General features: G+C 52.3%; 1 protein-coding gene across 1 annotated transcript; it reads right to left on the reverse strand.

Moving 5' to 3' along the window:
• Positions 1-286: 286 nt before the first annotated feature.
• Positions 287-26,476, reverse strand: LOC130030500 (lipopolysaccharide-binding protein-like). The gene is made up of 15 exons (XM_056121813.1): positions 26,327-26,476; positions 24,802-24,904; positions 23,707-23,835; positions 21,442-21,597; positions 20,490-20,553; positions 17,506-17,569; positions 13,330-13,421; positions 12,091-12,267; positions 10,855-10,914; positions 9,669-9,836; positions 8,109-8,176; positions 7,522-7,564; positions 4,814-4,877; positions 4,151-4,227; positions 287-914 (listed from the first exon to the last, which is right to left on the reverse strand). The coding sequence occupies exons 1-15, from the start codon at positions 26,430-26,432 to the stop codon at positions 870-872; spliced, it is 1,416 nt and encodes a 471-aa protein (XP_055977788.1). The 5' UTR covers positions 26,433-26,476; the 3' UTR covers positions 287-869.
• Between the last annotated feature and the right edge of the window lie 28,510 nt (positions 26,477-54,986).

The following is a 54,986-nucleotide window of genomic DNA, read 5'->3' on the forward strand; positions in this document are numbered from 1 at the left end:
CTGTTGCAATGGGATAAAGCAGCAGGGGGGGAGATTCACGTCTGCAGTCAGCAAGAAGGGAGGGAGGGACCCCCAACAGATTGAGCCCCAAGACTGAGTGCCTTTGAGGCCTAGGTCTGGGCCAGGGCTGGATGGGGAGCGGAATTCCTTGTTTCTCACTGATGCATTTCCATGATAACGCATGAGAAAGGAGAGGCTGGTCAGAGCTGTGTGCTGGAGGCCACCAATAGGGCTGACCACCCAAAGATCCCATAGGCAGAAAGAATGGTACCAGGTAACTCCTTCATTGATCCAGAAACAAATATTTATTGGTACCCTACTAAGGGTGGAACAATAGCAACAGCAGGTAGGGCAGTTGCCTTGCACGCAGCTGACCTGGGTTCGATTCCTCCATCCCTCTCGGAGAGCCCCACAAGCTACCGAGACTACCCCGCCTGCATGGTAGAGCCTGGCAAGCTACCTGTATTGTATTTGATATGCCAAAAACAGTAACAACAAATCTCACAATGGAGAAGTTACTGGTGCCCGCTCGAGCAAATCGATGAACAACGGGAGGACAGTGCTACAGTGCTATCCTACTAAGGGCCAGTGGCCTGCTAGGTGACAGGCTCCAAGGGGAATAAGAACATATGGTGTGTCTCCCCCCCCCACTATAGCTATTACAGGCCAGTGGGGGTAGAGAGAGAATGAAGTCCAAGCCAGAGAGGGGGTGCTTGTGCCAGCTGGAAGAGGGGCGGGAGGGGCAGAGAGCAGAAGACAGAGCAAAGCTGTCTTCTTCCTGCCCAAACCTCTGGGACTCGGCGGTGCATCTAGAGATGCAACTTGCTGATCCAACGGTGACTTCCAAACGCCGCTCTGCCTCCTCGGCCTCAGTCTTTCAAGTACTGGACATTGGCGCCCAAGGACAGGAAGTCCTAGGAGACAGGATAGAACAGGCTGGTGAAGAGGCCCCCCTGGCCCAAGGCAGCGCATCTCAGCTTTCAAAGGAGGGTCACGTCTCGGAAACACAAGCTCTGCCGGAAACCAGGGCAGCGCATAAATCACCAGCCTGCCTGCATCCCCAAGGTCTCCATAAAACACAGCGCTTGCCAACTACCTTCTCTAAGGTAGCAATTTATCTGTCATTTCCCAAGCTGCTGCTTCCTGGCAGGCTTCATAAACGTCCGTTGGGTCACCTAAATGTTCTCTCCTTGGCACGGAGAGCAAAATCTGAGTTGCTCTGCTTCCCTCTTCTCCCCCTCCTAAGTTTTCATCACCCGGAGGGTGGGGATTCCCAACCCAAGGCACAGTCTGATTTTGGCCCCTCACCGATTCAGCCCCTGACATTGAAACGGACAGACTTGACCTCGAAACACTCATGCATTTGACAAGATGCAACAGAGCCCCAATCCCTTGCCATGGGCCAGACTCAGAGAGGCGGTTTCAGAGCAGCCCTCTGTGCTCCTCAGAGCCCGGATCAGTTGGACCATACCCCATTTTGCACAGGACAAAACAGGCAAATTTTAGGAAGTGTCATCACTTGGTGCAAATTTTAGGAAGTGTCATCACTTGGTGCTCTGAATGATAATGTGAGTCTTTGGGAACATCAGCACTTCGTAGGTATTGACATCTCTGGCCTCAGGGACTTTGGGCTGATTTGTTTGTTCATTTGTTTATAGAGTGCACCAAAGCCCAAGAGGTTCTTGGAAACTCACTGTAACTTTATTTCTGTATTCATGGATCATTCCTGACTTCCTGACAGTGTTGGGTGGAGCTGCGTTCCATCCATGCAAGGCAAGTGTCTTACCGGCTGTACTATCACTCCAGCTCTTAGATATTTCTATTTATTTACTTACTCAGTCAGATCTGGCTGTGTGCAGGGTTTATTCCTGGTTCTGTACTCAGGGATAACTCTAAGAGGTGCTCAGGGTACGTGGTGTGGGTTATTGAACCTGGGTTGGTTGTGTGCAAGGCAAGCAACCTACCTGCTCAACCATCTCTCTGGCCCTGTTTTTCACACGTCTGACCCACTCTGCTGCCCTTTATTCTTTAGCAGCTGTAATTTACAGGTGATGATGGCACCAAAAGCATCTCCTTTAAAGCTCACAAGTCCTTCCACCCAATCATCCCAACTTAGAGATGCTGTCTTCACAGAAAATCTGAATTGTGGGCATGGGTGGACCATAAAATGCTTAATAGAAGAAGTTCCATGCAAAACCTGACCTGTCGTACTTCAGTAGTCAAGAAAATGGTGACCCATCTAAAGGATGCCCCGGATTTCTCATAGGGCAGGTGTTAGGCTGCATCAAACCTAAGAGATGATGTTCAATTTAACAATGAAGGAAGGAAGGAAGGAAGGAAGGAAGGAAGGAAGGAAGGAAAGAAGGAAGGGAGAAAGAGAGAGAGAGAGGGAGGGAGGGAGGGAGGAAGGAAGAGAGAAAGAGAGAAAGAGAAAGAGAGAAAGAAAGTAAGAAAGAAAAGACAGGTATGAGCATTGGTGATGCAGATTTTCCAAAACAACCAAAAATGTTTTAAATGCTTCAAGGGGAAAAGGAGTGACTCTCTGGAGAGTCCCAAAACATAAACTCTGGATATATTAGGGCCACAAGTTGATGAATAATTTCAAAACTGTATATAAAAAAGCAATATCTTGCTTAGATAGGTATTATAAATACAACTCTGGCATTTTAGAACGCAGGAGGAAACTCATGATTTATAAACTTGTTTATTTTGAAGGCTTTGAAAATAATGTCATGAGCACCTTGAACCCCCCATCAGTTGAGGACTGGACACTTATTACTAGCTGAGAGGCACCAATATGCTTTTCTGTCTCTTTATTCTGCCCCAGGAAATTGTGATCTTGAATTTTGTGTTCACCCCACACCATTTTTGGATATAATCTTTATAGTCACACACTCACGTACACATAGAAATATGAAATGACATTATTTGTACTATTCCTCTGGGCAGTTTTCCTGTTTCAGTTTAAATTTTCTAACTAAGATGATTCAGTTTCTAAGACAAGATATTTTCTAACACTTTGTGTAGTTGTGATTTTTCACTGTGATATAGTATTTCACTGAATAAATACATTATTCAGCTTTCCTCCCCGCCCCGACCAGGGCTCTGGCAGCCGAAGACCTCCAGGACCAGCCACCACCATGCTGAGACCACTCTCCGCACACCTGAGGGTACCGGCAGAGGAACAAAGGCAAGCGGGACCCGGGGCCGAGATCTCCAAGCCTACTCGGATCGGAGCTGAGCATCCTCCACCCAGATCCTCCGAATTCCAGTAGGCGGGGGTCACACCCACCAACTGGCCCCCTGGCGCCGTGTAATCCCATCAATGGCCAAGACTCAGAGACTATAAAAACCAGCTCCCGGAACCGCGCGGCCGCAAATGCGCCATCTTATTACAACATCTTATTATCTCATTCCTACTTTGGACAAACTGGCAGGCTACCGAATGTAGCCTGCTCACACGGCAGAGTCTGGCAAACTCCCCGTGGCGTATCCAATATGCCAAATACCAATAACAATGATGGGTTTCATTCTCCTAAAGAGCCTTGAATATAATCTCAGGGTTAGGATGAAGGAGACGTTACTGGGGCCTGCTCAAGGCAATTGACGAATAACAGGATGGTCGTGATTCGTGAATACAAAATTTAGAAGAAACTGAAAGAACTTAACAAAGGACTTTCAGGATTGGACCTGTAGAGAAATCTAATAGGGTTCTCAGATTAAGCTGGCTTGGGGTCAGAGTGATAGCACAGTGGGTAGGGCACTTGCCTTGCACATAGCCAACCTGGGTTCAATCCCCAGTACCCCATATGGTCCCCTAGCCCCGTCAGGAATGATCCCTGAGTACAGAGTCAGGAATAAAGCCCTGAGCACTACTGGGTGTCACACACACACACAAAAGAAAGATCTTGTCTTGTCTCCATTTGTGGTTGGGAAATGTGACTTCGCTGTATTGCAATGGGCTGCATGTGGCTTCCAAAGCCCTTATGGGTGGCTTTATGGTATCTGGTGGTGCCAGAGCATCCCTCTGCGGCCAGGTTGTGTCAGATGCAGGATGGAACTGACTCCCAGCCTCCCATAGGGAGCCTCTGGCCCCAGGAAGTTCACCCACCCCTCCCCAACCCTCAAGCACCCCCCCCCAACCACTGACCTTGTGGATATGAAGGACAAGGTCATCGAGCTGAATGTGGTTTAGCAGAGGGAGGAGGAAGCCTTCTGCCAGCTTCTCTGGAGGTTGAGGCACAATACAGATAGAGACTTGTTAACAAATAAAAATGACCCCAAGCTTCATTCCCAGCCCAGGAGTCAGGGCTCTGCCTGGCGCTGCCTGGAGGAGGCAGCAGGCATGGGCCAGCAGGCCCTTGGGGTTGGGGTCATGGAAAACCCTCTCTGCCCCGCCCTTCCCTCTCTCTACTGCAGCCGATGAAGGGGCCCTGCAAACACACGGCGAAAGTCTTCGTGCTTTCTGTTGGAATTCACAGCTGGGATTGTGAGTTCAAAGCTGGGCTGCCTGGGCCCCTCCACATCGAATCGTCTGCCAGTCCAGGGACTGGGCCCCTCAGGGAATCTGGGAGGATTCTTGTTTTTCAAAGAACTGCCTTGGCCCAACCCCTCATTAGAGTCTGCAAGTGAAACAAGGCTGATTCTGATACTTTCATCTCACAGAAAAGCCACTGGCTCTCTGAGAGGTGCAGGGACTGGTCCAAGGTCACACAGTCTACAGAGGGACCCTGGCCCCCCAGCTCTGTTGTTTGCTTTCAGCCAAGGAGCAGCGTCTACTTCCTGACTTGGGAAAATCCATCCTTATTCTTACCATTGACTCTGGGGTAGAGAGTGTTGAGAATGTAGTAGTTGAGCAGCGCCTCCAGAAAGTCCACCTGGCAGAGGACAGGGGATTTTAGGGTCCACTGTGGTCACATGAGCCCTCGATGTCACCCCAAAGCCCCACACAGCAAATATCTATAGGACAGTCTGTACTTCTCTCAAAGACTTGAAAATGGCAGTTTACAGGTAGATACCCAACAACTATTTCAAGGGACACAGATGAAAGAGCTAGGGAAGAATCCACAGCCACTGTCTCCTGTGGGGGGTGAGTTGGGCATCAAGGCTTCATTTAGCTTTATTATTGACATTAGCCTTTTTCTCTGTGAGAAGGATTCCCTCAGTGACTTGTTCTTCCCCCACCCCCATTTTGTGTTGTATATTTGTCATCCCAGGGATCAAATGCAGGTCACCTGCATGCAAGGGACTTTTTGGTTGTTGAGCCATGTCTCCAAGCCCTTCGATTATTTGTCTAAGCTGGAGAGATAGCACCACAGCGGGTAGGGCTCTTGCCTTGCGTGAGGCTGACCCAAGTTCGATTCCCAGTATCACAGATGGTCCCCAAGGACCATCAGGAGTGATCCCTGAGCAGAATCAGGAGTAAGCCTTGAGCACTGCCAGGTCTGGCTCAAAAACAAACAAAAAAACCCAATAAATTAGTTATTTATTTTAAAAAATTCAGTCAGAACAAAAATGTGGGGTGCAGGGATTGTCTCAAGTACTAGAATAAATTCCACCCATGGGCAAAGACCTGGGTTCGATCCCTGGGACCCCATGCCCCCTCCCTCCCAACCTAATAGACATGTTTTCTCAAGTCTTTTTCCCTTTTTTGATTTCTGGACCATACTAAGGTGCAGTTGGGGGCTAATCCCTGTTCAGTGCTTGGGGAATCACTCTAAGAAGGGCTTGGGGGAGCTGTGCAGTGCTCAGGAATGAAACCTAGGATTCCCGCATGCAGAGCATGGGGGGCTCAGACCCTTGAGCTCTCTCCCTGGCATCATTTTTGTTTTTATAGTGGCCACGCCTTGTGGTGCTGTGGATGGAACCCGAGGCCTCACACATGCTTGGCTCATGTTCTGTCTCCCAAGACAACGGCTGGACATTCTGGGGAAGCTCCCTTCCCATCTTACTCCTGCACAGCTGGGGTTCCCAGAGTGTGCGGTGAAACCCAGGGTTGAGTTTCAAGACTGATGAGTCTTGTCCAATTTCTGGATATTGTGATTGGTTCAAAAATGGACATGTGAGGACAGGGAGATGGTACAGCAGGTAGGCACTTGCCTTGCAAGCAGTTGACCTGGGTTTGATCCCCAACCACCACATATGGTCCCCTGAGCCAGCCAGCAGTGATTCCTGAGCACAGAGCCAGAAGTAAGCCCTGAGCATCACTGGGTGTGGCCCTCAAACCAAAAACACCAACCAAACAAAGATACGTGACCAAGGTGAATCCAATGAGAGCTAGCCCAGGAATTTCTTATATATTATTTTAAATGAAATGAAATGAGGCATTGAGAAGATAGCACAGTGTTGGTGACCCCGATTTACACTGAGTGGCCCCCTGAGCATCACTAGGCATAGCCCTAAAGGTCCTGAGCACCATCAGCCCTATATCATCCAGCCCTGGCTCGAGTCAACCTGCCCGGTTGGTGAAGTATTGCAAGGAGTGACTCCTGGGTCCCAGAGCAAGACTTGGAACTCGTGTCATGGCTAAGTCGCTCCATGGTTTAGATGGGCTGTCTTGTAAGGGTGTGGTCATGAGTTCGATCCCTGCATCTGCCACACGCACTGCTGAGCACCCTCCAGGGCAGCTCTGTTGCCTGCGACTCCCCCATCCCCCGTGTCTCAGTGATTTCTGGTCACATCACAGCAGGCATGTGTAAGCAACAAAGGGGAGTGACCCCAGAGTGCTCCATAACAAAACTAAGTGCAAGCCCAGCCAGGAAGCTCAGCACGTGTATGAGCACTACAGTGTTCCCCGGTAAGCCCCATAACCAGCAATGCATGAGTGTCTCATGGGGGGGGGGAGGCGTGGCCCCAGTGAACACAGTGGCCAGGCGTGTCAGAGCCTTAAACTGGTGTGCACGCCAGCTGGCACCACAGCCAGGCAGGTGTGAGATCCCAGTCACTGCAACAGCATCAACAGTGAAGGGCATGGTAGAGAAGAGAAAAATGAAATTAATTTTAATATTTTGTTTGGGACAACACATGGCTGAGAACACGCAGAGCTGGGGGCTATTCCCGGTGACGCTCTGGGGACTCTGCAGTAACATGAATTGAGCCGGGTGCCTCCTGCATTTTAAATACATGCTCCAGCCCTTTGAGCCATCCATCTCCCGAGCCCTGGAGAGAGGCTCTCGGTGCACTGATTCAAGTCCCTGGATGCACCGATGCTTGAAGTCTTAGTGGTTTTCATGTTTGTTTTCCAGTTCGGTGAGCTCCTATGTTCCTCCTGTCTGTACAATGAGCTCTGTGTTGGCTTTTATTCCTTGCAGCTAAGAGAATTCTGCAGAGAACAAGACTCTAACATATATTGTCTTTTATAGGGGCATAACTGTTCCTTGGTCCTATTTCCTGTCCTCGAGGGCAGAGTCTGTATGTTTCAAGGTCAGAGAGAAGTTCTTTTAATTTTGTTTTCTACAGGTGCCACAGTCGGGCCTAGCCAACATTAATACCCAAATCTATTCATAAATAAAAGCAACTTACATTAAATACTCCGACCTTGGATTCTTTCAGCTCCAGTTGTATTCTATAAGGAACAGGGGAGGAATCAGATGGCTGGGTGCTGCATCCAAGCAAAGTGTGGCATTCTAGCAAGGAGGAGACACAGAGCAAATGGGGTTCTGGGGTGGTGGTGGGAGTGACACAGGTGACTGGGGAGTCAGCATGACACAGCCTTTTCAGGAAGCGTGTCAGAGAAAGGAGGGTCGAGAAAAGAGCTCAGGAGTAAGCTGTCATTTCAGATCATCAGTATGTCTAAAGTTTATTTTCTGGAAAAACAAAACAAAACAAAAAACAAAAAATGAAACAAAAAGCACTGTTAGAAAATACTTCAGAAATCCAGAAGTAGTGATGAGAGTTAGATGGAAAGGTTGATGGGGCAGTACTGAGGAGGCCAAAGAACTGGAGAGATCGAAATAAAGTTCAAGTTTCTTTTCCAAGTTGTGTCTCTTTCCCCAACACTCGCAGGAGGAGCTCATCACACCGAAACCAAGAACAAGCTGAGCAGAAGAGGATTGGTTAGTGTTTGGGAGCCCAGCAGAGCGCTCCCATGTGGCGGGAGGCTGACTTACTTTCCTGGCTTCAGGAACCCAGTGATCTTGTTGTTACTGAAGGTCATCATGGCGGAGATATTAGTGGCCTAGAAACACCAGTAGGAAAGAAGGGATCTAAATAAGGGAGGCGGAGAATCTGACACACCCCAAGGGCCCACGGACAGACAACTGGGTAAAGTAACTCTGGCATATCTACACAATGGAATATTATGCTGCCCCCAAGAAAAACAAAGTCATGAAATTTGCTTATAAACGGATGGATGGACATGGAGAGCATCATGCTGAGTGAAATGAGTCAGAAGGAGAGACAGACATAGGATGATTGCACACATCTGTGGGATATAAAAATAAGCATGAGACTAAAACCCATGGACACGGATGGAAACTTGCCACAAGTGGAAGGGCAGGGGGAGGGCAGTTAGGGCAGAGAAATGACCAGTAAGGCAATGATAGTTGGAAACGATCACTCTGGACAAGAACTGAGTGCTGAAAGAAGTAGGTAAAGTTGTCAATACCTGTATTGCAAACCATAATGCCTTGAAGGAAAGAGAGAGGGGGGTGAGGAACTGCCTGCCATAGAGGAAGGTGGGTGCTGCGGGCAGGTGGGGTAGTGGGAGGGAAACTGGGGACATCGGTGGTGGGAAATGTATACTGGTGAAGGCATGGGTATTGGAACATTGTATGACTGAAACCCAATTATGAACAACCTTGTAACTGTGTATCTCATGGTGATTTAATTAGTTAATTAATTAATTAATTTTTTGCTCTTTGGGTCATACCTGGTGATGCATAGGGGTTACTCCTGGTTTATGCACTCAGGAATTACTCCTGGCGGTGCTCAGGGGACCATATGGGATGCTGGGAATCAAACCCAGGTTGGCCGCATGCAAGGCAAATGCCCTACCTCCTGTACTCACTCCCAGCCCCATGGTGATTTAATTTAAACAAACAAATAAATAAGGGAGACTGCCACATACAGGAAGGAGAACTGTGTGGGCCTGTTGTTTCCTCTAAACAAATAGTTCAGGGAGTTAAGGATGTGATTAGACTGTGAAATCCCAGAAAAAACACTATAGGTGCTCAATAAATGTTGGAGCTTGAACATTTTTATTGAGAGCAGTTCAGCTTTGAGCAGATTACCAAAAGGAAGGATTGTTTCTAGCTATCTCAGGACCAAGTTTCAGTCCTGGTAAGACTATTAATAAAGTAATACAGGGTTGAGAGATACTATAGGGTCCTTGCCTTGCAAGCAGCTGACCTTGGTTCATCCTCAGAATCCCATATGGGCCCCCAAGCCCACCAGGAGTGATCCCTGAGTGCTGAATTGGGAATATGCCCTGAGCACCACTGGCTGGGGACAAAAAAATAAATAAATAAATAAATAAATGAAATAAATAAAGATATATAGAGTGCTAAAAGAAAACATGACAAAGGAATAGATCAGGGGTGAGAGCAGAAAAGAAAGGCCTCCCAGACAAACCAATATTTAAATTGAAATATGAATTCTAGCCAGGTAGTTGAGTTGGGGGAAAGGCATTCAGGAAAGGGGAGCGCATCTGCAGAGATTTTGAGTCTCACCACAGTGATCTGGAAGACAGGCTCCTTGGCGGAGCTGGGCTGCAGCACAAAAGCTTCAATCTCTATCTGTGGCGCCAAAGACAGATTTCCAGGACTGAAGGTCAGGACCGGGGCGGAGGCCAAGGCTCCCTGAAGTTCCAAGTTCATGTTGGGGTACTTCCTGGCTAACTGGGGCCAGAATGAAGAGATGATGAGGTTTTCCAGGAGGTCTTGGAGGGAGTCCTATAAAGCTAAGCGTGCTTCTCAGTTGGTTTTATTTACACAGAGCTCTCCATCATTTCCTCTTGCATTCTAACTGGCCATCTTTCCAGGTCCGAGACATCTGTACAGCCGATTCAAGGTCGTGTTGTGCTCCATTGAGCATGGGAACTGTAACTGATCCAGTTTATGATCTCCAAGGGCTTGCCATTAAAATCATCTCCTGACCCCAGCCAGGCTGGGGAGACAGCTCAAACAGCTGGGAGAAGAGCAGGAACCCGTATTGAATCTCCACCCACCCAGGAGCAACCCCTTAGTAAATACCAGGATACTAGGAATGGCCTTAGGGCTACCAGGAATGGAAAATGAGAGAGAGAGAGAGAGAGAGAGAGAGAGAGAGAGAGAGAGAGAGAGAGAGAAACATGGAAAATCACCACCCCTCTGCACACTCTTTTTTTCTTCTTTTTGGGGGGTCACACCCAGCGATGCCCAGGAGTTACTCCTGGCTCTGCACTCAGGAATTACTCCTGGCAGTGCTCAGGGGACCATATGGGATGCCAGGGATCCAACCCGGTCAGCTGTGTGCAAGGCAAACTCCCTCCCCGCTGTACTATCTCTATACTATCTCTCTGGCCCCCTCCTTTGTATACTCTTGACTGTTTTTGAGGAATTTGTCCCTTTGTAGAAGTTTGCCTCTTAGTCCTCACTCCCTAACCAGTGTTATTGATGAGGGTCCCTTCCGTGGTACATGCTGGCTGATGTTCTTTGGGATTCTCAGGTATCCCTGATCACACACTGAGTGCTTGTGGCAAGGGAAGGGTATTCCGATGCCAACAGCATCCCCTCACTGGTGGTCTCCTGACCAGCTTCAAAGTCTTGGCCAAGCTGAGAAGAACACAGAGGTTCTAAAGTAACACCCCCCCCCACCTCTCCTTCTACCCACAGGTTAGGGATTTTGATCTGCCCAGTTTGGTAAGGGAAGGCTTACCCGAGGGGCGAATGCACGAAAGGACTGGGTGGTCAGTCTGACGTTTGAGCTTGGAGGAACCTGCAGAGAGACACAGTGAAGTTAAGTTTAAGGTGCTCCCGCTGGTGTAGAAGATTTAAAGAGAGATGCAAAAATGGGGTCAAGTGCCTGAGACTGTCACTTTGCAAACGCCCATTGTGTATCTGCCCTAGTGTCCGAGTCCCGGGGTCCTGGCTGCTCTCCTGGGTCTGTAGGTGACTTCCAGAAACACTTAGAGGGCCTGCCAGGTAAGACCAGCAGGCACGTACACCCAGGCTTGAGGCTTGGGCCTTTGGCTGCCTGGTCTCAGGCCAGCCCCTGTCGCTCTCTGAGCCTCAGTGTCCTCTTTTATAAAATGAGAATAAAAACCGTCTCCACTCTTGGGTGCCTGGAAGGGCTATCCACAGGACGTGCATGAAGCACATTCTCCAACATTTGGTGAGCACCCGAGGAGAGAAGTGCATCCCGGGAGCAAATGTGATCACAGAAGAGCCCATGCACATGTCACAAACCATCCAGAGGACAGAGTGAGTCACCCTGAACCGGCACCGGGATCCCCTGACTCACTATTAGAGCGAAGGGAATCATCCAGGTCAGACTCAGTACCTTCCCTCTTCCCCCGAGACTTTTCCGGGTCCCCTGTCCTTACAAGGAAACTTAAGAAATCATCTTCTGAAACCCAGAGATTGGACTGGAAATGGACACAGGGAGCCATCATAAAGTTGGGCATTTATGACACTGTATGGCCCTGAGAGAACTTTTCAGAGTAGAGGGCTAGGGGGCGTTGATCTCTCTTCTTTACCAGGATTCAGCCCAGTCATGAATGACATCAACCATCATGAATAAAGTTATTTTGGTTACAAGGAAACACCCAGCAATTGTCGGTCAAAACGACGTATGAGCACAGTGTCTTCATAATCCACCAAGGTGAGGGGAAGTCAGAATCCGGAAAAGCAGTCTGAATGGGGGCAGGGGATAAAACCAAACACAGGCCAAAAAGTCACAACAGGCTGCACAGTTCCAAGGGAGAAAAAGCTTTGACTCAGGGCTTCTCAGAAGCCAAGGAGAAAAGGGAAATTGCACTAATTGTATTCTTTCCTGGCCTTGATCTTCCCCCCTCAGTTACAAGTCACTATTTCATGAGTATGACGGAGATGGAAAGGAAAGATAAAAAGGAAAAACAGACACCGTTGTCATTGGCTTTGTTCTGTGACATACCTTGTCATCCGTGATGGTGAAGTTCAGGTAGCCGGCCTTGTAGTACGCCAGGCTGGCGGTGTTGAAGACGTAATCAGAGATGGTGAAGTAGACCATTTGGTTGTACTCCTCAGGAAAGCTCATGGCAGGAGCAAGAAAGGGAACTGGGCTGCGGTGACCAGGGTTAAAAAATTCTCCCTGGCGAGAGAAAAATAACTTTTTTTTATTTTTTATTTTTATTTTTATTAGTGAAACACCATGAGGTACAGTTGTAGACTTACAAGTTTTTGTGCTTGGGTTTCAGTTATACAATGATCGAGTATCCATCCCTCCACCAGTGCCTATTCTCTACCACCAGTGATCCCAGTATCCCTCCTACCCCCAATCCCCCTTCCTACCCCACCTCTGTGGCAGGGCATTCTCTTTTGTTCTCTCTCCTTTTGGGTGCTGTGGTTTGCAAAAGAGGCATTGAGTGGCAATCGTGTTCCGTCTATAGTCTACTTTCAGCATGCATCTCCCATCCTGGGAGGATCCTCCCAACACCCTTTACTTGGTGCTCCCTTCTCTATCTGAGCTGCCTTTTCCCTTAGTGTGTGCGACTGGCCTCCAAGCCATGGAGTGAACCTCCTGGTACTAATCTTGGCCATTCTTGGGTGTTACTCTCCTATTTTGTTACTTTATGTTCCCCAGATGAATGCAATCTTTCTATGTCTGTCCCTCTCTTTCTGACTTATTTCGCTTAGCATGATATTTTCCATGTAGTACCACTTGTATGTAAAGAGAAAGAGAACATTTTAGCCTGGCCAGGTAGTCCTTCAACAGCCGGATATGAGGCAACAGACCAACTATACAGCCTGAAACGACCTTTGGAGACTTTTTCCTTTGGGTTAAAGTGTCCCACATTCATAGCCCTTAATGAAAATTTCCCTCCAAAGCTTTGGTAGATGAAGCCTTGGGACTGAGCAGCCTGGTCTTCTACACCACCCAGGGCCAGCTCTGACTGACCTCACCTGTATCAGAGGGGAGGAAAGGGAGTGGAAATTTCTAGATCAGAGTTGTGAGTCTCTGCCCAGGGGAGACCTCTATCTCTGGACACACTCTTCCCTGTCACCCCATCTCATCCTGCCCTTAACAGCTTAAAGCATGGGGAGATAAGGACAGAGAGGACAGCAGGGACAGAGGGGGAGCCCTAAAGGGGGCTGGAATTGAGGAATTGCCACACAGACCTACCACCCAGAAGTTTCGGTGGGGGACCCTCACCTTAAACATCACATCCAGAGAGCGGTCTGTGGCCCGAGGCGCCTCCATTAGGCTGTAGTCGATACTGGCAAAACTGTCGACTTCTGCTGTGACTGTGGGGTTAGGGACAGGGTGATGGAGAAGGGATGAGGGCTCAGCCTGAGACATTCACTCCACAGCTGTCTTCCAAGCCCCCTGGCCCTCTGTTTCCACCCAGCTCAGCCCCCTGTGGAGGCCATTTATTCAGAAAGAGATAACACAGCTCTTCTCATCACACTGGACTGGTAATGAGGTGGGGGGAGGTAGGCAGGTATGCTCCACATGAGGACCTGGGGGGTTTTACACACACACACACACACACACACACACACACACACACACACGGGAGAGCAGAGTCCAGGTTTGGTAGCTCCTTCAGACCCGGAGATTCATGCTAACTTAGGCTTGTTCTTCAAGGAAACAAGCCTTCAATGAATACCTACGGCATAACTGTAGAGGTGGAGGTGTGTCCGCAGGCCCTCACGCCCCTCCAGAGCCCTGGAGGAAGGTGGGTTCTGTGACTTAAGCACTGTTGAGTCTCTGTGCCTGCCAGGACCTCCCCTGCAGGGACAGGGAGTGGGGCAGGGACCAAGGCAGAGGAGTGTGCCTGACAATTTGTCAGGAACGATCCCTGCCAACTTTATGTGCGCATCCTGGATCCTGGGCCTTCACTGGCAGATTGTCTAATGACGTGCTAAGATGTGTGAAGGAGGAGGAGGAAGATCTATGAGGGTCCCCTGCCCACTATGGGCAGTAGCAAAGGACACTAGTGGAGACAAGTCCATGTGGCAGAAGACCCTGCAGCCGTTAAAATGGAGTCACTTTGGGAAACTGGTAAGACCTGATGATGCTGTCCTGGGGTGTCTCATGGGATGCTTTAGACCTTCAGCTTTAGGTCGTCAGCCACAGACATGTATCCGTATGTGCTAGTGTGTCCACAGTGACATTCCTCGTAAAAGTCTAGAACAGAAACTCCCCACACGGCCGTCACTAGAGACTGAGTTAAAAACGGTTCCACAGGGGGCTGGAGCGATAGTACAGTAGGTAGGGCATTTGCCTTGCATGCGGCCAACCCGGTTTCAATTTCCAGCATCCCATATGGTTCCCCGAGCACCGCCAGGAGTAATTCCTGAGTGCATGAGCCAGAAGTGACCCCTGAGCATCGCCGGGTGTGACCCAAAAAAGAAAAAAGAAGGAATAGCCCATAAGCAAACAGCACTGGGTGTGGCCTGAAACCACAAAATAAAATACAATTATAAATAAGATGACATAATGAGACTTCAAAAAAAAAAAAAACGCTTCCACAGAGGGATCCTCCACAGCAAGGAGGATGGGTGCAGGCACCACGTGCACACAGCACCATGGATCGACCTTACATGGTCAAGTCAAACGAAGAAATCCTTCTGCTTCCAGTAAAAAACTTTGACTCCTGTGTGGTTCCATTCATGTGCAAAGTACAGAACTAATGTTTGCTGGTAGAAGTTGGGGAATGATTGGCAGATGAAGGCACAGAGGAGGCTGGAAAGACCACTGGCGTTCTGGGTTCTGATTTAGGATCTGGTACCAGCATGGCTCAGTTTGTGAACCTATTTCATCTGTACCCTGAGGATTTGGGTAATTTTCTCTATATGGAAGCTTCAATTAAAATTTTTATGAGAATAAGGACAATGTGAGAGCACTGACAGAATATTCTCCAGAACACAAAAAATAAGTTTTAGTGAATTCGAGAAGAGTGGAATCATGTCACGTATCTTTTCTGACCAAGTGGTATGAAACTAAAGCTCAACATCGAGAAGGAAGCTGAAAATTTTGCAAATACGTGAAAATTTATACATCCCTGACAACAAATAGGTTTGAAAAATCAAAAGGGAACTATGGCCCTCCTCCCAACACATTCCAAGACAAATGAAAATACGAAAGAGCTGAAGTGAAGGGATATTGCAAAAAAGTTACTCTAATATGAAAGTTGAAGGGGATAAATAATTTTATTAAGGTAAAGATAAGATCTCTAAAATAAGCAAACTACATTATTCTTCAAAAAACTGAAAAAAAGGAAGAACTAAGCCCAAAATTTGTAGAAGGAAGGAAGTAAAGATCAGAGCAGAGACAAATGAAATAGAGAACAGAAAAACAAAGATCAACAAAATGGAGCTTTTGAAAAATAAGCAAAACTGAGAAAAATTTAGCTAGACTAAGGAAAGAAGAGAGAAGACACAAGTAAAACCAGAAACCAAAAAGGAGAGATTCCAACTGATACCACAGAAATACACAGGATCAAAAGTGACTGCTATGCCAAGAAACTGGAGAACCTAGGAAAAATTTACTATTTCTAGAAAAACATGATTTACCAATACCGAATCAAGAATAGAGACTATGAACAAAGCAATAAAAAGTAAGGAAACTGAAGCATTAATAAAAAAAAATTCCCAATAAAGGAAAGCCCAGAATCAAATGGTTTCACTAACATTTTCAGGAGAATTGATGCCAAATTCTTTTCAAACTCTTCAAAACACCGAAATGAAAGGAATACTGCCAAATTATCTTATAATATTGGCATTACCTGATAGCATTGCCCAGACACCAAAGCTAGTCTGATACCAGGTGAAAGAAAAGTGACAGACCAATACTCTCCATAAGAAAAGATGAAAAATCTTAATCAACTCCCAGCACACACAATTCAAAGAGACATTTAAAAGATCATATTCTAGGGCCGGAATGATAGTATAGTGGGTGTGGTGTTTGCCCTGCATGCAACTAACCCAGGATCAATTCCAGTACCCCATATGGTCTCTTGAGCACCTTTCAGAGTGATTCCTGAGCATAGATCCAGAAATAAGCCCTGAGCTCTGCCAGGTGTGGCTTTCCCCCACAAAGAACCCTCCCCAATCATATTCCATGATCAAGTGGGATTTATCCATGGAATGCAAGGATGGTTCAAACATATGTAAGTCAATAAATGTGGCACATCATTTGAATAAAATAAATAGACTATGACCAAAAAAGCTGGCCTTCTCACTAAATAAATGATCAGAAGAGACATTTTCCTAAGGAAGACATAGCGATAGCCAAAAGGGAGAGGAAAAGACACTTTGCATTACTAACCATCAGGGAAATATCAAACTAAGCTACAGTGAGATATCGTCACACACCTACTAGATGTCTATATGAAATACTAAAGACCCAGGAAAATGTCATTGAAGATGCAGAGAGAAAAAAAAAAAGGGCTTGCGCACTGCTGCAGGGGGAGGGGTTTGTAAATTGGTGGATTGCAGCTACCATGGGAAAATAGTAGGAAGTTCATCAAAAAACTAAAAATAGAGCTACCCTGTGATACAGCAATCCCACTTCTGGGTATGCATCTAGAGGAAGTTAAAACAGGATATCGAAGAGCTGTATCTCAAGAGCACTGAAGCATTATTCACAATAGCCAAGATAGGAAAACACCAGAATTGTGAGTCAACCGATGAAAGGAGAAGACTGAAATATGTGAAGTGAAATATCCAGCTATGAGAAAGGAGAAAATCCTGACAAATGTAACAAGGATGGTGAAAGCATACGAACTTCCAGTTAGATGAAGGATAACTCTGAGGATCTCATACGCAAAATTGTAAACAGCATCGACACTGTTTTATGGACTTGGATGAACAGATCGTAAATGTTCTAGTCACAAAAAGCAATTAAAAGATGGGTAGAGGAATTTGATAATACCGCAATAGTAATCACATAAGGAGTAACATATAAGCGCATCAAATCAACATAGTTAACACCTTTAACTTACTCAATGCTATATGTGATCCTAGGTCTCAGTAAAACTGGGAAATTTTTCAACATTTTAAGCTTTGGAAAAAAGTGCGCTGATTTGGAAAGATGTCAAGTGTACAACGTACAAAAAAACATGTTCATTCTCTGCAGATTTACATTTTTTTCACAACGACGCACTACATTAAAAGGACGACAGATGTGAATTCTTACCTCTATCTTTGGAGGTGCAACAGAGCCTATGAAAGCAAACACCCTACCTTGAAAGAAAACTAGAGGCAAAAAGAGAACCTCCTATTTTTCACTGGCACTCTGTCCTGCTCAATATTTCACACAGAATGCATGTCCTCACAGAAATTACGAGAAACAAACTATTCGGGAGTGGAAGGGGTGTCCTACCTGGCAGAGTTTGGAGATATGGCTGTAGATCAGAGGTCACTGAGTTCTGGACCATTTCGCAAATCTGGAAAATGACAGGAGACAGAGGCCAAGTGAATTCCCGGCTCTGGGCTGGCACGAGGCTGCCAGTGATTTCATTGAAATCATGAGCAGACACTGGTGAGGGCTTCTCTCATGCCCATGCTAAGAAAACAAAGGACAAAAACTGGGGTCCTCTAAAAGTGGCTCTCAGGGGCCACTTGAGAGGGGCTGGGTAAAGGGGCCTGCTGGAGGCTTATCCTCCACCTCCATCCTGGGAGACTTTGCTCTGGGGAGGTCCTGGTCTCGGTCTCCAGAGTTGAGAGGTGAAAAGCAGCACAAGGGGGCTGGAGAGAGAGCTCAGTGCTATGACACACGCCTCCCCCCATGTGAGACACTTCCCCAACCCCACCCCCAGGAGAGCAGCACTTAAAACCACACAAATCACAGCACCATTGATGCATTCAGCAGCCACACAATTTGGGCCGCACACGGAAGTCACATCTGCTTCTCATGAAAAGGAAATGTGTCCGTTCAAGCTGGCTTGCTCTATTTGTTATTGTGATCACCCTGGCTATTTACTGGGTAAACCACTGAGATATGACTGAAAAAAGAATTGCTTCCATGAGCATGTAAGTGCTTTGGAAGGGCGAGTTACTTGAAGCCTAAGGCTGTTCATTTTGGTGTGGACAAGAATAGCTTAGGAGGAAGAAATCACGCATCCGGCAGGATGCTGGCCTGGGATGGCTTTGCAAATGTATCTACATCTTCACTGAGGTTACAGAGGGCTGAGCTGGGATTTGCAGCATCTCCGTGTTTCATGCCCGAGAGAGTGTGGCACCGACCCCAGACCATTTTTGGACCCTTGGTCAAGAGATGACACAAAAATTCACATTTGCTGCCTCTGAAAACATGGAATTGCTATGTCAGTGTTGTCTTTGAGTGTGTGTGTGTGTGTGTGTGTGTGTGTGTGTGTGTGTGTTGAATTCTCATTTTCAACAGAGGTTTGATAAACCAGTTACCATCTGTGTTGCTGACAGACCCACGTGCCCACGGAAGATGGGGATGGGGGGATCCTCTGGAGCATGGGATCGAGGGTCTTAGCCTCCAGGGGTTACAGAAGGCTCTGTTGAGGAGCTTTCATTCTAAGGACAAGCTAAAAATAGAACAGGCAGAGGGGCTGGAGTGATAGCACAGCAGGTAGGGCGTTTGCCTTGCATGCAGCCAACCTAGGTTCGATTCCCAGGATTCCATATGGTCCCCTGAGTACCGCCATGAGTGATTCCTGAGTGCAAAGTTAGGAATTGTGCTCAGCCCAATCACTCCTGGGTGGGCTCTGGGGAACATGTAAGGTGCAGGGTTTCAATCCCAGCAAAAAAAGGAACAGAAAGATTATCTGGCCTCTAGTGCTGGCTTCCTGCTATTTCTGATTACATCACCAGGGGGCACTCAAAGTCAATCAGGATGTGAGTGTGTGTGTGTGTGTGTGTGTGTGTGTGTGTGTGTGTGTGTGTGTGTGTTTCTGTCCTCCTTCATTACATTCCTCCTTCCCAAGTACAGTCACGGCTACAGACACTACTCCAGAAATGGAATCATGTTGGGAAAACCAAAAGTTAACACAAAGCCTTTTTGTTTTAGCCCAGAATCCTAAAACAAGTCATGAAATTTGCTGGTACACGGATAGACATGGAGAGTATCACGTTGAGTAAAATGAGACGGTGGGAGAAGGGGACAGACATAGTACGATCATTTGCAGGATATAAAGAAACACAGTAGGAGAATAGTACCCAAAGTCATTGAAAACAAAGGGCAGGAGAATCGGTCCTTAGCAGGAATCCTGCCACAATGTGGGGAGGGCAGTTAGGACAGAGAACGGACCATTATGACAATGATAGGGGGAAGTGATCACTCTGGATCACAAGTGGGTGCTGCAAGGAGGTAACATGATGTGCATGGTGCCCTTTCAGACACAGTACTGCAAGTCACAGTGCCCAAAAGGGAAAAAGAAAGAAGTCAAGTGTTTGCCACAGAGGCAGGCTGGGGGTTGGGAGGGAAACTGGGCGATTGGCGGAGGTTAGTGGATACCGGTGAAGGGACAGGTGCTCGGACGCTGTATGACTGCCACTCAATCATGAACAACTTTCTAACTTTGTATCTCACGGTGATTCAATAAACTCAAAGAGGAAGTGGCTGCTACATGAATGGAACCAGAGGGTCCCAGGTCTCAGTCAGCAGGAGGGGAACAAGTAACGAGTGGTCTCATCTGTGGAACATAAAGAAACATAGCTGGGCTGGAGTGATAGCACAGCGGGGAGGGCGTTTGCCTTGCACGCGGCCGACCCGGGTTCAATTCCCAGCATCCCCTATGGTCCCCTGAGCACCGCCAGGAGTAATTCCTGAGTTCAGAGCCAGGAGTAACCCCTGTGCATCACCGGGTGTGACCCAAAAAGAAAAAAAAGGAAAGAAAGAAAGAAAGAAAGAAAGAAAGAAAGAAAGAAAGAAAGATAGCAAAAGCATAACAACTGGCTACAGGTGAGGGTCTGCAAACTGAGTTTACCAAGGGGGTCAGGGGACACTGGTGGAAGGAGGTGGACACTGGTGGTGGGTGGGTGTTAGAACACATGGAGATCTAGCATGACAGTAGTATAAATCACAGTGCCTCAAAACCAAACCAAACCAAAAAACCAACAACTTTTGAGTTCTCACATCATTTCCGGGTGGGACACAGCTCCCCTCGCCCTGGGCCAAGCATGGAACCAGCCTACCTGGACAGACTCAGAGCTCAGAGACCTACATGTTGCCACACGCCGTCTCTGTGACCTTGAACGAAAGGTTTGACCTCCCTGGGCTTTGAGTCCAGGTGGATCTGGGTCAGTCCCCACAGCCCAGCTGGGCCAGAGGTCAGTGTGAGCACTGCTCTGGCTGACCAGGAGGGCAAATGCAGCGGAGAGGCCGGGGTTGTTTACCTTGCTCTCTGTCTCTCTTCGGAACTTGGACTCGATGTAGTCGTGGAAGACGCCCAGCATCCACCTGGAAAGGGCCGAGAGAACCGCCAGGCTGAGGAGGCTGCCCGACCTTGGCCAGACCCGTGTCCTGGGGCCCTGCTATGTCACTCTTCTAGTGCCAGTTCCCAGAACATTCACCGTTCAGAGCAGCCCACCATTAAGGTGGATATGTTTGGGGGAGGGTTTTAGAGCCCCAATTTTTTTTAAATGTAGGAGTACTGCTATTTATTTATTTATTTTAGTTTTATTTATTTATTTATTTTGCTTGCACAGGGTTTAATCCTGGCTCACGCAATCAGGAATTACTCCTGGCAGTGCTTGGGGATGCTGGGAATCGAACCCAGGTTGACTGCATGCAAGGCAAACACCCTACCCACTGTGCTATCGCTCCAGCCCCGGTACTGCTGTTTATTCAGCCATTGATTAAGCTGATTGAACTGAGCCCAAGTTTTTCTGAGGAAGGAACTTCCGAGACCAGTCCAAAGTCTCAGATATTCCTACCCTGTTCTCATCTGGCCCCCAGCCTTTGGGTTCTTTGGTTTTATTGTCTGATGGGCTGCTTTGAAGTCTGCTTTTTGTTTGGGCTTTTTGTTTCTTGGTTTGGGGGTCACATATGGCAGTGCGAGGGCTTCGCTCCTGACTGCGCTCAGGGATCACACCTGAAGGTATGTGGGGACCACATGGGATGGTGGACCCCAGGTCAGCCATATACCTTGTTTGTCAAACTCTCTGGCCCGAAGTCCGGTTTTTGGTAGAATGGCCCCAGGCTCATCTCAACAGGTCCCCCAGAAACCTGCCCTCACGTGTCTGTGACAGGGTCACGTTCCACCAGGAGCCCATGCTTATTGAGGCCTGGGGCAGGAGCGGTGGCCAGGAGACAGGCTGGCCTGAGTCCCGACCCAGGGTGACCTACCGTAGGCTCCCTGGCATGTCCACGTCCACATCGCGGATGTGGCTGCTGCAGGTGGTGGCAGAGACCGTGGGCCTCCCGGAGGGGTCCCTGCCCAGGAGGAGGGTGAAGGAAATGCTGATGCCATTGGCCTGGAGCTCGAAGGAGCCCTGAGCTTTCCTGGAGGAGATGAGAAGAACGACGTGAGTCCCAGACCAGGACCTGCCCTGCTGGGTGGGGGACGCAGGTGGAGGGAAATATTCTTCAATTCTTTCCAGAAAAAATGACTAGAGTCGAGCCCAAAACTGAGTTCTAAGAAGGGCATCAAGGTTCATAATAAAGCAAAGGCGTATGACATATAAGAACATAAAAGATGAAGAAAAGGGCCGGGGAGATAGTACAGTGGGCGGGCACTTGCTTTGCACGAGGCTCTGCTCCCTGACACTGTACAAGGGTTTGATTCCCAGCACTGCATATGGTTCCCCATGTCCTGCTAGGAGTGATCAGGATTAGGATTAGTACAGAGCTGGGATTAAGCCCTGAGCAGCACTGGGAGTGAGAAAGAAAGAAAGAAAGAAAGAAAGAAGGAAGGAAGGAAGGAAGGAAGGAAGGAAGGAAGGAAGGAAGGAAAGAAGGAAGGGAAAGAGAGAGGGAGGGACGAATGAGGGAGGGAGGGAGGGAGGAAGGGAGGGAAGGAGAGATGAATGAGGGAGGGAGGGAGGGAGGGAGGGAGGGAGGGAGGGAAGAAAGGAAGGAAGGAAGAAAGGAAGGAAGAAAAGAAGGAAGGAAGGAAGGAAGGAAGGAAGGAAGGAAGGAAGGGAGAGAGAAAGAGAGAGAGGGAGGAAGGGAAGGAGGGAGGGAAGGAGAGAAGGAAGGAAGGAAGGAAGGAAGGCAGGAAGGAAGGAAGGAAGGAAGGAAGGAATAGAATGGAAGAAAGGAGGGAGGAAGAAGAGAGAAGAAAGGAAAGAGGGAGAGAGGGAGTGAAAGAAGGAAAGAAAGCAAAGAAGGAGAGAAAGAAAAAAGGAAGAAAAGAAGAAAGAATGGAAGAGAGGGAAGAGAGACTGGGGGCCAGAGCAGTAGCACAGCAGTAGAGCATTTGTCTTGTACACAGCCGAGCTGTGTTGGATCCCCGGCATCCAATATGGTTCCCTGAGCACTGCCAGGAGTGACTCCTGAGTCCAGAGCCAGGAGTAAGCCCTGAGCATTCCCAGGTGTGACTCAAAAAGCTCCCCTCCATAAAAAAAAAAAAAAGACGATAGTATGTGGAGAAAGTTTGTGGTTGTCAAACTGATGTTGGTGGGCCCCACGGGTGACTTATATGAAGTAGGGAGGAGAAAGACGGTCACTTTCTCCCAATCCGCCTCTGCCACCCAGGACGCAGGGTTACTGGGTTCTTGTCTCACCTCACAGAAAAGACTTTCAGGAGTAGACAAGCAGTGAAGTAAAACAGATTTTATTTGGAGGTTTTTTTGAAGGTGTGTAGGGGGGAGAGAGAGAGAGAGAGAGAGAGAGAGAGAGAGAGAGAGAGAGAGAGAGAGAAAGAGAGAGAGAGAGAGAACACTACACACATCCCAGCATTAGACACAAAAGCATGAAAGTCCACATCTCAAGAGGGGAGATGCGGGCGACACATGTGCTCAGCCCACGTGTGCTCTGCCATGGTCTGTGTGTAGAGGTCCCCCGCATCCCCCACACCGTGGTCTCATGTCATTGGATCAAGAACCATGAGGCCCTCACAGCTGGACCCAGAATATCTAGCGATGGCCTCTGGACCCCAGAGAACTGTTGGGGAGTCCCCACCCCCAAATGAAAGACCAGCAAGAAATTCTGGGTCCAGTTATTAATGCTCCTGGGTTGTCCGAAGTTTTTCTGAACAGACCTTTGTCTTCGGGGGGGATGGGGCGGGTTGGCTCTGGGGCCACACCCAGAGGGGTTCAGGGGCCACTCCTGGCAGTGCCAGGCTTTGAGATGTTGTCAGGGCACCTCATCCTCTCTGCCATGCCTGTGCCTACCCTCCCATCCCCCTCACCCTCGCCTTCCCAGGGGTTTCCCGGATGGACCTGGCCTTGGCATCTGGGCTAGGGACGCCTCACGGGAAGGTGCACTGTGGTCTCCCCGCCCCCACCCGCTGCCCATCAGGCAAGAGATGGTCCAGAGCCAGGACTCGGACCCTGCCCTCCCCTCGGGGCTTTGAGTCCTTCTGCCCACCTTGCGGCCATGCTGGTGAGCCCTGGGAAGATGGGACAGAGGCCATGGGCGAGGCCACAGTGTGGGACAGTGTCCACTTACACGAAAGTCAAGCGTATCTTCCACTTGCCCTGGACGCTGAAGAAGGAGTCGGAGATGGACACGCTCAGACCCTGGCCGGGGAGGGGTGTGAGGGCAGAGTGGCGCAGCTCACAGCTCTGGACACTCAGGCTGGGGACAGAGACGCAACGACAGGTCACCAGGGGCCAGCACAGTCTGCTCTACGCCAGCTCTTGGCCATCCCCGCCAGTGGCCACAGCTGAGTGCTCTGATCTCTCTGCTCTGTTCGGCGCTAATTTTTGGTCCCTTTGGACAGAGGATAGAAGCTCGCAGGACTGTGAGGGATGAGGGTCACCTGGAGTAGAGCCAGAGACACACCCCTCTGGGTTCCAGCCCTGGGGACACAGACCGTGGGGCCACCTCCTGGGCAAAGATGGGTCAAGAGCCAACTTCTAACAAGCTGGTTACTCAATAAATGTTTGCTGGGGCCCGAACAAGAGAGGGAAGGAATGAAGCAATCATTGGGTGAGGATGAGGGGGATTCCCGCGCCCATTGCCTGTCCCTCTGAGGGCCGCAACGAAGGATCCTCTGAAGACTCTGATCAGGGGCCGCCCCCTCCGGGATGGCCGCCGGACTTCCCCGATGCCTAAACCTCAGCCTTAACAGTCGGGCTACTCTATTGGGGGGGGGGGTCTCGCCTTTGAGACCACATCCCGCAGCCAGGCCAGAGCCTGTCTGATCCCCCCAGGAGGGAAGTGTGTCACACACCCTTAGCAAATGGGGATACTGAGCCTCCTCCGGTCACAGGGTGCGTCCATCTGGATTCCTATGTTCTGCTTGAACCGGGGAGGTGTCCAGTCCCCCTTGAAGCTTCCACTGACCTCTGAGGATCGAGCCTGGTGATTGCTGCGCCCAGGGGTCCTCCCCCAACCCCTTGCCCCCTGCATGTGTGACCATGGCGGGCACTCGGCTCTCTCTGCTCGGTTAGACCTGTTCTGTGCTCCGTGGCGCTGTGGCTCCCTCCCTTTGGACAGAGGAGAGATGCTCCCGGGATTCCTCCCCCGCCCTCCTTCCCACTCCGGAGACCCCCCTCCCCCACATGGATCCCTCTCCCGCCCTGGCAGAAGGGCACCCACCTGTGGAATTCATAGTGTCCTTTCTTCAAGAAGTCCCCAGTGAAGTCGGGCAGCGTGATTGTGTACAGCTCTTTCTGCAGAGCCTCTAGGCCCTTCGCCGCCACTGCGACAGCCAAGAGCAGGGAGTCAGTACCTCCCACCCCCACCCCACACTGGTCTCTCTCTCCCCCTTCTGCACCCTCCCTCAGCACCCCAGCCCTGGGGGACAGGCTGTCCCTTTGCTCTGGCCAGCCACAGCTATAGGCTCTGCACCTTCTGTGTGAGGGGAGCAGCCGCCTGCCCAGGGTGGGCTCGTTCCACCCAGGAAGGGGTGAGGAGGCAGCACGCCTTCCCAGAGAGGGGTGCGGCGGGGGGGTTGCGGTGGGTCCTCTTTCCTGCTTTTGAGGGACAGGATCCTGGCGAGGTCATCTCTCTAGCCGGTGACCTGGAGCAAACCCACAGTGCCTGCTCCCTCTCTCCACACATTGGACAGTGACGGAGGAGGTTCTGCTTGCCGAGAGAGGTGGGGCAGAAGGACAGGAGGAAACAGGTGGACAGATAGCCTGGTGCTACTTGCTTGGTGCTTGCCAAGTCAGCGGGCACTTGGGTAGGTGCCCCGAGCTCCCCAGCCGGCTTAGACTCCGCGAACTATGGGAAGGACCAGAATCTGCAACTTGAGAACATCGCTTAGCTAACTCTGCACGGCTCGGTCACACGGCGCGGAGGAAGAAAGGGAGAGTGTTGTCTGATTCAGTGCAGCAGGATGAACCGTGTCAGCATGTGCTGCCATCTGCCCAGCCAGCCCCCGGACCCAAAGTCTGTCTTTCCCTTCAGCCACACCAGCAAGTGCTCAGGGTTTACTCCTAGCTCTGTGCTCAGGGATCATTCCTGGTGGTGCTCAGGAGACCCTATGGGATGCCGGGGATGGAACTGGACTTGGCCACGTGTGAGGCAAGGGCTTTAACTGTTGTACTATCTCTCTGACTCCCCTAATTTTGCATTTTAAACCACATTTCCCCCATGGAAGCACCACCAGGTAACAGCAGATTCTTAGCATCCCAGCGGCCCCTGCGTGCGGCCCCTTTCCCCGTCCCCACCTGCCCCCGCACCCCTGTGCCCCCCCCATGCCCCTCTCTGTCCCCACCTGTCCCTGCAGGTGACCTCCATCTGACTTTGAATTTTAGGCTTGTGATTTCAAACGACTAAAAAATGTTCCTGCGGAATATTCCAGATACTGAACAGGTAGCTGGTTTAACAATGCTCCTTTGCTAGCTCTCTTTCCTGACTCCCCCCGCCCCCGCTCCTGGAGGAAGGAGTTCCTGGAATCAACCCCCCCCCCCCAAGTCCCTAACATGCACCTGAAGTCAGCTGGCTAGTGGGAGACCCAGCTCGGCCAGGCAAGGCCCCGGGTCACAGGGTTTGAGTCAGTCCTTGCCCACACCCCCTCCCGACCCCCCAGGAGGGAGACAGCTGGCTGTGCTGCCCGGCACCCCTCAAACAGGCCGTGCCAGGTGGGCTGAGCCCAGCCAAGGCTGCAGCTCCTCACCGTACTCCAGGCCCTGGTTGGTAATCCTGGCAGCCAGGCCGGGGCTGGCACCCAGCACGCATGGAGTGGCCATGAGCACCAATGCCAGGAGCAGAGAGGCCTCCATCCTGCTCCCAGCGGGGACGTCAGCTCTGGAACCCAAGGAGGCCAGTTCCCTCATAAGGCCGCGGAAGAAGCGGGAGGGGGAGTGCCTGGCGGGGCGTGGAGAAGGGGAGGGGCAGTGACGGGAGCCTTGCGACACCCTCCGGGTCATGATCCTTTCTGAAAAGTCCGGGGTGACCACACTGGGTCACAGGTAGGTTGGCCTGGCTCCCGGGTCACTCTCTCTGTCTTTTCACTTCCCAGAGGCGTTGCCTCACAAACGGAGAGGCTGAGGCTCTCAGGGGCATGCCTCGCCCTCAGGAGTACAAGCCCAGCAAAGGCAGAGCTGGGAGGCAAAGCCACGTTTCCTCCACTTTATCCTTTGATTGGTTTGTTTGGTTTGGGGGCCACACCTGAGCCGTGCTCAGGACCTGTTGCCTACTGACCAAGTCAAAGAAGGCTTGATTTTTCATTCCCCCTTTGTCCTGCTCAAAGCTGCGCAACTTCCCAGTACAGGAGGTTTCAGTTTGGGGAAAATGCACCCTCGTAAATGATTTGTAAATGATGTATGAGGAACAACATAGTCTCTATGGATATGTCAAAACCGTGACAAAGCAGGCCGCTCTGACCAGTAGCATTAGGTCAAAAGGGTCACCAGGTGGCTGACCAACGGTGCATGGCTCTATTCATCGTCCCATCCACTTTCCCACGTCCCATTCCCTTTTCCTTTCTTTTGGGTGGGTTGTGGAAACATACTTAAGTCTGTACCTGTGCTCTGAATAAACGCACGCATGCATTCATGCCATCTCCTGAATGACGGAACCCTGTGTGACTCGAGTGCTGATTTCACCCTGACGGCCCTCCCCTGGCTCGGCCCTATGACGCCGGACGCGGCAAGGATCCACTTTTGGTGGGGCTCAGGGGACCACATGGTGTGTCAGGGATCAAACCTGGTTTGGCCGTGTGCAAGGCAAGCACTCTACCCGCTGGACTATCACTCCAATCACGATCACGATCACAACCATCCTGTTGTTCGTCGATTGCCTCGAGCAGGCCCCAGTAACGTCTCCTTTGTCCTAGCCCTGAGATTTTAAAAAGTGCCATATTCAAGGCTCTTTCAGGCTTAGGAGAATGAGACCCATCATTGTTACTGGTATTTGGCATATTGGGTACGCCACAGGGAGTTTGCCAGACTCTGCCGTGTGGGCAGGTTATATTCGGTAGCCTGCCAGCTTGTCCAGTTTATCACTCCAGGATGGACATTTTATTAACAAGCAAACAAACAAACAAACAAATAATCTGCTGGGGTCAGGGAAAACTCAACAGGCTAGATTCGGGAGACTCTTGCGGGAGCCCCAGGTTTGGTCCTCGGTACCCTGTAGACCCTTGAGCACTACTGGGAATGAACCCCCCAAGCACCAAGCCAGGCGTATTTCCTCAGCACTCCTGAGTATACACCCCCACCCCTGCCCCCCACCAAAAGAGAGCTTCCTTCTGCCTCCTCCAGGGGAAAACAGTCTTTCTCAAAGCTTGCTGGAGGTAAAGTTTTCTGGACACATCTTTGGCAGGTCTTCAGATACCTGCTGGCAGGTGACCCTGCCATCCTGTTTCTGCAACTTGACCCAAAGGACACAAGGAAGTCAGTGTGTGACTATGCCGGGGTTGGCCTGGCGTGGCTGCTGCCCGTGTGAACAAGGAAGTGGGAGCCAGCCTAGGGCTGGTGAGAGGCTCTGGGAAACAAACCAGGCGAGGGAGGCCACGGGCCCTAGACTGCTACTCAGGCTGAAAGTGCTCGTCTGGCAAGTGGAAGGCCATGCAGTGATGACCTGGTCCGCTTTCCTGCCTGAAATAAACTGAGGCTGGGGCCAGAGAGCTGGCTCAAAGGGCCGATGCGTGCTCTGTGTGCAGGAGGCTCAGGTGGGGTAACCTGAACAGCCAAGCCTCACCAGAAGCAATGCTGGAGCACAGAACGGGGAGTACCACCTGTATGTGCCTCCCCCAAGCACCACTGCATGTGTCCCATCCCCCAACACACAAATTGCAGAAATAAAAGAATACTTGGGAGTGGAGAACTGGTAAGCGGTGTGTGTGTGGGGGGGAAGCGTTTGCCTTGCATGGGACTGACCCAGGTTCAATTCTTGCCATCCCATATGGTCCCCTGAGCCCACCAGGAGCGATTAATACGGAGCCATGAGTAAGCACAGAGTACGGCTGCCTTGTGTGGCCCCCAAACAAACAACAAACAAACACTGTCCTCCCGTTGTTCATCGATTTGCTCGAGCAGGCCCAGTAATGTCTCCATTTTGAGACTTGTTACTGTGTTTGGCATATTGAATATGTCACAGGGAGCTTGCCAGGCTCTGCCATGCGGGCAAGATACCCTCGATAGCTTGCCAGTCTTTCCGAGAGGGGTGGAGGAATTGAACCCGGCTCAGCCAGGCTGGCTGCACACAAGACAAATGCCCTACCACTGTGCTATCGCTCCAGTCCCCAAACAAACAAACAAACAATAAATAAAAGGAAAGAAAAGGAAAGGAAAAAAGGAAGAAAGACAGAGGAAAGGAAGGAAAGAAGGAAGGAAGGGAAGAAAGAATCTTTTTGACATAAGATGCTCCTAAGAGGGAAGTTCCAGAGATACTATGCCAAGAGATACCATGTTTCTCTTCCTTGGCTCAGTGTTTCTCTCTGTGTTTCTCTTCGGTGGCTCCGGGCTTCTGTTCTGCTTCCAATGTTTGCTAGCCAGGAGTGACGTGAGCTCATTTCTGATTCTATTAGCTGGAAAGGGCAGGTTGCACCCCACCCCCAGTGTAAGGCAGATCCTTCTGTGGTCCTATCTGTCCCCTCATACACCAACCCGAGAGTTCCCAAGGGCAAGGTTGAGTCTTCCCAGTCTTGGATCCCTCCGGCATGTGGGGTTCTCCGGGAAACCCACATTTCAGGACCCACCATGGTGTCGCCGTGCACCCCTCGTTCTGGTCTCAGCAGTCCGGGGTGTGGCAAAGACGCGGGCGCAGAGGACTGAGGTGGAACTGACCCAGACCGGGGCGTCTTCCCCAAACCTGGCCTGGGAAGGCTTTTCTCGAGCGGCTCTTGGGAGCGGAGGCCTGGGGGTGAGTAGGGGCTGCACTGGAACATGGTACAGCAGCCCTGAGCGTGGCTGGGGGGCGGGAGCTGGACTCAGCCCCCCACAACTGCATGGGCTCCCAAGCTGGGAGTTAGGGAACCGGGATGTGGGACCCTCAGTCAACCTGAGTCCCCTCTCACGCCACAGCTCCCCTCTGTACACCGAGTGGGAAAGAGAGACCATATCCCTGTGGGCCCTTCAACTCCGGCACAGGACAGCGTGGTCAAGGGAGTGGAGACCTCAGGAAAACAGTGGACACTCCTCGTTGAGAATGTGCCCAGGCAGGGGCCACCTGTAGGGACGGAAAGTCCCACCCCAGCAACTGGAGGGCCAGCCTGCGGCCACGTGGGCCCACACTTGGATCAAGGTCTCTGCGGGGCTTCGGGGCTGGCTGGCTGGGTGACTCCCAGAGAGTTCTGCCCTCCCCCAGCTGCACACAGCACCAGGACCAGGATGTGCCCTGCGGAGCAAGAAGGGGCTGGCTGGGCTCTGATTCCTAAACGGTTGACTGGAAACAATGGAGCAAAGCCGGAGTGTGGGGCGCAGGGCGGGGGCTCCTGCTAGCATGAGGGAGGGGACGTGCGGGCGGGACCCAGAGCGGGCTGGAAGGGCTGCAGCACCCGCTTTGCCTGCTGAAGCCCCAGTCTGGTCCCAGGCACCCAGTCGGAGCCACCTCTGAGCAGTGGGAAAATAAAAAAAGAATGAGCCTAAAGCAGAAAAGCCTAAGGGGAGACGGGCGCGTGCCCCTGACCACAAGCCAGTGTTGGCGCCGGACCCTCCCGCTGGGAGGAGTCTCCGGGCTGGACCGGGCTTCACCAAGGGCAGCTGGCAGCAGCCCGAGATACAGCACTCTCTGTTGCCCCCGCCTGTACTTGGCTGGCAGGCTGCCCCCCCAGCCCCTCCCCGTGGCAGGCCCCTCTCGAGGCCCCCGCCCCCACCCCGAGCGCCCTGACTCTTTTCCCTGCTTCCCTGAGCCTCGCTCTGCTTCTCTGTGCGTCTTTCCTGCCAGTCTCCCCTCCTCCCAATGGCCCCTTAACTGGGCTCCCGGGAGGCCCCTGGGCTGGAATCTGGTTTCCTGCTGGGCCTGTGCCGGGTGTGATAGTTCCCGGCATGGCTCCTGCGGGCCTGACGCTGGGGGCCAGTGCCCCTTCTCTGTGAGAGCCTCGGGTTCTCTGCTGCCCGCCCCCACCCCCGCCCCCCACCCCGAGGGGCCGCAGAGCTGGAGATATGGAGCAGAGAGAACAGGGCAACTCGCCCCCACTGGGACCGCCTGTGGGATCTGCTTGGTTTGGGGCTCACACCGGACGGTGCTGGGGGACACGGTGCAGGACCGCTTCACTGTAGCCCCGCCCCCAATAGACTGTCCCCTGAGCCCCTGGGCCTGCGTGTGGGGCAGAGAACACCCAGGGCCACAAAACAGGAGGGGCCCACAGCCTGGAGCCGGGGTCCTAGTCACAGTGCTGCTCGCGACTGACCATGCGGCGTGGGGCCAACCTCCAGCCTTCCTGGTCCTCACTCCGCGCTACCACCACCACGACCACCACCACCACCACCACGGAAGGCAGGTGGGAGCTTCCTCCATCATCTGGGGGTCTGGTCGAGTCACTAATTTTTTTTGAATTTTTAAAAATGTTTTGCTTTTTGGGTCACACCCAGAAATGCGCAGGGGTTACTCCTGGCTCTGTGCTCAGGAATTACTTCTGGGGGTGCTCAGGGGACCATATGGGATGCTGGGGATCGAACCTGGGTCGGCTGCGTGCAGGCAAATGATGCCCTACTCACTGTGCTATCGCTCCACCCCCTCAATTAATTCTTTTTTAAACTTTCTTTTGGTTTTGTCTTGGGGACCACACCCTACAACACACACAGGCGATCCTGCTCTGTGCGGGGGGGGGGGGGGGGGGGGGGGGCGAGGGGGTTGCTCCCAGCCATGCTCAGGGCATCCTCCCATTCCAGAGATTAGACCCAGGCCTCCTGCAAGCAAAGGAGTGGGCCAACCCTCTGGACTATCTCCCCAGATTTAAATGCAATTTTATTGGTGTCTTGTATTTTGTTTTGTTTGGGGCCACATCCAGCAGTGCTTAGAGCATACTCCTGGCTCTGTACTCAGGAATCACTCCTGGTTAGACTTGGGGAATCATACGGGATGCTGGGGATCAAACCCAGGTCGGCTGCATGTGAAGCAAATACCTTACCCACTGCGCTATCTCTCTGGCCCCTGCTAGTATATTGGCAAATAAGGTTGTTGATTTTTGTTTTGTTTTGTTTTGGGGTAACACCTGGAGATTCTCAGGGGTTAATCCTGCGTCTGCACTCAGGAATTACTCCTGGCGATGTTCAGGGGACCTTATGGGATGGTGGGGATAAACCCAGGTCGGCCACATGTAAGGCAGACACCTTACCCGATGTATTATCACTCTTGCACACATTGGCAAATAAGTTTAAGGTGTCCAATAACTGGACAGTAGAACACAACATGATTCCTTCATTGCATTAGTTGAGGCTTCTATTCCATTACATACTTTGTGTGTGTGTGTGTGTGTGTGTGTGTGTGTGTGTGCGTGTGCATGCATCAGCAATTAAAATCTAGTTTCTTAACAACTTTGAAGTTTATTTCAGTCTCGGTGCTTAGAATCATTGTTCTGTGCATTAAGCCTCTTATCTGCCACTTCCAGATTTATACCTATAAATACTATTTCCTCTCCCCACCCTTGGTAGCCACCATCTGACTCGTTAGAGCTCAGCTTTTGCAGACCTCACATACTAGGGATCTCACACAGTATTTGTTTTTCTCACTCTGACCGAATTCACTTGGCTTAAGGCCTTCAAGTCCCATGCATGTCATTGCAAACAGCAGGACTTCCTTCTTGCTGGTGACAGAACAGTCATCCTTTGCCCATATTCACCAGGCTTCTGGCGGCAGAGATAAGGGACGGTTGGGGGCAATGCAGATTGGTGCCGTCTCTATGGAAAACAGGATGGAGTGCCCCCAAGAGATTGAAGGCAGACAAGAACTGGAGAAGAACTGAGTGTTGAAAGTAAGTAAACAGATATACATGATAACCCTGTGGCAGCTGTATTGCAAACCATAACACCCAAAAGGGGGTGGGGGGGAGAGAGAGAGAGAGAGAGAGAGAGAGAGAGAGAGAGAGAGAGAGAGAGAGAGAGAGAGAGAGAGTGAAGGGACAGGTGCTGGATATATATATGACTGAAACCCAATCATGAACAACTTCATAACTGTGTATCACACTGTGATTCAATTAAAAAATAAACATTAAAAAAAAGGGTATAATTACCATATGCAGCAATTCTACCTGGAGATATACACGCAAAGGCCATGGAACAGGGGCTGGGTGAGATGCCTGATACACTTTTACTGCATTTCACAGCCAAGACACAGACACAGTCGGAGTGACCGTCCACGGGAGATAGGATAAAGAGAGAGAGAGTAAACAGACACACTCCAGCGAGGCATATACTGGCTCACCAGCTTCCTCTGGGGCTGAAACTCTTGTTTCTAACAAGCTCCCGGGTGATGCAAATTTTGGACTGTGCTGGAAAAATCAGGAACAAATCAGCTCCCAGCGTGCTTTGCAGTTCTCTCTGCTCCCTGTGGCTTGGAGCACAGCGTTCCACCCTGCAGCCACGCTCCTGGGGTCATTGGCCCCAGGGAGAAGGGTGGCCGAACCTGCATCTGGGCCCCTGCTGGGGGCTCTGCAGTTGAGAGTTTGGGTTTTGGGTTGGTGTGGGGTTTTTTTGTATGTTTTTGTTTGGGAGCCATGCCCAGCGATGCTCAGGGGGTTCTCCTGGCTCTGCACTCAAGAATTACTCCTGGTGATGCTTAGGGAACTGTTTGAGATGCTGGGGATCAAACCCAGGTCAGTTGTGTGCAAGGCAAGCACCCTCCTGCTGTATTATTGTGCCAATTGACTTTGGTGTTGGAGGTGGAAACTCACTGTATTCCCGACCCCCCCTGCAGCCACAGCTCACCCATCTCTCTCTCTCTCTCTCTCTCTCTCTCTCTCTCTCTCTCTCTCTCTCTCTCTCTCTCTCACACACACACACACACACACACACATACACACACACGTATACACACACACATACACACACACACCCTAGCCCTGAGGCTTGTGGATTTCCTGAAGAAACAGGAATATCAGAATGATGGACCATGGTTTAAAGATCAAGAGTCAGGTACTCGAGGGCTGGAGCGATAGTATAGCGGGTAGGGCATTTGCCTTGCACGTGGTTGACCCGGGTTTGATTCCCAGCATCCCATATAGTCCCCCGAGCACCACCAGGAGAAATTCCGGAGCGCAAAGCCAGGAGTAATCCCTGTGTATCGCCAGATGTGACCCAAATAGAAAAAAAAAAAAAAAAAGAGTCCGGTACTCGGGGTGTTGGGGCTGGAGCATTAGCACGGTGGGTAGGGCATTTGCCTTGCACATAGCTAACATGGCTGACCCGAGTTCGATTCCTCCGCCCCTCTCAGAGAGCCCGGCAAACTACCGAGCGTATCTCGCCCACATGGCAAAGCCTGGGAAGCTCCTCGTGACGTTTTCGATATGCCAAACACAGTAACAAGTGTCACAATGGAGACGATACTGGGACCACTCGAGCAAATCAATGAACAACGGGAGGACAGTGACGGTGACAGTGACTCGGGGTGCAAGAGACCCCTGAGAACAGAGAACAGAGCTGACTGGCGCCTTGTCCACAGAGCACAGGGTCCACGCACGTGCATCGGGCTCAGTGGTCTCTAGAACATTCGCACAGGTGGGGAACACTCACCAGAGTCTAATCTTACGGCACTTGTGGCAGCCCCAGAGGGCATCGGCTCAGCAGCCAGTGGGAAGCTGAGATGGTTGGTGCGGGGACGAAGCCCCAACAGGGCGTTGGCAGGTGGGTTTGGAGCAACAATCATACACAGTGCATTCACAGTGGCCTGGGGGCTGCTAGAATGTTCTGGAAGTCTTCAAGTCTTCCCTTCTGGGGATCTCCTTCCTCTCTCTAGCTCCTCTGGCAGCTTTTCTGGTCTTAGTTCAGCATCTCCACTGGTCGTTGGCAACTAGAATGGGGCACGGTCTTGGTGGGTAAATTAAAGGATTTTTCTTCCTTTGGTCTGTTGTCTTTTTACAGTGCACAACCTTAGACAATTGAACTCAGTAGGTCTGCCCCAGCCTGTCAAGTCCCCAGCGCCCCGAACAGCCCCGTGATCCCTAGCACAAGAGCCAATTTCTGGCCACACCATAGCCAGTTATGTGTGAAAGTATCATTAAAGGGGGTGCAACCCCTGGTGGGCACCACAACTGAAAAATGTGCAGGAAGACCTTGGCCAGGAAGTGCAACTCTCAACGAGTCTATGTGTGTGCAGCACAGCACCCCCTGGTGAGCACTGCAGCCATCACCGTGTGCCTTAACTACAAGGCAAAGCCTGGTGGGCATCTGTGCAGACCTCAGTGAGCACCGGCCGCAGCTGAGTGTGTGAGCACCACAACCGGATGTGTGGCACCTGACAAGCAGCTAAAAGTGTGTGAGCATCACCGCCAGGTGTGTGTGTGTGTGTGTGTGCCAACAGCAGCTCCACCAACTCAAACATGAACCAAGTAGAGAGAACACAATAGAAACCCGAGCTCTGCCCTGGTCCCAGGCTCTGCCCCTGTCCCTGAACTCTGTTTGGGGACACACTAGCTGGACAAAAGGGCACAGAGCCGTCCTCATTCACGCATCTCTGTGTGAGTTTGCGGGGTCCACGGTGAGAGGCGGCTCTCTTGGTGGACACCAAGGGCGAGTGGCTGGAACTCAGTGATGTGGGACCCTTAGATCCCATCTGCTGGGTATTAGGAAGCAAGACTCTCCCTCTGGACACAGTAAACCTGACCCATTCTCGAGCAGTGTGGAATGTGGGGGGTCTCCTCATAAAAAGGGGGCATTGGTACTTTCTGCTAGCAGAGGCAGTGGCAGGGATTAGAGAAAAGAAGAAGTTGATTCTATCTGGACTCTAAGCTGGTGCCACGGGCCACGGCAGATGCATCCCATGGATGGGGGAGTCAACACAAAACAGGACACAAACCCAGGACACAGAATTCCATGGGAAAGACAGTGTGGTTTTCGAGAGGCAGGCACAGTGGGAATGCAGTTCTGGGAGAGATGTGAATGCAGTTCCTAAAAGCTTGTCGTCCTTCTCACACCCCACACCATCTTCCGAGGAACAGCCCCGCTTCCCCCAGTGTGTTCAGAGACACGTGAGAGGGGGTCAAGAGCTGCAGAAAGACTCCGGGGGGAGGCCAGGAAGCGGGGGTGCAGAGCCCTCACCTCCCGGAGCCCCTGTGTGACTTCACTCCTGTCCACTGTCTGCCCCCAGCATCTGGATATCCTAGGGAGAGAGGGGGACCTGGTCACGGCCGGCAGGGCCCCCTCGCTTGGGGTGGGGGGAGTGGGATCTTGGAAGCAAGCGTGGAGAGCTGCCTTCTGGGAAGGGAGGGGAGGCTGGGTCTGCCTGCTGGCCGAGAGGCTGGGGGTGGCCTCCCCCATTTCGCTGTGGGGGCTGCTGTCAGGGACTGCCAGCTCCATGCCATCTGCAGTGTCCCCCCGGCTGTTCCATCTCAGACAAGCGGCCTGGGCAGGGCTGCTGTGGAGGCCTCACTGATCACCAGCCAGAGGGACCCTCCTTCCTGCAAACTTGATGGATGATGAGAGTGGGGGGAGTGGGGGAGGGGCAGGGCTGGGCAGGCAGGGCTGGGTCTGTCTCTTAAGGACCACTGTAGCACTGTAGCACTGTCCTCTCATTGTTCATCGATTTGCTCAAGCAGGCCCAGTAATGTCTCCATTGTGAGACTTTGTTGTTAATGTGTTTGTCATATCGAATATGTCACGGGTAGTTTGCCAGGCTTTGCCATGCGGGCGAGATATTCTCAATAGCTTGCCGGGCTCTCCGAGAGGGGCGGAAGAATCGAACTTGGGTAGGCCGGGTTGGCCATGTGCAAGACAAACACCCTACCCGCTGTGCTATCACTCCAGCCAGGATCAGGTTAGCAGGCACGTGTCTCCGTGATAGCCACAGGCTTCTGCTTCCCCATTCCTTGGTCCAAAGAACCGGGGGGTTATTGGGCTCTAGGAGAGCCAGGGATGCAGCCCCCATCAGTCCAGGGGCGGGAAAGGCACAGACCCGACACAGGGGGAGAAACATGGCTGGCCCAGCAGGTGCCCCCTCGGTGGGCAGAGGCCAGAGGGGGCCATAGACACCCGAAGGCCTTAGGGGGAGGTTGTGGGCAGCAGGGAAGGAAGGAGTGCGTCCTGACATGCAGCCGTGGGAGCCAGACGGGGGCCTCCAGGGAGGTGGGAGCTCAGTGCAGGGTCTGCCAGGAAGGGCAGGTGTTGTCCACAGACAAACAGACTAACAAACAGACAGACAGATAGACAGACAGACAGGTGGGGAAATAGTGTCAGAGCTGTCACTGCCAGGCTGGCAGAAACAGGAGAGGAGGCGCTCGCATTGCTAAGTGAACCTGTCAGATGCTGACCTCTACACCCCATGCTGACCACTCCCCAACACACGCTGACCACTCTCCACTCCCCACTGACCATTCTTCACTCCCCACTGGCCACTCCCCATCCTACACTAACCACTCCACACTGACCATTCCCCAGCCCACACTGTCCACTCTCCACTCTCCATTCCCCAGTTCCCACTGACCACTTCCCACCCCACACTGACCACTCTTCAACCTCCACACTGTCCTCTCCCCACTCCCCACTGTCCACTCTCCACTCCCCACTGACCACTCTCTACCCTCTCCAAGGGCACAGAGCCCCTTGATGGGGCAGAGGAGGCCAGCATGGACATGTGCCCCCACGGGCGCTGCATTCTGTCTGAACTGCAACTTGGGTTGAACGGTTTCTGCGTGGTAACGTGGTGACTAACCTCAGTAGCTTCAAGTATTCCAGAGCGCAGGATATGAAGTAGCACTCGGGTGCCCGCCCACGCCCTACCCGCTGGCAGAGAGAATGGCAGAGCGGAGCTGGGCTGGCCCTTCCCTCCAGAGCTGGAACTCGATGGAGGCTCTGGTTTCAGAGCGGGGTCCCCTGCTGTGTGACCTGGCATGGAATGCCGATGTCTCTGATCCTTCAATCCCTCCAAAAAATGGGGGCATTACTGAGAGCAGGGTGGCAGAGGGACTGGGCTCCCAGGCAGTATCCCCAGCCCCACACCCACACCAGGGCTCACTGTCCCGTCTCTGCTCTTGCTGGGACGCCCTTTGAGGTTTAGACCTGCAACCAGAAAACTCATCTGCAGCCTACCCCAGCCTCTTCCTGCAGCCCCGAATCAACGGCTTCTCCAGAGCTCCTGAAGCTTGGTGAACCTTGGTGGCTATAATAGTGACCACGACAAACCAACATATCCTGCAGTGTGTACAGCTGGCAGGAGAAAGACAGGAGGGTCCACAGCCGGGCCACGGGACCCTGGCTGTCCTCTCCACACGTTTGTCCCCCCATGGCGACCCCCCACCCGGAGAAACACTTAGAGATGGACGAGGTCTTGGGTGGGGACCTTACAGGTCTTTGAGACTAAGGAGGTGTGGTCTGCGGACTTGGCTTGGGGGGTAGTGAGTCACGTGGACGGAGCAGCACACGTGGCCTTTAGGTGGAGTCCAGGTGAAGCTCGTTCAGGGAGGAGCTGACAGCACTAGAGCTGCTTCTGTCTCAGCCTACAACACAGGAGAGGTGGCCAGGTGAGGGGACCATGGGGCGGAGCCGCCTACTGCACAGGTGAGAGGTCGACTCTTCCTCCTCTGCCGCCCCCCCCCCCCCACGCCCGCCCAGCTTCATCCCATCCCACCTGCAGAAACCCCAGCTTTCCTCACCCCACACGTCTATGCTCTCAGCCTCCAGCTAATTCTACTCCCCGAGTCTATCTCTGATCCCCCACCCTCCACCTTCTCGCTGCTGACACGGGCCCCCTCACCTCTCCTATGTACAAATGCACGATCCACAATCTCCAGGTGAGTCTCTCACTGCCCTGGAAACACCAGCCAAACTCCCCCACCCCCGCCTCTGCAGTCCCTCTGGTTGTACCCCTTTCCGCTCAAGTTTCTACCACAGGACCTTTACTCATGCTCTGCCCTTGGCCGCCATGCCTCTTTCCCTTGCTGGCTCCTTCAGCACAAACACTGTCTCCTGGAAGAGCTATTTCCACGGCCCTCCATCCTGCCCCCAGCACTTTACCCGGCCCCGTTTCGTTGCACAGTGTCTTGATTGTGACTGACGTGGTCTCTGCTTCCTGTGATCCGTTTGCTCCCAGTGAAGAGATCGCTGCTTGCTTCTCCGAGTTTCCACCCGTGGGCCCCCACGTGACGTGGACACCCACATTGGCATAAAGCAATCGATGGGTTCATTCCACACGACCAAGCAGACCTTCTGTACCCACTGGTCTGTATTTAATCCCATTTAACCCCCCGCTGGCAAGGGTTGTTTCTGGTTAGCGGGGAGGGTCAGAGAGCGGAGGTGACAGGAAGTAAAAAGTGACTCCAGCTCAGGCTTCACTGCCCCCAGCACGCCTCCCTGCATCCCATCCACATGCAAATCACATGCAAATCTCCCTGCCTGCAAATCATCCGACCATGCAAATCATATGCAAATAACCCAGCCGTGTCCTGAGTTTCCGGGGCCATTGGGAATAGTCACCGAGAGATCAGGGGAAGGAAGGAGGCTCCCGAGGCTCCCCGACTCTCCGAGAAAGGGTGTGTATGTGTGTGTGTGGGTGGGTGCTCCAGCTGCAGGAAGAGCCCAGGAGGGGCAAGGGCAGACTGAGGCCATCATTTGCAGACCCATATCAGAACTCGGGTGCTGGCGGAAAGGCCCCCTCTATGAGCACCATCTGGCTCTCCTACCCAACTCTCCTGCTCCAGGGGCTTCACCCCTTCCTACCCTGGAGGTCCTGGCCACCTCTCCTGACAAGGGTGGCTTCAGGGTGGATATGTGATCTAAGCTAGCCCAGTGAGCAATGCTTCTAGAGCACTGCACTTATTGCTCAATGAATCAGTGAATGAATGCCAGGGAACCCTGCCCCCACACCCCTCCCACTGGAAAAATTGGAAACGAGGTGTTCTTTCTTCTCCAAGAAAATTGGGGAAGTTCCTGATGAACACTTGTCACCACTTGGTGCCAGCCTGCTGGAAAATGAAGCCAGCACAGGGCACAGCAGGGACAAGAGAGGGAGAAAGAGTCCAGAGGCCATCTCTTTGGCACCTGAATCCACCCCTGCCTGAAATCCTTGGACTTGTCACTGATCGGAACCAATCAACTCCTTCCAGCCTGTATATGTGGCATTTTAACAGTGATCTTGGAGGAAGAAGTAGAATCCGTGGCTGTTTACTGAATCCCGGCTCTGCCGAGTGCCGTCCTAAGCACACCACTGGGTGCTTTATTCCCGTGTTCCCCATCATATCCTAGAGGCAAGAGTCATCACGTGTCCCTGTGACAAATGAGGAAATGGCCCTCCAAGAGGTGGAGCACTGCCCCCATCAGGCAGCTGACAGCCACCCAGCTGGACAGCATGCCGAAGGCCCTGAGGCCGAGCTTCGGTGGCCTCCAGGGCCCTCACAATGCTGGGAAGCTCAGGCTTGCTCACCAGAAGCCAGGAGCCTGCGGAGTCCTCCCCGTGCCCCCTCCTCCCTTGCATATTCAAGAGCCCGTGCTCGGCCATCACCCAGCCGTCTCTGCTCCGGAGGCCCCTGGGACTGTCACAGAAAATGAAACCCACATGTTTCAGAAGCAGTAACACTTGTCAAAATGATGGCAGGGGAACGGGAGCGGCGCGGGAGCCCCGGGAGGGGAGTGTGGGGTGAGAAAGGAGCTCACAGCCCAGTGCTCCAGACGGTGGGAGGGGGGACTGCGGGGCAAGACTCAGGTCAAACCCAGTGAATGTGATGGGGAGGGAGAAGCTCCGTGTTTGTGGCTGCTGAACATGGGCATGTGTGTGTATGCCTTTGTGTGTGCTTGTGTGTGTGTGTGCGTGCGTGTGTGCAGGTGTGTGTGCGTGAGCGTGTGTGTGTGTGCGTGAGCGTGTGTGTGTGTGTGTGTGTGTGTGTGTGTGTGAGTGTGTGTGTGCCCAGGTCTCTCTTCATGACTCGGTCTCCCTCCTAATGTGTCGCTCCACTCCTCTCTCTGGCTCGTTCTGTCTCGCTGTTCTCCCCATCTCCTGTCGTCTGAGTGTCTCTTTCTCCGTCTCTCACTCCGTGTCGCATCTCTCCCCCTCGGCGCGCCGAGGAGCTTGCTCTGCTCTGCCCCCTGCAGTGTCCTCACCCTGCCACCTGGGCCAGCGCCTCTCTCCACCGTCACAGTGATGCTGCTGGCCGAGAGCACTTAGTGACTCTTTTCCCAGCCAGGAGATCTGAAGACCTGAAGAGTCTGTGGGTCTCGAACCAGAGCCTGTGGTCCAACCCCCACAGTATCATCCACTGCCTCATTCAAATTGTATCATCAGGCTTCTGAAACCTTCCAGCACTGAGAAGTGGAGAGAGTGTTGTTTCTTTTTTCATTTTCTTTTTCTTTTTTTTTGGGGGGGGGTCACACCAGCGATGTTCAGGGGTTACTCCTGGCTCTGCACTCAGGAATTACTCCTGGTGGTGCTCGGGGGACCATGTGGGATGCTGGGAATCAAACCCGGGCCAGCCACATGCAAGGCAAATGCCCTACCTGCTGTACTATTGCTCCAGCCCCATGGAGGGGAGTGTTGTAAGTGCCCCTGAAGGCCTGTGGGGAGGGTGGCCAAGGGCTGCAGTGAGTCAGTGTGTGGGGGGGGGGGCTGGAGGGGTATTCGAACCCAGAACCCTGAACTTCCAGTGCTAGAACAGGGACAAGGGCTAGAGCGATAGTGGGTCCTTGCCTTGCACACAGCTGACCTGGGTTGGATCCTGGCACCCCTGTATGGTCCCCAAAGCCTCACCAGGAGTGATCCCTGAGCACTGAGCGAGGAAGAAGCCCTGAGCATAGCCAGGTGTGGTCTCAACAATGCAAAACAAAATGCGAAATGGGCCTGTGGGTTAAACCTGAGAGACAGGTGGCATGCCTGAGGTATGTGAGCACCTTGGAGGGAAGAGGGGAGGCTTTGGTCCTCACCCCCTGAGGCTATCATGGGTAACCCCCAATGCCCATGAAATGACAGTGCAATCAAAGGAACGAATACACAAAGCAACAGTGGAAGAAGTTAACGTGCAAATGAAGGAATATGCAAGAATATGGAGGAAGGAATAAAGATGAATTAGCAAATGGACAAATACACGCTGAAATGAACATGGGTGCAAGTAACTGAGTACACGGATGCCAACCTTCCCCACAGTGGGTGACATGAGCCCCTGGCGGGCCCTGGAATAATACAAGGGCATGGGCACAGCCTTGGGGATCACTGGGGTGGGGGCACCCTCTGTGCGTTCATGGAACAAAAGCAGGTTTCCAGGAGAGGCACCGAGCACCTTTTTTCTGGAAAGGAATCTATGGGGTCTGTGACTCCCACCCCCAGCAGATCTCATGGGAGGGTCTCAGATAGTTTTCATGAGGACACGCAGGGCTTCAGCCTCCGTCCAGCCCCTGCGGGAGGGGGACCTGCTGTCTCTTCCACGGCAACACCAGAGGGACCCAAGAGGTTGCAGACCGGGTGGGTTGAGGTCACATAGGACCAGAGGCCCCCACACTGACCAGGCCTACCACTACTTTTTCATACAGAAAAATCCCTCGGTGCCCCCCACGCTCCACCCGCCGTTTTTTTTTTTTTTTAGATTTTTATTAGTGAAACACCATGAGGTACAGGTGTAGACTTACAAATTTTTGTGCTTGGGTTTCAGTTATACAATGATCGAGTATCCATCCCTCCACCAGTGCCCATTCTCCACCACCACTGATCCTAGTATCCCTCCCACCCCCCTATCCCCCCATTCCATCCCGCCTCTGTGGAAGGGCATTCCCTTTTGTTTTCTCTCTCCTTTAACCCACCTTCTTTAAATTAGAAATAGAAGGTTTCTCCCAGTGGCCCCGAGGTTGCGAGCACCCCGCCCCCATTACTGCAAGGGAGTGGGCAGCATCCCCTTGGGGAACGCTGATCTGGACCCCGCAGCCTCGGCAGCCACCTGAGGTCCAGAGTGGGGCTCGCCCCAGACAGGCTGAGGCTGAGACCCGGCCCACCCTGAGGGGCAGAGCTCGGCCAGGCTACCCTGCTGGATTCTCCTCCCAGGTCTTGCACCCAGAAAGCCAGAGCTGAAGCCTCTGGCATATTCAGGCCCCGGCTCTGCCTCCCACCCTGGCTGGAAGACATTCCTGGTGCTTAATGGACTGCAAAGCTGAGGTTCCGAGGAGCAGGTGTGTGTGTGTGTGTGTGTGTGTGTGTGTGTGTGTGTATACGGAACTCAGGTCTGACTGACACTAAAGGCAAAAACCTTGACCTCCCCAGTGGGGACAGACTTGGCTCAGTGTTCGCTTCCCCCAAAGACAGCCCCCCCACCCCCCGGAGCTGCCCACCCGCTCACCCTGCCATTCTAGAGGGTCAGACTCAGGACTCTGAGTCTGAGCCTGTACCTGAGCCCTGTACCTGAGCCTGAGCTGAAGGAGGAACCTGACATTCTCAGGCAGATCCTGCGTTTGTGGTTCAAGGGAAAGGCGTAGGGGGTAGGGGGGTAGGGTGGGGGCGGGCAGGGAACTGGGGCCTGAACAGCTGGAAAAAACACATCAGAGAGAAAAGCCACAGGGAGACTGAGAAGCTGGGAAGAATTCTAATTCAGCATCCCACCCCAAATTCGGATTCAGCACCCCCCCCTGAATTCTAATTCAGCACCCACCCAGAATTCTAATTCAGCACCCCACCCCGAATTCAAATCCAGCATCCCCTAAATTCTAATTCAGTACCACCAAATTTTAATTCAGCACCCCATCCCAAACTCTAATTCAGCATTTCCCAAATTCTAATTTAGTGCCCCCCAATTCTAATCCTGTGCCGCCTCCCCATCTCCCCGCCCTTGGGGAGCAAGGGCTGGTAGACCAGCACCTCTGGTCAAGGCTCCTTCCTGCTTTTCCTACCATCCCTTTGAGGTGGTAGACTGGCAGAGTGACACAGGGGTCCAAGGTGATGTGTCTTAGTCACTCGGGAGCTGACTGAGCCCAGGCACCTGAGTCCCTCCACCCTTCCTGCCCTCTGCTTGCTCCACTTCAACCTCGCTTTTTGCCCAGAAATTCTAAAATAACAGTGAGAGAGAGCCTCTGGGGGTTTTGTTGCTGTTGCTTTTAGTCTGTCTGGGGGCCTCATCCAGTGGGGCTCAGGGCTTCCTCCTGGCCCTGAGCTCAGGGATCACCTCCTGGCAGGGCTCTGGGGAACACATGAGGTTCCAGTGTCCAATCCAGGCTTGCTGTGTGCAGGGCAAGCACCCCACTGGCTGTACTATCTCTCCAGCCCCTATGAGTTTGTTTTTCTCATCTATTGGATCAGCAAAAATAATAAGGCAAGATGGCAAATTGCTCGGGGCCTGTGGATGTTTTCAACCTGGCCTATGCATTTTTGGTGAGCACTTAACTGGTGCTGGGGAATAAGTATCTGTCGGTGTCTGAAGACCAACGGGCAACGTGCTGCAGAATCAGATCATTTATTTAGCTAAAACTAACAAGATGCCGAGTTCTGAAAGTACGTACGGTGGGACATCACTCCCGCAAAGGCCTCTGCTGCCTGCTCTGTGTGTGCCAAGTGGGAACCATCCTGACCCTTTAGGGAAGGGCAAGGCCAGTGTGTGGCCAGTGTGTGACTGGAGGAGGAGAGAGGCCTGGGAATGGGCTGAGGCTCCAGCGTTTCTGCTCCATTATGCACGCAGCGGGCTCAGAGTCACACACATGGGGGTAAAGCAGGACAGGCTGGACCCCCTGCGCCCCTCACACGCCAGACTCCTGGGATGCCCGATGGTCTCTGCATTCCTTGAGGCACTCATCCCCATTTCCAGGCCTTCCTAGCTTCCGGGCCACACTGCATTCATTCATTCATGCCCTCACTCGTTTCTTCAGGTCAGTCCTGCCTGCTGAACTGCATCTTGCATGAGTCTGGGGCTTGGAGCTGGGCTGGGGAGCACAGGTGTCTGCCCTCTCTGGGAGGGGAGCCCCCCCCACAGAGTTAGAGCTCCCCAAGGGCAGTGAAGCTCAGAGGAAGAAAGACAGAATGAGGGCCCAACTCCGTTTGCGACTTCCTCGGGGAGTTTTCAGACACATGAGCTACTGCATCCTGGCTTTGGAACCACCTGGAATCCATTCGGATTCTGCCATTCCCACCCTCCAAATCTGATGGTCGCCTCCTTTCTCTGAGTCGCATGGGGCCTTCTGTCTGTGCCCCTGGCATTCAGAGCTGTCTTAGCTGGGTTGGGTTCAACCAGGTCCCCCAGAGCCTGGTCCGGGTTCCCCAGAGGAGTTGTGCCTTCTTGGTTTGGTTTCCCTGGTGTGCAGTTCATCAATGTGCCACTGGGAGGCAGCATCGAGCGCACCCACAGGGCGTCAAGGCAGACCAGCACTGCACTCCAGACCCGCGCGCGGGTCCAGCCTGCGCATCTGGGCACATCTGTTAGCAACCTGACCCAGCCCACTGCTGAAATGAATAGCAACGAGACGGAATGTGTCAAGCTGTGCCTGGCTGCGCCTGAGAGAATGGCTGGGCAGGCCCTCTCTGGGTCACCGGAAATGGGCAGGCTGCAGGGTGCGGTGAGCAGATCCCTTGCCTGTGGGGACGAGGTAAGGGGACCGCTCACACCCTCTCCCTGGCCCTCCTTCTCTCTGAAGACACGCCAGGACCCTCAGACCTAACAGGGTTGCAGCCGCTTTGGAAGCAAGTGCCTGGAACGGCTGCCTGGGGGTGGGCAGAGGGAGGAGGGCTCTGGGAGAGGGAACCGCCACTTTGAGCACTGCACTTGGAGTCTTCCTGACTGAGGCTGTGACCCACGGACAGCTCACCCTGGTTCTTTCCCCATAAATTGGGAGAGGAGGGCTGACGCCGGAGCGGCAAGTAGGCCAAGCCCCCAGGTCAGAGGACTGTACACAGCAGGCGCTCAATACGTGCTCTCCTGGAGGGGGCGAGGCAGGGAGGGAGGCTTCTGACTACTGTAGTGAAGGGTGGTCCTGGTCATGTGCCAGACTGACGGCCTTGGTGTCAGCTGTGCCCAGCACAGCTGGTGCCATGAGGCTTGTTGAGCTCAGCGGGCAGTGCAGGGCTCCGCCGTGTCTCTGCCACGTCGCCGAAGGCTGCAGGCAGGTCACGGGGAGGGTCCAGACCTGGGGGGAGCTGTTGGCAAGATGGGGAAAGGAGGAAGGAACCCCTGGAGGGGGGCCGGCGAGGGGAGGAAGGCTGCAGCTCTTCCCACAAGGGCTGAAGCCACAGGTCAGAGGCAACCAGAGGGGCCAGGGGCCAGGGGCAGTGCCCAAGTGCAGGTTTGCCTGGAAGCCTGTGGTGGTGGGTAATGTTTCTGTGTATGTGAATGCGGTAGCGTGTGTGCTGTATGTCTGCACGTATGTGGTTGTGTAGCTGCATGTGCTGTTTTCTGCATGTGTATGTGTGGGCTGGAGCGATAGCACAGCGGGTAGGGCATTCGCCTTACAAGCGGCCAACATGGCCGACCCGAGTTCGATTCCTCTGCCCCTCTCGGAGAACCCGGCAAGCTACCGAGAGTATTCGATATGCCAGACACAGTAACAACAAAGTCTCCAATGGAGACGTTACTGGGCCCACTCGAGCAAATCGACGATCAACGGGAGGGCCTTTTATTATATGTGTGGTTATGTAACTGGGTGTGCTGTGTGTGCAAGTGTGTGGCTGTGTAGCTGTGTGTGCACGTGTGTGTGGTTGTGTAGCTGTGTGTGCTGTGTCCTGCATGTGTGTATATGGTTGTATAGCTGTGTGTGCTGTGTGTCTATGCAGAGCATGGGTGTTATATGCATGGCTGTGCATGGATGTCAAGTGTGGTGTTTTGGGATAGATGCATACGAGTGTGGCATGTGTGTCTCTGGCTGTGTATCATTGTTTGTGGCATCTATTTGTGGTGTGTGCATCTGTGTAGATGCATGATACATGTATATGAATGTGTATGTTGCACATGTGGTATGTCTGAGCATGAGCTATGAGTATGGTTTATGTATAGGCAAGCATGTCGTATGTGTGTATGCATAGCTATGAGTGCGGTATGTGTACATGAATGTAGGTATATGTTGTATGCATGATGCATGTGTGTATGTGTGTATGCGTGTATGTGCATATATGTGCATGTGTGTATGTACGCGTGTGTATGTATGTGTGTATGTATATGTGTGTATGTGTGTGCATATGTGTGTGTATGTGTGTGTGTGTGTAGGTTCTACCTCTGGCTCTGGGTGTCTTTCCCTTCGCCAAGCCCCCCATCCCATTCTCTGAACCCTCAGACCTGTCCCTCACCAGCAGGACCCACAGGAAGCCGGCTGATGGGCACCTCTGCGGGTTGATTCTATTTTCCTTTCCCTCAGTTCCACGAAGGGAGAGTTGGCAGAACCGTATGCGGCTCTGTGTGATCCATCACTTCCGAGGACGTGATGATGTGACATCTGTATCCACTGGGGAATGGCTGCCACCTGACTGCAGGCACACAGCCGTCACCTCCCAGACCACCTCTGTGTGTGGGGGCGGTGAGAACGTGTAAGATTCACTCTCAGCCAATCCTGAGCACCAGCCCTGCATCAGTAGCTGCAGTCACGGCGCCGGCACCAGATCCCAGGCCGTACCTTCCATCAGAAATCGTCGATTTTTCTTCCTCCATTTGATTTCCTTGACAACCTGCAGTAATGTGGTGGTTAAGGCAACAGAAGCTTTTCTTGTACTGGCAGTACAAGTCTCAGTAGCGAGGTGGGCACTGCAGTTTCCACGGCAGCTCAGTCACCCCCCCCACTTCTTTGACTGTGGTTAAGCCCTTTGACCTCTCTGAACCCCAATTTTCTCTTCTGTTAATCAGAGGAGCCAGGCATATAGCACAATGTCCCTGTATCAGCCCAAACAACGAAGGTCGATGTCATTCTGGAACGGGACAAGAGAGGACCAGGATGGCCTTGGAGGCTGCCAACTCCAGCAGGACCCACAGCCTGGCTTATGGCCCCTTGAGAACCTCCAGGGCTGGCCCTTAAGCCCAGAGACGGGAGTGGTCACTGAGTTCTTGTATCACTTGTCGTTCCGTTGTTCATTGATTTGCTTGAGCTGGCGCCAATAACTTCCCCATTCGTCCCTGTTGTGTGCTAGCAAAACCCGATGGCATACTGGGGGCTCATTCAGGGTCAGAGGAATGAGACCCATTATTGTTACTGTTGTTGGCATATATGCCACGGGGAGCTTGCCAGGCTGTGCCGTGCGGGTAGGATACTCTCGGTAGCTTGCCAGGCTCTCTGAGAGGGAGAAACTGTGTTAATTTCTGGTCATTGAGTTGACCCGATGTATCCCCAACCCCCACAAAAGCAATCCGTATTCTTGGCTAAAATTTGAGCAAACACAGTGAAAATGGCACCCCATTCTGGGTTCCAGAGAGCAGTCAATTGCACGTTAGCCTTCCTCCCCTGGCTTTTTATTGGGGGGCAGGGTGGGCTGGTAGGGTATGTGCTTTGAGCGCAGGAAAACGAGCTCACAGGGTGAGCTCCGCACCTTTCCCTTCCTAGCTATTAGACTGCACGTCTCAATGTCCTCTGCCTGAATCCCGCGCACCATCACCGGAATCTGAGTCATTGTGCCTACAGTTCAGTGCTCCCCGATGCTTTTCTTTCCCATCTGTTTCCGACCTTTGCTTTGTAGACTTGGAGCTCGGGGAGGCTTCAGACCAATCCCATTGTCAAGCAGAGAGCAGAGAGTGGTTGCCCCGTTCCCAGAGGTAACCCCACACCAGCCTGATTAAGGGGTATAGCCCCCTCCAGGGTACCCCTGAGCTTTTGGGACCCTGTCCTGCACTTCCCACCTCCTCATGCAGCAACCTCTGGCCCTGGGGGTGCGGGAACCCCCGGGGACTCTGCTCATCTCCAGGGAGCTGCAGAGGGAATCCCAGCTGGGTCCCTATCAGCCTCCTGGCTCCTGGGCTCTGATTGAAAATCTGATGAAGCTCAGCACGGAGCACATCACGAGACCTACCCCGTTCCTTTGTTTGGAGGTTTGTGACTTGCCTTTGACCGTAAAGGGTGCCTGCCCCGGTAACGGAAACCGCGGCCAGCATCCTCCGCGGTTTCCGTTACCGGGGCAGGCACCCTCCTGGCCACGCTCTGAGCAGCCACAAAGATGCTCTCCCTGGATTCTCCCCCAACCTAAACACCAGCTGCCAGATGCATGAATTTGCTCCTCACAGGCAGTGAGGAAACTGAGTCACAGAGCCATTCCTTCCCTGCCTGCGTCTCCTTCTGCCGTCCTGAGCCCTGGGCGGCAGCTGTCTACATCTGTAAAGAAGACAGTCCCGGGGGGGTCGCCCAAACACAGATCATTGACTTTTCCTACAATTAGATTGTTTGAAAAATGACCTTACACAGTTTGGGAAGCTGTGCGCCCGCCTCCCCCACCCCCACCAAGTCCCAAGACCCCTGGGCTCAGGCAAATGCTACATCTGGGCGGATATGAGACAGGAAAGGCACAAGAAAGATAAAATTGTTGGTTTGCTCTTCAAGCCCAGACTCTTCCCTAAAGACAAATTTTGCTTTCACTTGCTTGTCTCCTTTTTTTTTTTCTTAGTTATTTCCACTCTGGAGAAGGCTGTGTTCTCTCCTGAGCACAAGATTCTCCTCTTCTCTCCCCTTCACTTACATCTTTCTAAATAAGTCTCAATAAAAACTATCTTGCTTCACTCCCCCAATTTTTCTCTCTCTCCCTCCCTCCCTCCTTCCCTTCCCCGCTCCCCCTTCCCCCCTCCCCCCGCACCTCACACACACACACACACACACACACACACACACACACACACACACACACTTCACAGGACTATTGTTTACATTGCCACGATGCAGGAATCTCCAAAACCAACTGGCAAGTTCCTACCCTGTTGGGGCACAGGGAAATTCTCTCTCCCTCCCACCCCTCTGAGTGCATCTTGAGCTGGACCAAAAATCCAACCAGCCCTACATCAGTGAGCAAAGGGAAAAAATCCATTTAGCAGCATACTTATGGAGAGCTGGCCTGGTTGCCAAGTCTAACAGGAAGCAGGGCAGACTAGGGAGCACCATCCTGTGCGAAGGGACCCGGGCAGGAAGGACTCTGCAGGGGCAGAGAAGAAAGTCCCCCCAACCCCGTGGGCTCTTCCGGAGTGGTAAAGCTGCCAGATTAATGTCAGGCAGAGCAGCAGGAGGACAGAATGAATTTCACCATGTATGTAGGGAGAACCCTTTCGAATGCTGAATCCTCCGTCTATAGTGAAGTTAGCGGTGTGAAATGCGGGTAGCTATCCAGCCAACAGCATAGGGGCCTGGACCTTTAAGCAGAAGCCTCAGGACAAGAAGAGTCACTCAGAGAACCAAGACCAGATGCTCTGAGACTCGGTACTTGCTCTGCCGTGGAAACACCCCTTGGCTCCATCTCCATGGTGCTCGGGTCCTCTCTTCACCCTGCCCAGCCCTGAAAGGAGGGGAGAGATAGAAGAAACTGAAAGGAAGCATCATTGGCTCCATTTCACAGATGAGAAAGTGGAGGCTCAGGGAAGTTGAGAAGTTTGCTCAAGCCCGACCAGCTGACCAGCAGAGGCTCAGGGATGTGGGACTGGGTCACATCCCGTTAAAAGGAAAGCATGCACTTCCCGTGGGCTCAGAGGTGGAGGCGCCGTGGAATACCAGGACTCCTGATAAACTGCACTGGTTAGGGATAGGGGGTTGGGGGAGCTTGGGGGGGGGGATGACACTGACAGGCCAGGTGGGGTCGCAGCTGCTGTGAAGACACTGAGGGCCACAAGCCCCAGGGGGATGCCAGGTGGGATGGAAAAGAAAGAGGAAGGTGAGATTAGCTGGGGTGTGTGTGTTGGGGGGGGGGGGGCGGGGAGGGCAGCTGAGGTCATGTTGTCGGAGGCAGCCCGAGTTTCAAGTTGGCATCCTGGAATGCCTCAACTATGCCCAGTTTGCTCTAGCCCCTGCCACACCTGGGGAGCTGGACCGGAGTCCATCCTAGAGACAAAGTATCAATTCATTGTTAGCTGGGCCCTTGGCCAGGCGCTATGGGGAGGCAGAAACAGAGGCTGCTGGGGCCCTGTCCCCCCTCTCCGAAGCTGCCCCTGCGAGCTGGGGCTGGCACTGGGTGCTGGGTGGGGGAAGGAAAGGGTGTGTGTGTGTGTGTGTGTGTGTGTGTGTGTGTATGTGTGCGTGCGCACGTGTGCATGTGCGAGTGTGTGTGTGTGCCTGCGCACGTGTGCGTGTGCGAGTGTGTGTGTGTGCCTGCACACGTGTGTGTGTGTGTGTGTGTGGTCTCTGCCCTGTCTGCCTTCCCCAGCTAGCCCCTTCCTGCCCCAGGCCCTTTTAGGAGGGGCCTGCAGGCTTTCTAGAATTCTGGGGAGCAGAACGAAGAAGCAGGGTGCGGGTTAGATGAACAGAACAAGAACCTGGAGATGGCTCTGTGGCCCACCCCTGGGCGAGGGGCTAACCCGTTCCTGACCCCTGGGATGGACCCGATAAACACGAGGAGCTGAGTAGAAGTCACTTCACTGGAAGTGACTTCCTCAAGGACTCGTGGTGGGGGCCAGGGAAGAGGACGGGTGTGTGTGTGGGGGGGGGCGATGGACAACATTAGCAGTGAGCAGCTGAACTGTGCAGGGCTCCCTGGAACATCGAACTGCCCACTGGACTCGCTGCCAGCCCATGGGGGGGCGTCCCAGGACCGCACCCCAGGACAGGCCTGAGTGCAGAGAGAAGATGGCAGCTTCCTGCATCTCTTTCCCTGCACGAGGAGCACTTGAAGGAGGCCAGGCTTCCTTGGAAGTACTTTGCACACAGCATGACTACCACCTCCTGTTATAGAGGAAGACACGGAGGCACAGAGAGTTTGGGTGACTGGCCTGCGGACACACAGGAGGTGGCAATTCCTTGTAAGTCTGTCTAGGGGGCCCCAGAGCCCGCTGTCTCGACCTGGCTAGTTCACAGGAGTTGAGGGAGAGTGGTGGGGGGAAGAGGTGAGCAAGATGGGGTGGGGGGCACTGCTCTGAGAGGGTCAGACTGCATTCTTTTTTTTTTCTTTTTGGGTCACACGAGGCTATGCTCAGGGGTTGCTCCTGGCTCTGCACTCAGGAATTACTCCTGGCAGGGGACCATATGGGATGCTGGGAATCGAACCCAGTCAGCCACTGTACTATTGCTCCAGCCCCCAGACTGCATTCTGAGCCTGCCTTCCCACCCCCTCGCCCAGACCCCCGCTTGTCTGTCCAGACGGAAGCAGAGACATGGGCAGCCGGGGCTCAGGGTTCATCGGGGGGTACTGTTTTCCCAGCTGTGGAGTCACCGCTTCCTCCCGGGCCAGCTCTGGACTCCAGGGCTTGGGAAGAGCCAAGCCTGAGTGTGGTCCTCGTGGGAAAGAGGCCGACCGGGAGCAGGGCCCAGCTGGAGGCCAGCGGGGCAGGGGACTGGGGTGAGGACAGTACCTGACAGGCGGTGGCTTTTTCTCCATACCCTGAAACATTCTCACGTGACCATTTTTCTTTTTTCTTTCTTTTTTTTTTTTTTTAATCGCTTGTCCTCCCCCTCACCCCTTCCTTTATAAAGAAATCTGAGGCAGGGGCTAGAGTGAGAGCACAACAGGTAGGGCAATTTGCCTTGCACGCAGCTGACCCGGGTTCGATTCCCAGAATCCCATATAGTCCCCTGAGTACCTCTAAGAGTGATTCCTGAGTATATGAGCCAGGAGTAACCCCTATGCATCTCCGGGTGTGACCCAAAAAGCCAAAAAAAAAAAAAAAGGACATCTGAGACAGTACCTTTCACATCGGTGACTTCTAAGAGGTCTCATTTGTAGACAGTCAATCGCCATTTCTGGTATTGCGGTCTATGCTTGGACCAGCTCGTGCAGGTGACACCGTGATCAGCACATAGATGAGTGACACCCCCAGATATTCCCTGTGTCCCCGCTGCAGTCGGCTGCCCCCTGTGGTCCCAGCAATGTTTCTGTTCCAGAAGTTTCTGTCGGGAGAGCCCGGGAGTGGGAGGCCTTTGGGGTCTGGCTCTGCTCCCAGCTGCTGCCTGGCCGCTTCCTCACCATCTCCTGTGCCTCTCCCTCTGCCTGGTGATCTCCCCGCCCTTCACTCGGGAATGAACCTAGCTTGCTGCCCAGCGTTGGGTGATCGTACAGACGGCCACTCGAACTGGCTTTTGTGTGAACTCAGGTTTGTTTTTTTAAAAAAATTTATAATATATATATATATATATATGCATTCCACATGGAAGAGCCTGGCAAGCTACCCATGGCGTATTCGATATGCCAAAGATGAGAAAGGAGAAGCTGCTAAAATCTCAGGGCTGGGACAAATGGAGATATTACTGGGGCCCACTGGAGTAACTCCATGAACAGGATGACAGTGATACAGTGATACAGTGATATATATGCATATATACATAGTTTCAAATATATATAGGAAAGGTCACATCACTCAACCTTTAACAACATGTTAGTGATATTCTAAAGAATGTCTTAATGGCCCCTGTCAAAATAGAACAATCTTCACACTGTCTCCTCTATGGATACATTTGTATCCATGGATACATCTATGGATACATTTTGTAGTATTTTCAGCGGTTTTCCATAACAGACAATACAAAATATATTATTTCGGTTGTGCTTTGGGACAGGGCTTGGGGCTTGGGATGGGAACATCCCAAATTTGGTGGTGGGAAGGTGTCATGGTGGTGGGATTGGTGTTTGAATATTAGCTGTAATCAAATATTGTGAACCACCTTATAAAATAAAAAAAATTAAAAAGAATAATAATAACGTTTTATTTATTGGGGAAAGTGTTGGGCCGGACCCCATCGAGCACAGTCATGGCAGGGTGCTTAGGAGTGACCGCTGATGGTGCCTGGGGGACTGTCTACAGTGCCCTGGTCAGACCAGATATGGTCAGCATTTTCTCCCCTGCCTATCTCTGATGCCCCGAGTCAGGTTGTTCCGTCTCTTGGGTAAACCCCGAGGAGCAGGATTGCTGCATTCCACGACATGTTCCCAACTGCATTCAACATCATCTGCTTCGTGGTGACGGTGCTGGTGATGGGGGGCAGGGGGGTGCTCCTGGCAGTGCTGGTGGAGGGGAGCAAGGGGCCCCAGGGGAATTAAACCCAGGCCCCCAATTTTAAACCATTCAAGAAACATTTTTTAAAATGTCTATTTATTATTTTACATTATTTATATTTATATAAATAAAATAAATTTATGTTTATTATTTTAGTGGAATCACAGTGAGATATACAGTTACCAGGTTGCCCATGACTGGGTTTCAGTCATGTAGTGTTCCAACACCCGTCCCTTCACCAGGGTCGTTTCCCACCATCAAAGTCCCAGGTGCTGTTCTTCTCTCTCTCTCTCTCTCTCTCTCTCTCTCTCTCTCTCCTTTTGGGCATTATGGTTTGCAATACAGATACTGAACGGTTATCATGTTTATCCCTTTACCTACTTTCAACACTCAGTTCTTGTTCCGAGTGATCTTTGTCAACTGTTTTCCCCCCTCAGATTTTATTTTGTTTTATTTCAAAAGGATTTTTTTTTTTAAAAAATGGAGTCACAGTGAGATACACAGTTACAAAGTTGTTTAATGATTGGGTTTCAATCATATAATGTTCCAACACCCATCCATTCACGAGTGTACATTTCCCACCACCAATGTCCTCAGTTTCCCTCCATCTCCTCACACTGCCTCACACCTGCCTCTATGGCAGGTACTTTCTCTGTTTCTGTCTGTCTGTCGTCTGTCTGTCTTTCCTTTTGGGTCTTAGGGTTTGCAATACAGTTACTGAAAGCTTATCAGGTACATCTCTTTGCCTACTTTCAACACTCAGTTCCTGTCCAAAATGATCATTTCCAACTATTATTGTCATACTGGTCCCTTCTCTGTCCTCACTGCCCTTTGCACCCCCCCCCCCCCCCCAGCCCTGACACTTGCTTTCAGCCATTGACCCGTCCTCTGGCCCCTGTTTTCTCTGGCCTTGGATATTAGTCTCATACTATTTTTCAACAAATATTTGCTCAGTTTGACTCCATTAAAACAGAGCACTTCCATTCATCAAGAGAGCCAGGAAAGAGAATGAAAAGGGAAGTCGGAATCTGTCCCTTTGCCCCGCATCTAACCAAGCCGGGACACCATCTGTTTTGTGAAAATCAGATATATCTGGCCAGAGCGACCGCACAGTAGGCAAGGCGCTTGCTGTGCATGCGGCTGACTCGGGTTTTATCCCCAGCATCCTATGTGGCTCTCTGAGCCCTGCTAGGAGTGATTCCTG

This window comes from Sorex fumeus, unplaced genomic scaffold (genome assembly GCF_029834395.1).
Source record: "Sorex fumeus unplaced genomic scaffold, SorFum_2.1 ptg000044l, whole genome shotgun sequence".
In the NCBI taxonomy this organism is placed as follows: Eukaryota; Metazoa; Chordata; class Mammalia; order Eulipotyphla; family Soricidae; genus Sorex; species Sorex fumeus.

Coding starts and splice junctions, on each gene's coding strand:
- LOC130030500 (XM_056121813.1), bottom strand. CDS start 26,432: ATGGAGGCCTCTCTGCTCCTGGCATTGGTGCTCATGGCCACTCCATGC. Junction 21,598..23,706: donor AAGATACGCTTGACTTTCGT/GTAAGTGGACAC, acceptor CATCTCCTCCAG/GAAAGCTCAGGGCTCCTTCG. Junction 10,915..12,090: donor TCACCATCACGGATGACAAG/GTATGTCACAGA, acceptor GTCTCTCTGCAG/GTTCCTCCAAGCTCAAACGT.